The sequence below is a fragment of the Delphinus delphis genome, chromosome 1, assembly GCF_949987515.2.
Source record: "Delphinus delphis chromosome 1, mDelDel1.2, whole genome shotgun sequence".
Lineage (NCBI taxonomy): Eukaryota > Metazoa > Chordata > Mammalia > Artiodactyla > Delphinidae > Delphinus > Delphinus delphis.
Genome location: NC_082683.1, coordinates 182,288,754 through 182,359,121, shown reverse-complemented (window position 1 = coordinate 182,359,121; position 70,368 = coordinate 182,288,754). Strand labels below are relative to the sequence as shown.

Below are 70,368 nucleotides of genomic sequence, written 5' to 3'. Positions count from 1 at the left end.
TTGCCTTTTGATATATATGCTACACTGTTCTTCGGAGAAGTTGTACAAATTTTCATGCATACCAGCAATAGGTAAGAGTACACATTGTTTTTTTTTGTTTGTTTGGTGTTTTTGCGGTACGCGGGCCTCTCACCGTTGTGGCCTCTCCCGTTGCGGAGCACAGGCTACGGACGCGCAGGTTCAGCGGCCATGGCTCACGGGCCCAGCCGCTCCGCGGCATGTGGGATCTTCCCGGACCAGGGCACGAACCCGCGTCCCCTGCATCAGGAAGGCGGACTCTCAACCACTGTGCCACCACGGAAGCCCCACATTGTTTTTTAAATTTATATTTCTTTAATTGCTAACTAATGATGTGAAACATTTCTTCATAATTTTATTTGCCTTTTTTCTCTTATAAGACTAGTTTCCCATTTATCTATTACAGTATTCATCTTCTTGTATTGATTTGTGAGAGACATACTATATATTAAATATATTAGCTTTGTCTCTCAAATAGTCATTTTTCCAAATTTATCACTTCTTTTTTTTTAAAATTATTCCAAATGGATGCACCATTTGTTTTATTTTACTTTTTATTGGAGAATAATTGCTTTACAATGTTGTTAGTTTCTGCTGTACAGTGAAGTGAATCAGCCATATGCATACTTATACCCCCTCCCTCGTGGACCTCCCTCACCCCCCATCCCATCCATCTATGTCATCACAGAGCACTGAGCTGAGCTCCCTGTGCTATACAGCAGGTTCCCACTAGCTGTCTATTTTATACATGGTAGTATCACTTCTCTTTTAATGTTACTTATAGCATTTTTTTTTCGGTCGCACCATGCAGCTTCTGGGATCTTAGTTCCCCGACCAGAGATTGAACCCCGGCCCTTGGCAGTGAAAGCACCAAGTCCTAACCACTGGACCGCCAGGGAATTCCCACTTATAGCATTTTTTTTTAACAAATGTATTTTTTAAAATTTATTAATTAATTTATTTTTGCTGCGTTGGGTCTTCGTTGAGGTGTGAGGGCTTCTCATTGCAGTGGCTTCTCTTGTTGTGGAGCACGGGCTCTAGGCGCGCGGGCTTCAGTAGCTGTGGCACGGGAGCTCACTAGTTGTGTCTCATGGGCTCTAGAGTGCAGGTTCAGTAGTTGTGGTGCACGGGCTTAGGTGCTCCGTGGCATGTGGGATCTTCTTGGACCAGGGATCGAACCCATGTCCCCTGCATTGGCAGGTGGATTCTTAACCACTGCGCCACCAGGGAAGCCCTGCCTCTCCCTTTTTTTAAATAGGTCCCTTGACAAATATTCTTTGGGGGCCATCAGCTACAATATGTTTTGTGTCTTGAGGTAAGTTCTTTCCTTCAATAAACTGTTTTCCACCAGACACTTCCAACTAAACATCCAAAAGGCTAGTATGTCATTTTACAGAATAACTGTATGTAAGAAAGCAATAAAATCTCAAAATAATGATGTGTTGTAGCAGGACCTATAGTATGACTCCACACAGAACTATCTCTTCTGAAACATAATGACCAAATACAGTAAATGTTTGAATTGTGCTAATCTATAAGTTACCTACCACCCTAATATCCAGGCCCAAACAGAATACCAACGTAAGAAAAGAGGGTCATTGCCTTAATTTTAAATCTCTTAACGGAAATCAGAAGCCGCATTCAATTTAGGAAAACCACTCAGCATTGCTTCAGTTGATGAAATGCTGGAATAACAACTGTAATTCCAAGGACTGTGTTGTGTTGCTTTAGACATTCCAAGGGGACTAGAGAACAATGCTGAATAGAACAATGAAGGGGACAGTCTAGCCTGGTGGAAAGACAGACTGAGTGGCCTCAGAGGGCTTGTCCAACCCTTGAGCTCTGTGACACTTCAGTGGCTTCTCACAGTTTCATGAAAGTTAATAAAAATGGTTTTGTCATCCTCTTTTTAAAAAAATCTATTAATTATTGTAGTTTAGAACAACATTACATGGTCTCTACTACAAGGTGTTTTTTTCAACTGATTCAGTAGGACCCCAGGTACTTTTCTGCAGAGGAAATTCTCTAAAAGAAAACAAATTACCACTTTTTCCAGGCAAATATCTTAGTTCTTTCTAAATCCCAAATGGAACTAAAACTACATTATGTAAAAGATGCTTGCCAAGAGCATGATCGGGTTTTGATCAAAGGTCTTATTGAAACACACACTTTCCTAATTGCATCCTTTCCCCAAACTTCTTACAATAAAAAGTGAGAGCATAACTAATGGAGAAAGTCAGGCTCTACACAACATGTTCGGTTTGCTTTACCTGGTGTGTGTGTTTTCAGAATTTGTAAAAAAAACAAAACAAAACAAAAGAAAAAACCTACCACCACAACAATCCCCTGAAGCAAAGTTGTATGACGAATAAAGTGTTCCAGCCAAGTTATACATCTCTGCAAAGGGAGGTTTGAATGGCAAGTGCTGGGCAGGACGGAGCCCTCAGGTCAGCAGAGCTCCGAAACAAAGAAGCATTCAGGAGTCTCCAGGACACTGCACGCTCCAGTCTGTCACTAGCTAAACATGAGGCTGCTGGAGCTGTTAGTGGGGTTTGTCTGGAAAACTCAAAGGCATGGAAAGAAACACATTGAAGGGTGCCTGGATCTGCCCATGCACTGCACTTCTGATAGACCAAATATTATTTTGGCACATGGATTATTTCATTAGCTAATAATGGGCTTTTACCATCCAGCAAAACTAAGACACTTCAAGCTCAGTGTATCATGCCCCATTTGGTTTTTGTTTGCTTTTTTTTCCCCTTAACTTCACATTCTGTCTTAAAGCACATAACCAGTTCCTAACCATCAACGTCAAACAATCATCAAAAACCAGTTTAGGGGCTTCCCAGGTGGCGCAGTGGTTGAGAGTCCGCCTGCCGATGCGGGGGACGCGGGTTCGTGCCCCGGTCCGGGAGGATCCCACATGCCGCGGAGCGGCTGGGCCCGTGAGCCATGGCCGCTGAGCCTGCGCGTCCGGAGCCTGCGCTCCGCGGCGGGAGAGGCCACAACAGTGAGAGGCCCGCGTACCGCAAAAAAAAAAAAAAAAAAAAAAAAGAAGGCTTAAAAATACAAGAGGAAGACTACACAGGTGTAAAAGTTTAACTCACTATGTCCCTCTGCTGCCTTTTTTGGGTTTTTCTCAGCCTGGGTGTGTCCCTTGAACTGCCCTCGCACCCCACCCTCACCCAGCACCCCTTCGTGGCAGATGGAGACCCAGGTGCATGAGGTGGTGCTGTGAGGAGAAAGAATCACTGCATCCAGGTGCCCTCGGGGCCGTGCATTCTTCCAGCTCTGCACTTGACCACAGGGTGACTTACCTCATTGGGACTCAGTTTTCCCATTTCGAAGTAGGGTGTTGAAGAAGGCGTTAGGAATGGCCTAAGTTAAATTAAATCACATTTGGCATCTAAGTCTGCCTTTAAAATCGTTTCTATAATTACGTAACGAATTACCCACTCTATACATATATACAGTGAAATACTACTCAGCCACAAAAAAAGAATGAAATAATGCCATTTGCAGCAACATGGATGGACCTAGAGATGATCATACTAGGTGAAGTAAATCAGAGAGAGAGACAAATATTATATGATATCACTTACATGTGGAATTTAAAATATGACACAAATGAACTTATCTACAAAGCAGAAGCAGACTCACAGACATAGAGAACAGACTTGTGGTTGCCAAGTGGGAGGGGATTGGGGAGGGATGGACTGGGAGTTTGGGGTTGGCAGGTGCAAACTATTATATATAGTATGGATAATAACAAGGTCCTACTGTAGAGCACAGGGAACTATATTTGATATCCTATGATAAACCATAATGGACAAGAATATTTTTTAAAAAAGTATATTGTACATATAACTGAATCACTTTGCTGTACAGCAGAAATTAGCACAACATTGTAAATCAACTCTACTTCAATAAAAAATACTAAAATTGAAAAAATGAAAATAAAAAAAATTAAGGTTCTGAACTTTAAAAAAAAAAATTACCCACTCGTATTGTTTTCAATTTGCTCCCTTTATTTTTGGTCTTGGGCCTGCTTATTTAAAACTTATTTTCCTTTCCTCTGGTTCCCTTCTCTCCTGGTTGCTCAGCTGTATTCCTCTCTATCCCTATGCTCCCCGCCAAGCCTGGTTCACTTTTCGCTTCATTGTTCTCCCAATTTTATTAAATATGACTTCATCTTCACTCTTTCACCCTAGTAAAGTAATTTTGGAAAACACTGCTTGATTTTAAATGATTTCTTCATTTGCTGTGTTATAAGTAGAAAATGCTAGTATTAAATCAATGTATCATAAGACATTCCTACTCAAGTTCAAAATGTTAGAATAATAGGACTTGTATTTCAGCAACTACTGCAACATTCGAAGGTATAAATCAGGCAGGACTGGTTTTACTTTGTTTTAAAATATTTCAGGAAACTTGCTTAGAATATTTCAAGAACACTACAGAAAGTTACAGAAAATAGCATAAAGTACTGACCATTGATCTTTGTCAAATCTGAATATTTTGCTATATTTGCTCCAAGATTTTAAAAATAAAATGTTACAGGTACAGTTAAAACCTTCTGTATGTTTTCCCCATCTCATTCCTCACCCTCTGCTTCCCATGTATACATTATACACTGAACGTTTTTTCCCTTACTTCTTTTTATAATTTTATTACATATGAGTGTGTAACAAATAAAACACATTATTGACATATGCTTTTAAATTTTATATTAATGATATCAGACCACCTTTCAATGTTAACATTTACCCATGTTGACCCACTCAACTCAAGTTCATTCTTTTTTTTTTTTTTTTTTTGCGGTACGTGGGCCTCTCACTGCTGTGGCCTCTCCCGTTGTGGAGCACAGGCTCCAGACGCGCAGGCCCAGCAGCCATGGCTCACGGGCCCAGCCGCTCCGCGGCATGTGGGATCTTCCTGGACCGGGACACGAACCCGTGTCCCCTGCATCGGCAGGTGGACTCCCAACCACTGCGCCACCAGGGAAGCCCAAGTTCATTCATTTTGATTGTTGTATAGCATCCTTTTATATGAATATACTACGGTTTATTGATCCACTTTACTATTAGTGGATATTTAGGTGGTTTCTAATTATTTGCTATTGCAAAGTGTTACAGTAAATATTCTTGTACCTGTTTTCTTGGGCACGTGTGTGAGAGTTGCTGGGGGTTACAAAGATGCACCTTTTCAACCTAAATATGTATTTCTCAAAGGCTCTCAAAAGTGTGTGTTTCAGGGGACTTCTCTGGTGGCAGGTGCAGTGGTTAGGAATCGGCTTGCCAATGCAGGAGACACGGGTTCGAGCCCTGGTCCAGGAAGATTCCACATGCCTCGGACCAACTAAGCCCATGTGTCACAACTACTGAGCCTGCGCTCTAGAGCCCACGAGCCACAGCTACTGAGCCTGTGTGCCACAACTACTGAATCCTGTGTGCCTAGAGCCCATACTCGGCAACAAGAGAAGCCACCGCAACGAGAAGCCCGCGCACCGCAACGAAGAGTAACCCCCGCTCGCCGCAAGTAGAGAAAAGCCTGCGCCCAGCAACAGACCCAATGCAGCCAAAAATAAATAAATGAATAAATGAATTTTAAAAAAAAAAGATGTCTCCTCGGTTGTAAAGAAGTGTGTGCGTTTCTCCTGGTCCACATCCATACCAGCTCTTGACATCATCAGATGTTTACATTTTTTCTGATCCGATGTAAGGAAATGCAAGATCATTTTCGTTAGAATGTGCATTTCTCTGATTGCAAGTGAGTTGGATCATTCTTGTTTCATGTTAATTGAATTTCTTCTGTGACTTGCCTATCTTCACCCTTCACTCATTTTGCTTTTGAGTAGTCTTTATTTTATTTAGGCTTTTCCTTTGTGCATTGTGTGTGATAGGTATGTTATTTTATTTTTTCCCACATGATTGATCAGTTTTGCCACCAAAAGTGTTTGAAGTGTTTGTCCTTTCCCCGCAAATTTGTAATGTCATGTGCAGATTCCATGTAGGAATGGTTTCATTTTGCAAATTGTTTGGTGTTTTTGATCTATTTTCCCATCACTGAACCAACATTAATTATAATAGGCACAGTCATAACTTATAATAAGCTTTCTTACATGGCAGGGAATATTCTTTTACGTTGTTCTTTTTCTCTAAAAGCATCTCTTCATATAAATTTTAGAATTCATTTGCGAAAACCCTGTAGAGATTTTGGTTGGAAATACTGTGAGTTCAGAGATTCACTGGAAGAGAACGGACATTTTTACAATATTGAATCTTCCAACAAACAAGATATAGCTCTACATTTATGTCTCCTTTTATTTATTTTGACTAGTCTCAGAATTTTTTTTTACAGGTTTAGATTTACTCCTAAGAATCTTATGGGTTTGGGTACTATCATATTGATGATATGTAGAAATGCAATTTGGTTTTCTAAAACTCTATTATTTATTTATTTATTTTTTTTGCAGTACGCGGGCCTCTCACTGTCGTGGCCTCTCCCATTGCGGAGCACAGGCTCCGGACGCGCAGGCTCAGCGGCCATGGCTCACGGGCCCAGCCGCTCCGCGGCATGTGGGATCTTCCCCGACCGGGGCACGAACCCGTGTCCCCTGCATCGGCAGGCGGACTCTCAACCACCGCACCACCAGGGAAGCCCTTGAGTCAGTTTTGATCAGTTAAATTTTTTCTAGGAAAATTTTCCCTTTCATTTATGTTTTCAAATTTATTTACATAGACTTGCTCATAGCATTTTCTCATTACTATTTCAATTTCTGCTTAATCTCCTAGTTATTTCCCTTTTCTCATCCCAATATTTCTTCCTTGTGTTTTTCTCTTATTTTCTGATTAGTCTTGCCAGAAACATGTCTATCTCATTAATAGTTTTAAAAAGTAACTTTTGGGGAATTCCTGGTGGTCCAGTAGTTAGGACTCAGCACTTTCACTGCCAGGGCCCGGGTTTGATTCCTGGTCAGGAAACAAAGACCCCACAAGCCATGCAGCGCAGCCAAAAAAATAAGTAAATAAATAAAAATAAAATAAAAACTAACGTTTGTTTTTATTGATCTAGTCTCCCTTTGTTTCCTACCTTGTTAATCTCTGCTCTTACCTTTATTTCCTTCATTCTATTTTCTTTGGGTTTACAGTGCTGTTCTCTTTATTACTTCTAAAGTTGATTCTAGCTCACTAATCTTTACTTTTTTTCCTTTTTTAATGTGACTATTTAAGGCCGTAAACTTCTAAGAACTCCTTAGTCTTTGACCCACAAATGCTGATGTATATTATTTTCCAGTTATAAGAATTGTCTAGTTTATATTATTACTTCTTTCTTGACACGATAATTATTTGTGCTTTTATTAAGAAAAATTTCAAAGCACTGTGTTCCGAGAGCACATCCTATGTAAGATATTGATTATTTGATATGTGTTAGGATTTTTATTGTGCTCCTGTGTGATGTATTTTATATATGTTCCATGCATGCTTGGACAGACTGGATTTTATCTAATTATTTGTTGCAAGGTTCTTTATATGTGCATTTGATTGAGGTTGATACATGTTTTTTCCAAACATCTATATCTTTTCCAATTTTTGTCTGCTTTCTATGTCCATTACTGAGAGAGGCATATTCATACCTCAACAATATGCTTGCTCATGTTTCAGTTTCTCCTTGTACTTTGGACAACTTTGGCTTTGTATACTCTGAAGCTATGTTATTAGGTGCCTGCAAGTTTAGTGTTATTATGTTTTTCTGGAAAATTGTTTCCTCTTATCATTGGATAGTTACTCTCTTTGTCCCTGATAACGCTCTTTGGCTTAATCACGGAGCTTTCTTTTGTTAGAATTTACCTAACATAGCTTTTCCCATCTTACCTTTTCACCCTTTTGGTGTCCTTACATTTTAAGTTTCCTGCTTATTGATGAGAGACACACAGGTCGTCCTTGAGGCTCATTCCCTCCTACATTTGGTAGCTTAAGGAGAAAGTAGCTCAGCAGATTAACTCGATGGAAGGACAGGCTGATATCACATCCTAGTAGTGCCAGCTTCCTCTTTCTAATAAGTCCATTTCTTCCATCAAGAAGGTCCCACTGTTTTGCTGTAAAATAGATGTTCCTTGCCTCTCCTTCCAACATCCCTAGAAATATGTAGAACAATAAAGGGGGAGCCTCTTTTTGGATCCTGTGACACATCACAAAGTCCCCACTTGAGCACATTTCTCTGCGGGATAATGAGAGATGGGAAGATCGTGTGCCCTCTGTTGTTCTCGGCCTCTAAGTTTCCTCAACAAACAGCACTTTAATTTTCCATCACATGTACCTAGTGGTATATATTAGTCTGCTCAGGCTGCCAGGACAAACACCATAGACTGGGTGGCATAAACAACAGAAATGAATTTTCTCCTAGTTCTGGAGGCTGAAAGTCCATGATCAAGGCTCCAGATGACTCAGTTTGTGGTGAGAGCTCTCTTCCTGGCTTGCAGACAGATGTTTTCTCGCTGTGTCTTCACATGGCCTTTCCTTGGTGTGCACATGTGCACACGCACGCATGGACACACACACACCAAGCTCCCCGATAAGAACACTAATTCTATCAGATCAGGGCCCCACCCTTATGACCTCATTTAACCTTAATTCTTCCTTAAAGACCCTACCTCCAAATAGAGCCATACAAAAGGCTTGAGAAAAACTCCAGTATAAGCAGTGAGAGGTAAGGTAAATGATGTAAGGTTATTTTTATATTTATTTAAATTTAGAGAATTTATCAGAAACATTTAGTCAAATATCTCCTAATAAATTTGGTATGAAAATCTGAACATGTGCTAAGTCAACTATCACATGAAGTGTTAATCATTCTGTTATTACTCTAATGTTAGCCAAGAAGGCTTTCATCTTGCATAACATCTAATATACAGCAAAGTAGATGAGGAGATCATCTTAATGCATTCTGTAACTCATTCCTTAAAATTAAATATCAATTATAATCGTTTTGCCTAAATTCTAAAGTGTCTCTTAAAGGAACTTTGAAATTACTACTCTTTTTAAAAAAATAAGTTTATTTATTTATTTGTTTATTTTTGGCTGCATTGGGTCTTCGTTGCTGTGCTTGGGCTTTCTCTAGTTGCAGCGAACGAGGGCTACTCTTCATTGTGGTGCACAGGCTTCTCATTGCGGTGGCTTCTCTTTGTTGCAGAGCGAGGGCTTCAGTAATTGTGGCTTGCGGGCTTAGTTGTTCCGCGTGTGGCATGTGGGATCTTCCTGGACCAGGGCTCAAACCTGTGTCCCCTGCATTGGCAGGAGGATTCTTTTTTTTTTTTTTTTTTTTTTTTGGCAGGAGGATTCTTAACCACTGCACCACCAGGTAAGTCCTGGAATTACTACTCTTATTCAATATTCAGAGAGGGAAATTTTGATGACAAATCAATAACATATTGCTTTAAATATTTTATAGAAAGTGTTTTAAATAAGACACTTGAAATGATAACCACTTTTTCAATAATCAATTTCCAGTACTTGCATTTAGGTGCAACTTTGCCTACCAAAAACCTTGCAAGAGCCGACGTACATCTACACTAGCAATAAAAACTGTCGTAAGTCCTTTAAGTGGTGCTTGGGTGAAATCAACTTCTAAATACTCAGCTACAATGAATGGCAGGGTTTCTTAATCAGAACTGTTTTGGTTTTGGGCAACAGAAATCTACTCAAGCCATCTTGAAAATATACTATATAAAGGGTTTATTATAAGTAATTAGGTTATCACAAGGAACCTCAAGAATGGGGTAATGTGAAGAATTAGACAACTAAACAAGAAAACTAAATTAGAAAACTAAGCCTCTGCATTCTTATTTGGGGACTCTGTGGTTTCCTGTGTTCATCACATTTCTCTCTTTCTCTCTGCAGACCTTTTTCCCTGTGCTCATAGTCAAACATTTGCCCCCATTTGCTCTCAAGTATAATCATAATGTAAACCTGAAAATGTATGAAAGGACTCTCTAATTTCAGGTAGTCATATCTAACAACTAGGCTCAAAGCTCAGGAGTAAAGGTGATTTTTTCAACAATTATCTAAAAAGTTTAGAATTCTTATTTTCATTCACCAAACTCAGGAAGGAAACTATTAATTTTTGAGTTGGTTTATTGCTGGAGTTTCATAAGATTAAAAGCAAGTTTGAGGGATGTGATGGTTTCTTTTTCCAAATCACCATATTTGGAAATATAAGACATGCTCCAATTTTACAAAGAAATCTTTCATTGGGAAAATTAAATACTTGTCATCACACGTGTATTGATCCTGCCTTGCTTTCCATCCCTTCTTCCCGGGACCCCTTCATCAGTCCCCAGCCTCTGGCCCCCGTTGCTTTTTGCCCGCGTCCCAGGCAGGACTGCTCACTCTTAACTGTCCCTCCTGAGATACTAGCTGAGGTCAGAGCCCGGGCTTTCCACCACCAGGGATAAAGATCACGTGTCGGACATGTTGCTTTAAACACTACAAATTAACTTTAAACAAGTGAGGGGAAGATGGAGGTTGGGCTGACTTATCTGTGGAATAGGCAAATTCAGATCCAGGTGATGACAGGTAATCTAGACAATTCCATTTCTGGACTTGTTTTCCTGAATTAGCCAGACAATTAACTCGGCAATTAAAGCTCACCAGATAATCTCATCATCTTTCATTCGGCAGCTTCTCGAGACAAAGCATGGCTACTTGCTGCATCGGGAGCAAATGCTGATTTTGTACTTAACCTGCCCTGTGCCGTCATAGGGCACAGAAGACTCCTGGTGACTAACAGAGAAAGAATTGGAAAACGGGAGTTAGGTACAAGTTTCAGCCTTTAGAGGATGAGGAGCCTTTGGGTTAAGTCTCTCCTTACATCGTTTGAATCTTTGAAATGAATCACGACTGATTCATGGCCCAGCTATTTTATTTTATTTATTTTTTTACTTTATTTATTTATGGCTGTGTTGGGTCTTCGTTGCTGCGCGCGGGCTTTCTCTAGTCGTGGCGAGCGGGGGCTACTCTTCGTTGCGGTGCGCGGGCTTCTCATTGCGGTGGTTTCTCTTGTCGCGGCGCACGGGCTCTAGGCGCGTGGGCTTCAGTAGTTGTGGCTCACAGCCTCAGTAGTTGTGGCTCGCAGGCTCAGTAGTTGTGGCGCATGGGCTTTGTTGCTCTGCGGCATGTGGGATCTTCCCAGACCAGGGCTCGAACCCATGTCCCTTGCACTGGCAGGTGGATTCTTAACCACTGCGCCACCAGGGAAGCCCCCCAGCTATTTTATGTCTAAAGGACTGACATCTTGACTTTTAAATTGACAACAGTAAAAAGTGAAAGTCTTTCTTTGAGAAACTGGTATCCTTTCAGATCATTTCTGTATCTCTCCAGAAATGATGTTGCAAAAGGCTAATGATATATAATCAGATTTACAGAGCAAATCAGTTCACATCATTTCATTTGGTTCTACTAATATGTTTACTGGTTATGCAGAGGAAAATATATTGTTGTTCCCGTCTCAGAAATAGAGAAAGTGGCACAAAGTCCTTTTAGAGTCCTGGCCCACAGATCGCTGGCAAAACAGGGAGTGAGCCGGTGGAGCCCCGCCCGCCATGGTTTGAAGTGCTATCTTTTTCCCTATTTCCTGGCTCTTCTGTGTTGAAACGCTTCATGCCTTCAGTCGGGAAATGCCTTCATTAGAAATACAGTTTAGTCATTCTGGCCTTTTGGAAGTGGCTGTAAAATGACGGATCCTCGTGTTTTGGTTTGTGTTGGGATGTTTCAGAGCTGGGCGGTCCAGGAGATAATTTACGGGCAATAAGGACTTGCAGGAAGCTCCCAGGAGGCGGGAAAGCACTGAATTATTAGCACCGGCAACACCACCAACAAACACTCCCGAGAATCTACTGCAGGCTAAGTCTGGAGACATAAGACCAAAACAGACAAACACATAATCATGATGTAAACACTGCCCTCAAGGAGTTTCTAATGAGGTGTGGGGCATAATCGTAAACATAGATGACAATGTAAAGTAATAAGGCTAGGTGTACAGTGAGCACTTTTTTCAAATGAAATTTGGGTGGTGTGGACTAAGGGTACTTATGGGGGTGGAACCTCTTATTTTATTGCCAGTCAGCAGATGGACCTCAGAAGAAGGGGTGATTCTTAAGCACCTGGGCTGGTTGGTTAGACCTTGTGGAGGAGGCGTGGCTTGAAAGGAAGCCTTCAAAGAACATTGGAGCATAGACAGGCAGAAAGGAGGTAAGGAAGGCATAACAACAAAACAGGAGATGGCATGGGTGTGGGACTTCCGCGTAATGTTAGTTGGAATAGAGGGAATAAGTCATTAAGAAATAAACTTGGGGCCTTCCCTGGTGGCGCAGTGGTTAAGAATCCGCCTGCCAAGGTAGGGGACACGGGTTCGAGCCCTGGTCCAGGAAGATCTCACGTGCCACGGAGCAACTAAGCCTGTGCGCCACAACTACTGAGCCTGAGCTCTAGAGCCTGTGAGCCACAACTACTGAGCCCATGTGCCACAACTACTGAAGCCCGCGCGCCTAGAGCTCGTGCTCTGCAATGAGAAGCCCACGCACCGCAGCGAAAAGTAGCCCCCGCTCACCGCAGCTAGAGAAAGCCCGTGCGCAGCAACGAAGACCCAATGCAGCCAAAAATAAACAAATAAAATAACTAAATTTAAAAGAAAGAAACTTGAAGAGCACGTAAGGGCCAGATGATAGAGGGCTTTGAATGCCAGCTAAGGACATACGAGTTTACAGGTAGCGAATGGGCTGAACTTGGTTGGATGCAATTAGGAAGTGATTTTACTTATCACCACTTGCTGAAAACATACTCCAAATAGGAATTCTCTTCTTCACCCCTTGAGTGACTTTTTGAGCAAGGTCCATAGTTTTCAGGGAAACTTAGGGCTTTGAGTAAATATAAATAAACATGCCAATCCCTCATCCGGTCAGAGCTCCTCTCTTGCCCTCAGCTCAGGCCAGACCTCTGGTTTGGGAGCCAGCAATGGGTGGGCGTCTGGTCTGTTCCTGCTCTATATCCTACCCACCACTGCTCTTGACTTCTTTAGGGTTGGAGACAGTGGCAGGTAAGGGATTAGAGGGAAAGTGGCAAAGTCTATTTCTCACATCTGGTGATGTCTGTAATTCTCATTTGGCCACCTAATGTGTGGCGCGCATCCAAGTGCTGGCTCTTTCACACAGCAGGTAGCGAGGTCTTTGGAAGTCCCACTGGATGTCCTGTTACAGCACTGTTCCTGGCCTGTATCACCTCCATCCCCTGGTGGATCACCCAGAGTATCCCTCTGTAGGGATCTAGGCAGATGGTTCTCTTGGATGGGGCTCCTCCAAGATCATCCTTTCCCAGCTACTCGCCATGGGACTCACTTTGTCCACTGGAAACATTGCACATCCTTGCTCCAGGATTGGACGATGCTCTCCGGAACAGCAGACTGTTCCCACTGCTGCCTTTTCTTCCTGACCTGACACCATGGGCAACTCCAGCTCAGCTCCCCACCCGACGAATTTTCCAGGGGAGAGTTAGACATTAGTCCCTACCTTCGTCCTGTATGACCCAATTTCCTGGGGACATTTTCTCCCCCAAATGTTATGTTCCCACATTAGTAGCAGAACAGCCGGCTGGAAAGTGAGATTCCAATCTCCCCTCTTGTAGATAGCGCCAATCTCTATAAATGGGTCAACTGGGATCCCTTCTTTTGGTTTGGAGGTGGGAGGGGAAGCAAAACTACAAGACTTTCTACTCACATTTGAGTTCCCTTACTACCAAGAATCTCACTGAGGAATCTCTTCTGTTATAAAGGTTGGAAATGGGGGATGGTATTGATTATTGATGGATCCGTGTGGTCACCCCTTAGTTAGTCCTGCAGGGATGTGTCTAGTCTCTTTCTTAAATATGGGTGCATTGTCACCCGTTGTCCAAGCCTTGAGGCTTTCACTGAAATATTGAAACAAAATCTCCTCTCACATCCTGTGACATGGGAAGTGGAGTCCAAGGAGGAAGACACGAGGAAAGGGAACACATTTAAGTTCTCTTCATTGCAATCTGCCTAGGACTCTAGTGGTCTGTCTATGAGCTTCTGCAAACCGTCCTAAATAATTCCATTGGCTTGTTGGCTCGTTGGGCTGTGGCTGCCTGAACTGAACTGGAGTGAGCACTCACAGGCCCTAAAGATTGCAGTTCTGTCTCTTTGCATCATCGGTATCACATGTCCAGCCACACGAGTCCATCTACCTCTCCTGCTTCGCATTAAGAATCATTCTGATGCTTTATTTTCGAGCAGTTGCTATCTAATATTCTTTCAAGCTGAGATTAAACGAATATTTATGCACCTAAATGTGGGTATTATTTTCTCTCCCAAGTTATGTTCCTTAAAGTACGTCCGTTTTCAGCCACGAATGCCTGTATCCCATCTCCAAAATGAGTTTTCAGTACATTCCTCTTTGATGTGTGCTCTCCACAAAGATTATGGCATGCATTTGAGGCGTCATGTGGGAAAACTTGGGGTTTATGTTTTTTTAATTTTTAAAAATGTTTTGAACACTTCTAATAACAAGTGCAATAACATGGAACGAACATATATAAAAGACAAAGCTAATTGTCTCCTCTTTTTTCTTCCTCTGCCCCAACGCCATCCATTCACTGCTGCTACCCTGAGATAACCAACGTCAGTATTTTAACACATATACAAATATATATTCAGATACGTTGGGGGCTTATCTGTTATCATACTTTATACAGTTCCAGATTTTCCAAGGTTCAGTACTGAATCCCAACTTGCTTTTAAGTACCCTCAGCCCATGCAGCCCAACTTACATTTTGTTAATCTGACAGTTTATCATAGATTTCTCTGCAAGTCAGTAGATCTACGTCTGTAACAATGTTTTCTAATTTCTTCATACTTAATCTCCCTCACACATGCCATTTTACATAGAAGAGTTTATTCCGTGTATACTAGAGTACGTTCACTTTGCTTAGTCTTTCCATATTATTTATTTATCTGCATCCTCTCCTTCTCTCCTCTCCTGCTCCCCCATCCCTCTGGCCACCCCTTTCTCCTCCAGGGAATTTGTGCAAACAAGATGATGCATATTTTTCTGTGTTTTTCTCCAGACATATAACTATACATAGATATGTAGATTTTAAACCATTATTTGCTTTGCAAAAATGCGATTATATTATATACTCTGCTCTCAAACCTTAGTTTTGTCTTGCAGTAACGTCTCATCCAAATCCCTTTGTGTCGACTGGCAGAATGCTAATGCATTCTTCTTCATGGCTGCACAATATTTCACAGTGTGAATGAATGTAACATATTCAGCCATTCCTCTCTCAGTGGACACTTTGTTTCAAATCTTTTTCACTATGAATGACCGCATGCGGGATCTTCATTGAGGTATGCAGGATCTTTTGTTGTGGCACACAGGCTTCTCTCTAGTTGTGGCATGCAGGTTTTCTCTTCTCTAGTTGTGGTGCGCCGGTTCCAGAGTGGGTGGGCTCTGTAGTTTGCGGTACACGGGCTCTAGTTGGGGTGCACGAGCTCAGCTGCTGTGGCACGCGGGCTCAGCTTCCCTGCGGCATGTGGGATCTTAGTCCCCTGACGAGGGATCGGACCCATGTCCCCTGCATTGTAAGGCAGATTCTTTACCACTGGACCACCAGGGAAGTCCCCTATTTCTGAGTTCTTTATTCTAAACCATTGAACTACGTGTCTTTCCCTCTTCCAAATCCACACTCTCTTAGTCACTGTAGCTAGATTACAAGCCTTACTATCAGGTAGAGTGATTCCTCCCCTTTTCTTCTTCTTTGTCAAGATAGTTTAGCTATTCTAGGATGTGTTCCATATAAATTTTAGAATAAGCTTGTCTGTGTCTTAAAAAATCTTTGCTGGGATTTTGATAGGAACTCCATTGAAGCTACAGGTTGATTTGGGGAGAATTGATATCTTTACTGTTTGGTCTCCCAGTCCGTGAACACAGAAAGTCACTTTATTTATTTAGGTCTTCTTTTATTTCATCAACATTTTACAATTTTCAGTGTACAGATCATCTACATGTTTTGTTAAATATATACCTAAGTATTTCATTTTCTTTGGGGCGATTGTAAATGGTATTGTGTTGTTGTGGGGTTTTTTTTTGCGGTACGCGGGCCTTTCACTGTTGTGGCCTCTCCCGTTGCGGAGCACAGGCTCCGGACGCGCAGGCTCAGAGGCCACAGCTCACGGGCCCAGCCGCTCCGCGGCATGTGGGATCTTACCGGACCGGGGCACAAACCCGTGTCCCCTGCATCGGCAGGCGGACTCTCAACCACTGCGCCACCAGGGAAGCCTGGTATTGTGTTTTAAATTTCTTTTCCACATGTTCATTGTTAGTATGTGGAGATACCCTGTGTTTTGTGTGTTGATCTCTTATCCTACGATCCTGCTGAACTCAGTTCTAGGGTTTGTTTGTTTTTTGCAGATTCCTTGGGATTTTCGATTTTCTATGTACACAATCGTGTTATCTGCAAATGGGGATAATTTTATTTCTTCTATTCCAGATGATATGCTTTTTATTTTATTCTTGCCCTAGAGCAGCGACTAGACTTTCCAGTACTACGTTGAATAATAAAATAGTAATAAAAGGGGACATCCTTGTCTTGTTCCCAATATTAAGGAGAAAGCATTTGGTCTTTCACCATTAAGTGACATTTTAGCCATAGGATTTTGTAGATTCTTTGTGAAGATGAGTTAATTCCTCTATTCCTATCTTGCTGAGAGTTTTTTTTTTTAATCATAAATGGGTGTTGGATTTTGTCAAATGCCTTTTCTTTGTTAATTGATATGATCATTATGATCCTATGATTTTTCTTCTTTAGTCTGTTGATATAGTGATTACATTGATGGATTTTCAAATGCTGAACCAGTCTTACATATCCAGAGTAAATCCCACTTGGTCATGGTGGATAATTTGTTTTAGATATTATGTTGGAATCAATTTGCTAACATTTTGTCAGAATTTTTGTATCTAAGTTCAAGAGAGATACTTGTCTGCAGTTTTGTTTTGTTTTACTGTCTTTGATTTTATATCAAAGTAATACTGGCCTCCTAACACATGAGTCAGGAAATATTCCTTCTGTTTCTATTTTCTCGAAAAGACTATGTAAAACTGGTATTAATTCTTCTTTAAATGTTTGATGATCTCTCCAGTGAAGACATCTGGGACTGGATTTCTTTTAGGGAATTTTAAATTACAAATTCAGTTTTTTAATGGCTGTAGAATGATTTAGTTTCTCTATTTCACCTTCATTGAATTTTGGTAGTTGGTGGTTTTTAAGAAATTTGTCCATTTCTTTTAAGTTGTCAAACTTATGAACATAAAGCTGTTCATGGGATTCCTTGAAGGATTTAGAGTAGCATCCCTGATATTGTTTTGTGTCAGCTCTCTTTACTTTTGTCAGTCTTGCTAGAGATGATCAATTTTAGTGATTTTTTTTTTAAGAACCAGCTTTTTTTTTCATTGATTTTCTATTTCCAATTTCATTAAATTTTGTTCTTTTTTTTTTTTTAAGTCTCCTTCTACTTGCTGGGGCCTTATTTTGTTTCTCTCCTTTTAGTTTCTTGAGGTAGGCACTTGGATGACTGGTTTAAGACCTTTACTTGCTTCTAATGTGTGTGTTTGATGCTATAAATTTCCCTCTCAGCACTGCTTTAGCTGCATCACACATATTTTGATATGTTGTATTTTTACTTTCCATTATTTATATTTTTAAAAAATTTCCATTGAGACTTTCTCTTTGACCCATGGGTTCTTTAGAATTATGTTGCTTGATTTCTCCATGTGCAGAGGAACTAAAACCTCTGGCCAACAGCCATCCAACTTGCTGGTCGTATGAGTGACCCATCTTGGGTGCAGATTCTGCAGCTCCAGGTAAGTCTTTAAGTGACTGTAGTCCTGGCCCCACTGTGAGTTCATCTTTGTAGCCTCCTAGCTAAGCCACTCTTGATCCACAAAAACTGTGAGAGATGATTAGTATTGCTTCAAGCCCCTAAGTTCTGGGGTAATTGTTATCTGTCATGGATAATTAATACAATATAAGCTCTGTTCAGATTAATTTGTTATTTTTGCTCACTTTCTCAAGTTTTTTCCTCAACTGGTGGTTTGTCTATGATATATTCTCTGAATCCTTGTATATTTACAAGTATCTTTCATTCAAACTGATGGGTAAGTGATAATTCACCTGGGTATAGAATTCTTGGATTTCAATCCTTTTCTCTTAGTACTTTGCAAAGTTTGCTCCACTGTCTTTTAACCTCCAGAATTGAAGATGAATCACATGCCTGTCTGATTCTCTTTCTTTATAGTTTGCTCATTTATTTTTCTGGAAACTCATAAGATTTTATCTTTATGTTGAAGTTCAAAAATTTTACTCATATATGCCTAGATATGGTTCTCATTATTATGCCTGGAACTTAGTCAGCCGTTTGAAGTTGCAGACTCTGGTGTTTCTTCAACGCAAAAATATTTTCTTCTATTTTTATCTCTTCTCCACCTGCTCCTTGCCCTCCTTCTAGAATCCATCCTCCAAGGTCTATCTTCCAAATCTCTTATCTTTATGCTTTTGTCTATGCAATTTCTATCTCTTTGTGCTTTTGCTCTGTCATTTGAGATTTTATTCCATTGAATTTTCCAGGCCTCTAATTTGAGTCTCAGCAATGGCCTTCATTTTACTAAAATTTTAGTCAGAAAATAAAGGTTTGATTTATCTAGAGAGCCTCTTTTATGCTGCACATAGATCTCCTTCATGTTCTTATTAGTTTTTTCTTACTGTTTTTCTTACAAGTTGTTGTCTGTCTCTTCCAGTGGCTCTATTTCCTAAGGGACTTAATCTGATAGTTTGATTTGCTCCTTCTCTTTCTGGTTGTGGAATCCTGGGAGAAGCTTAAGTTATCAGTGGTCCAGGGAGGATGGAAGGACAATGGTCTCTGATTGTCTGATGCCATGGCAGCAGACAGGTCCTCAGGAAGGAAACCCTTTTGCTCCCTGATCTCCTTTAATTCTCCTGGCCTCACTTTGGTTCTTCTCCAGCTCTTTGGGGTCAACAAGAATATACCCATGTACAAGGGGCAGAAATCAACCTGCTGGCAGGCCAACTATCATGGCACAATCAGGGGGTCTGTCTACTAGACATCATCGTTTTTAGTTCTTTACATCAGTTCCATCTTACCCTGACCCCCAACCCCCGTCCTACCCAGAGTGAAGAAGGCATCACACAGGTCTGTGATTCCCACCCCTCTTGCCTACTGAGTGGCCCCAGCAGAAGGAGTTGGAATGCAGTTGGAGTTAGAAGCAGAGGGAACGTGAGAGACAGTAAGCTACAATCTTTCCCTTGCGTAAATTTGAAATTAATTATTTTTTCAGATCATCTTTCATGCTAAGTAGACAGAGTGCAAATAAAGTTTTTGTGAGTCATCTAAATATAAAAACATACTTGGAACTAAAATTCCAAGAACGTTTTATAGACTCCTTACAGAACTCCAGCCAACCAAATGATTTTTGTTCAGACTCTCCAATGCGAATGTTTATATGTAGACATCAAGCATGAGAAATGTCAGACCTGGCATAAAAACGGAACAAACGGCAGAATCTATGGTTTTAGAAAGGAACGGTTATTTGATCTCTGTGCAAACCTCAGCATATTTCTTCTCTCTCCCTTTTTTTATCCTCTGGAAAGCTATAATTTGAATTTAAGAGCAGTAGTTAGGAGCAAAATGCTAATCAAAATCAGAAAACCATACATTAAACCCTCTCATGAGTGAGGCACTATGTAAAGCAGAACCCAGCAACCGTTCTGAAGACTCGAAGCACTTTTTCTGACCCCAGCATCAGCCCCTCACTGTCCCAAATTTCTTCTTGCTGATCCCAGGATTTCCCCAGATGGCTCCCCTCCTTGGCCATGAACAGTCTGGTTTCTCTTCCAGAAATCCCATTCTCCAAGGTTAGCTTCAAGGGGGGCTACTCCTGCCATTTTTTAAGCCAGAAACAAGCCTTTTCATTTGAAGGGTTTTCACTGCTCCACGTTATTGAGAAATAGGGAATTAAAAGTAAACAAATGTTGGAAAAGTTACAGAAGTTTAAGAACTTACCAAAAGTTATCTTAAATACGTGTCCTTAGGCCGCAGTAAAATGTAGCTGAGGCTGGGATGCCTCATCCAACGTCTCTCTTTGGTTGCTCACATAGAGAGTTGTAAGCATCAGCCTTGCGGGGCTTCCCCCTTCTGTTTCTATCACCCTTATTCCTCTGGCTACAGCTCAGGGAGACTTCCTCTCCCAGGCCCCCACCCTGAGCCCCTCTCCTTTTCTATCAGGTTCGGATATTCTGATGATCTTATTGGAGTAGAACTTTGGGTGCCCTAGTAATTCAACCAAATGCCTACAGGCATTTGAAGTGGGTCATTTATATCCCCAGAGCAGTTCTGTGTCTATAACCTTCATACAGGACATGTCATTAAATTATCCTTTAACAAGTATCACAGATGGAGGGAATTATAAAGCAATTATGAAGTCAGTGTCCTTAGTTTTCAGTAACAATCAGGCTCACGTGTAAGTCACAGCTCCAAATCCAAGTGGGGTAATGTAAGTTGGAGAAGAGGTTCAAAGCAAATTCAAATGATTAAGGACTTCCCTGGTGGTGCAGTGGTTAAGAATCCATCTGCCAACGTAGGGGACACAGGTTCAAGCCCTGGTCCAGGAAGATCCCACATGCCGTGGAGCAACTAAGCCCATGAGCCACAACTACTGAGCCTGCGCTCTAGAGCCCGCGAGCCACAACTACTGAGGCCATGCGCCACAACTACTGAATCCCTCGTGCCTAGAGCCCATGCTCTGCAACAAGAGAAGCCACCACAACAAAGAGTAGCCCCTGCTCGCCACAACTAGAGAAAGCCCGGGTGCAGCAACGAAGACCCAATGCAGCCAAAAATAAAATAAATAGTTTTAAAAATCAGAAAGAAAATTCAAATGATTACTAAAGGTCTGGAAAATAAGAATACTAAGAAGATAACTAGTTTATCAACCTTGGTACTATTAACACTGGAGGATAATTCTTTGGAGGGCTGTGTGCATGTGTGTCCATGTGTGTCCGTGTGTGTGTGTGTGTGTGTGTGTGTGTGGAGAACCACCCTGCGCATTGTAGGGTGTTTAGAGCAACCATGCCCTCTACCCACTAGACGCCAGTAGCATTTGCCCTTCAGTTGTGACAACCAAAAAAGGCTGCACACGTTGCCAAATGTCCCCTGGGGATAAAATCACTCCAGTTGAGAATGACTGGGTTAAAGGTTAAAGATATTCAGCACAGGGGGAGAGAGAAATTAGGAGTTTGGGATTAACATGTATATATAGAATAGATAAACAACAAGGACCTACTGTATAGCACAGGGAACCATATTCAATATCGTATAACAACCTATAATGGAAAAGAATCTGAAAAAGACTATTATGTATATATACAATTGAAAATATATACAATTGAAAAAATATATATATACATCTATATATAAAACAGAATCACTTTGCTGGATACCTGAAACCAACATAACATTGTAAATTAACTCTACTTCCATTTAAAAATGGTTTTTAAAAAAGAAATCATAAAGAAGATGTTCAGCACAAAACAGAGCTTTTAATACAGGGTTCAAATACATGAAGGGGCCTCACACTGATGACAGGCAGTAGCTTTCTAATTCCACTGAGGACAGAGGAATTTCAACCCAACGGATTTGGATAAAACATAGTTGATTAACTTCTTGTGAGGCTTGTTACGTAACTACATGGGTTACTGAAAAGGACTGGAATTCCCTCCTTTTTAAAAAAAGTAATTAATTAATTTATTTATTTTGGCTGCGTTGGGTCTTAGTTGCTGCGTGCGGGCTTTCTCTGGTTGCGGTGAGCGGGGGCCGCCCTTCGTTGCAGTACAAGGGCTTCTCTTCGCAGTGGTTTCTCTTGTTGGGGAGCATGGGCTCTAGGCGCGAGGGATTCAGTAGTGGTGGTGCATGGCCTCAGTAGTTGTGGCTCACGGGCTATAGAGCGCAGGCTCAGTAGTTGTGGCGCCCGGGCTTAGTTGCTCCGCGGCATGTGGGATCTTCCTGGACCAGGGATTGAACCCAAGTCCCCTGCACTGGCAGGTGGATTCTTAACTGCTATACCACCAGGGAAGTCCCTGCCCATCTGTAAGATGAGATAAACCCTTTGTTTCTAAGGTAACTCTGATGCGGTCGTTCGTTAGAGAAGATGTGATAGAACACCTTTGCATTCCCCTCTGCCCGCGCGTCCCTTAACCTCGCACAAGGCAGGAGCCTTGCAGGGTTCACGTGCCTGTTACCAGCACCATCCTATCGGTCAAACGGGCCTTTGCCAAACAGACAATGTGAAGTATGAGTGTTGTTATTATTTTGACCTTATTAGGAAGAATAGAGGAATCCATAAAAGTGGTCTTCAGTGTTTTCTTTTGAAGATACATCTTAAAGGGCTTGGAAGAAGTCTATCAGTTCTAAGTTCCACTGGGTATTATATTACCCTGAATTATTTATTCAGTGTAAGTGGTAAGGAGAAGTATTGTTGGCGTCTTTTAAGAACCACAGGGTGAGAACAAGAGGTCTGTGTAAAAGAAGAGTTTGACTTCCTAGAAAAGAAGCTGTTAGAAAGAGGAAGGAATGGCTTGATGCCTTTTAAACTTATTTATATTCCCACGTCGTTCCAGAAAGATTTCAGGCTGAATTGTTGATAATGACGGAATTTTCAAGCTCTTAAATCTACAGTAATATTCGTTACCGAGCAACGTGTGGCAAAGAATTCTTGCAGCCTGTGATCAGGCTAGGGCTTCAGATTCTGGCTGCACAGTGCAGAACAATGACGCTTTGTATATCTCTGCTATATAACAGTTCATTCATGCGAATAGATGAACTAGTCAGATATCTTACTTGGTTTTTAATTATCTTATTTAATTATTTTAATTGTTTATTGTGTTATTTTCCATGTAGGAGAGTTAGGAATAATCTCAAATGTATCAGTTAGGATTTTTTTTCTATTGCAAGTTACAGAAAACCCACTACAAACTGGTGTAAGGAGAAAAACAAAACAGGGATGGAGAAGAGGATTTCCTGGATCTCGTGCCTAAGAAGCCCCAGTGGAGAGCAGACGCGAAACGTGGCTGGATCCTGGGCTAAAAAAAAAGTTCTTTCATTGTCATATGCTCCACATGGCAAGATGGCAGCAGAATTAAAGGAACCTGCTTTTCTAGTAGCTGGAATGAGTCACGTGCCAATCCCGACCCAGTCACGCTCGTCTAGGGACTGTGGGGTTCTGAGAGGTTTGGCTAGGTCACAAGTCACCCCCAGACTCCCCCTCAACCAGATGGACAGAGAGGAAGACTAGATTCCCAAACAAAACCCGGAATTGTGACTGGAGGTGGACTGAACGGGTGTTAGCTGAGAACAAACGCCTTTCGCACACGTTCCTTGTATTTGAATATTTCAGTGAAGCTCTCAGTTTAGGACGGTTACGCTGCAGTCTGTGCTCCCTGCTTGTCTGGTGTGAAACTCCTCGGATTCAAGCTTTGTTCAGCAGTCAAAGCGGAGTCCCAACGGCCAGCGTCAACTGCCAGGCTAGTTGTTCCAAAGCGTCGGGTGCCGGGCTGTGAGTGCGTCCGTATGGTGAGCTAAGAGCATTCCTCTAGATGAGGACTTTGTTTTTTGTTTGTTTGTTTAATTTTTATTGTATATTGAAGCATAGGTGATTAACAATGTTGTGTTAGTAAGACCAATATACGATATCGATATGCGGAATCTAAAAAGAAAGATGCTACAAATGAACTTGTTTACAAAACAGGAAGAGACTCACAGACTTAGAGAATGAATTTAAGGACTTGCCTTGTAACATCACGGAAACCTTCGCTGGCACAGAGTAGCTGCTGGAGACGAGAGGCCCTGGGGCAGCACCTGCCCACCTCCAGGCAGACCCCCCAGAGTCGGACACTGAAGGCTCTTGGCTGGAGGACCCGACCAGACACTGTGGAATGCCCAGGCGCTGCCCGAGGCCCTGTCCCAGCCGAGGGCGAGTCCCACTCACAGACATCCTGAAACCATCACCAACCAGGGACCCTGCTGGCGCTGAGCTGCCTCCTCCCGGACTTCTCCTTGGCGAGGTCGGTACCCCTTCTCTGTTCTCCCTACTCTTACTAAGCTGTGCTGTGTGCTCATCACGTGCACTAAATCCTATGATTCCTGAACTGAATACTGGCTCCGTTCTGTGTGTCTCCACTCCCGTGACCCTTACGCAGCCTCACCGCTGGGCCTGGTGACAAAACCAGGACACACTGTCATTATGCTATGTGGTCGCATAGATTCTATTTAGAGTTATCGTGGCAGAGATGCCAAGAGCCCCCCACGCTGCCTCTTCCCTCCTTCCAGAGCAGGGAAAGTTTTACCCTGGCCAGACACACACTACCTCTCCCAGCTCCCTGACAGCAGGTGCAGCCACGTGGCAACGCTCCAGCCAATGAGATGTGACGACAAGTGATGTGTACAGTCGCTAGGTCTTGTCCTAAAAGTGAGTGTGGGTGAGGCTACCCTTTTCTAATAACATACATATATATTTTAATATAATATACATGTAATTTCTTATATATAATTTATACTTCATTATTTATTATATTTTAAAAAATATATAAACCTGTATTACCAATATTTCAAAGAGCAAGCAATGTTTACCCTGGGGAACAGAAAACTTAAGAGAGTGGTTTTAAAACCACTTTTAGGGACTTCCCTGGTGGTCCAGTGGTTAAGACTTCGCCTTCCAACGCAGGGGCTGTGGGTTCGATCCCACACCCCCTGCACTGGGGGAGCTAAGCTCCCACATGCCTTGTGGCCAAAAAACCAAAACATAAAACAGAAGCAATACTGTAACAAATTCAATAAAGACTTTAAAAATGGTCCATGTCAAAACCGAAAAATCTTTAAAAAAAATAAAATAAAACCATTTTTAAAGATTTTAGCGTATGTTCTTGTTTTCTAACCACTGAAATAAATTTCTAACCTCAACAGAGCATCACGGCATCTAAGGAAAAGTCCCCAACTGCTAACCTTGGCTGTTCCAAGGAGCTGCTATTGTCCAATAGGATGGCTGTCCCCTCACATTCCCTAGACTCCAGGTAGGAATCACTGACTCGGGGTGGGGATGAGAACACTGTCTCTAAGACTTGAAGTGCTGTCCTGGGAAATGGGGAAGACTGGTTCCTGGTGAGGCAACAGTGAAGCTTCATAAAATGTGGCTGAGATTTCCTATTGGAGGTGTTTATAGAGAGTGGATGGTTACCTACCAGGGATGCTGTCGAAGGACCTCACACCTTGCCTTTCCACCTTCACTTGGATTGCACCTTAATTTGAAAAGTGACCCCGTGGCGTATGGCCCTGGGAGACCAGGAGACAGTCTTGCTGCTTTGGAGTCAAAAACGCACCAAAGGGCTTCACTGGTTGGTTTGAAATATTTGGTCTTCTAAACTCTCGTTCATTCCTATGAAGACATACAGAAAAAAAAAAAATTCCAAAGACAAAACACACAAGAAATCAGAACATCACCATCTTCGCCAGGCCTGCTCCAACCCCCTTGACCAGCGTATCACTTGCAATCGACTCTGAAGAATCAAACGTGTAAAGACCAGGGAGCTCAGTACCCTCATGAAGTCGGTGGCTTTTAGAAAAATCATCACCTTCGAGCTGTAGATGTTTCACTGACGCCCGCCCTTGGGAAACAAGCTCATGAACTCAGCAAAGTCTGAGAATCTGTGACTGATGAGGTTTAATGTGCTGACTTGTAAAGGGTGTGAGCTCTGGACAAGAAGGTTGAACTAAAAGGCACACCTCTTTAATTACAGGATTTAAGCCAAGAAAAGTCAAAGACAGTGGGTGGGGTTTGTGACCCTGTCTCTGCCTTTAGTAGAGAAAGCCTTCTGGGTAGCTCTTGAATTTTTTTCTTTCTTAACGACCAGTTTGTTTAAGAGCCAAATAAGGGTCACGTGTTACATTCAGTTTCTATGTCTCTTCTAAGCCATGGGTTCCTCCTCCGTTTCAGTCAGGCTCACTTCCTTTCTTTTCCTGGAAATGTATTTGTCATTTGTTCCTGTAAGTTTTTCCACAGTCTGAATCTTGCTAATTGCATGCCACTGACGTTGTTTAAAAGCCTCCTCTGTCTCTTCTGTTTTCTGTAAATTCATACATCTAGAGGCTCAATCAGATTTAGGTTCAATTTCTTTGGCGTGAATACTGTGTAAGTGGTTTTGCGTGCTTCCATCGGGAAGCAAGGAATATCTGTCTGTTTCTGTGACGCTGGGATTGTTCAGAGGGCCCAGGCCCTGCCAGGCTGACTCATAACACTGTCAAGTTCTGTCCTTTTTTCACCTAATGCTTTTAGCAGCCGTTGGTGATCTTTGCTTACACCCGCTCTTTCACTGGAGGCTGCAGCCCTGTGATATTTCTGGATCTATGAGGCCTGCTTCGCTTCTTAGCTGGAATCTCTCTACAAAGGGAAACCATTTCATCAACCAGTGGTTACCCTCAGGTACAGTTTGTACAGGAAGGCCAGACAAGTGTTTGATTCTTTCTTTTTATTTATAAGTTGTTAGAATGATAGGTTGGTTCCTAAAAGAAAACTATGACTATTTCTTCTACTCACAAAACTTCTGAGGCCAGATGTGTGGGATTCTCTGTCCCATGAAGCAATTCTGACACTAACTACCCAAAGTTAGTGCAGACGGGCTAGAGGCACAGTCCCTCAAGACCATCCCCAACTTGAGATGCTAGTTGCAAATCCCGGGTACCTGTACTTCTGACCAACCAGCTATAAATCGGAGATCCCCACAACCCTCACCTCAGCTTGATCATTTGCTCACAGAAGTTAGGAAAGCACTTACTATCACCCATTTATTACAAAGGACACAACTCAGGAACAGCCAAAGGGACAAGATGCACAGGTACTGGGGGAGGGGTGGGGCATCCATGCCCACCACTCCCAGGACTTTGACGTGTTCACCAGCCCAGATGCTCTCCAAAACCCGTTGTTTAGGGTTTTTACGGAGGCTTCATTTCTTAGGCGTCATCGATTAAATCATTGGCCATTGGTGATTAAGTCCATCTCCAGCCCCTCGCCCCTCCCCCGAGGTCAGTGGGTGGGGCTGAAAGGTCTGACCCTCTAATCAACCCAGCCTCCCCTCAGTCCCATCCTTAGGGTCTTTTCTAAGTCATCTCATTAACACAAACTCAGGTGTGGTTGAAAGAGGCCAGTTACAAATAAGCAAAGAGGCCTCATTTTACCCGATCGCTCAAGAAATTCCAAGCGTTTCAGGAGCTCTGTGCCAGGAAGCCCGTGTAGACACCAAACACATATTTCTTATTATGTCACAGTTCCCTGGCGTCCTCTGTGGGTGACTCACGGTTCCTTCTTTTCTTTTCTTCTTTTTTTTTTTGTCATTATGAAATCTATCTACATAAAAGATAAACATAAGAAAGGCTAAGCAAAATGATTTATTACATTCATTTTCCAATGTTTTATGTTGTAAAAGGAAATCGATTCCACATCCTACCGTATAACATATTTAAGCTACTACGGTGTCTTAAGCTGTTCCAGATGCTCTACCGAAGTACCACAGACTGTCATTCTGTAAACAAAATTTATTTCTCATAATTCTGGAGGCTGGGAAGTCCAAGGTCAACACCGTGCCAGCAATTCGGTGACTGGCGAGGGTCCAGTTCCTCATTCATAGACGGTGCCTTCTCACCGTGTCCTCAGGCGATGGAAGGGGCGAGGAAGCTCTGTGGGGTCTCTTTTATGAGAACACTAATCCCACTCATGAGGGCTCCACCTTTATGACCTAAGCATCTCCTCAAAGTCTCACCTCCTAAGACTATCATGTTGGGAGTTAAGATTTCAACAGATCAATTTTGGGACGACACAGACATTCAGATTATAGCATATGTTTTTTTTTAAAAGTAATTGCAAGGTAAACTAAATACTGATATTTTTACTCACAAGATGAAAATTATAATTATAGACATACAAATTGATATTTGGCTATTTACAGAAAGCAAGTGAGGTAAAGTTGCAGCAGCCATATTCATAGGGAAATCTTATTTGATTTAGGAAATGTAGCATCTTCACGTTTCTCAAAGTTGAATCCTAATCCAGAAATATTTGTAATGCTTTTTAGGAATAATCCAAGTGGCACACTTGGATTAGGTAATCCTATTACCTATTAGGTAAATCTATTACCTTTCAGAGAAACAAGCTAACCAAGCTTGTGGTACAAGCTTTTGTAATGACCCACTCTTATAAAAAGGAGATACTGGGACTTCCCTAGTGGTGCAGTGGATAAGAATCTGCCTGCCAATGCAAGGGACACGGGTTCAATCTCTGCTCCGGAAAGACCCCACAGGCCGCGGAGCAACTAAGCCCGTGTGCCACACTACTGAGCCTGCGCCCTAGAGCCCGCGAGCCACAACTACTGAGCCCTCGTGCCACAACTACTGAAGCCCACATGCCTAGAGCCCGTGCTCCGCAACAAGAGAAGCCACCACAGTGAGAAGCCCCAATGAGGCAATGAAGAGTAGCCCCCGCTCGCCACAACTAGAGAAAGCCCGTGCACAGCAACGAAGACCCAACGCAGCCAAAAATAAATAAATAAATAAAATTTTAAAAATAAATAAAAAGGAGATACTCTAGGTGTAGGAACGAGAATGTTTAAGGTGGAGAATATTAGGGGCCAGGAACTCCCTTTGGTTGTTATCTTACCCAATGAGAATCTGCAAACAGCTCCTGTTAGCAGCTCTCTCTACTCTGAGAGCCACCAATTACCTTAAACTGGAAAATAAATTCTTATCGTTTAGTTGGTAACTTGGTAGATTATTACATCCTTGTAAATCATTCAAATATTTTTGATGTGCCAAGGCCTACAAAGGTGTTGGTGACAAAAAGGGGAAAATTCAGGGTCTCTACCCTCAAGGAATTACAGCAGGTGAGGCAGACAGGAGACAGGCAATCTTAGCAAAGGGCTCTGATAAAGCCTCAGTGTGATTCCTTTTCCTCCAAAATAAGTATTACATAATAATCCTGAGTGGAAGCGTGTATCTTGTACTTGACAGCATTTCTCCGACGCGCCACCCTCTGGTCTTTTGCTTAATAAGCGAAGTCTCCAAGGGGTACACACACAACTGCATCCTCCGCTCTTTGACACAAATCTGGGCTGTTACGTAGCAAACACTTCTGACAGCGGGTTCTAGCCCAGCTGCGGGTCTGCCTGCATCGCCATATAAGGGCTTTCCCTTTTCCACCTTAGAATTCAGGGGCAGGTCACGACTGCAAAGATGTAAACGTTTACGTAAGTGGTCACTGAAAAACCAGCGTTGGTTTCTAAGCTTTTTTCCCTTTTTTTTTAAGCTCCAGACCAAGTATTTAAATGAAATCACCCCTTGGTAGAAAACTGAAGGCTGCTACCCACACTCCCAATTTCCAGGCGCCTCTGCAGAACTCCGGCTGTTTCTCAGAACACTGACTTCAAGGATAAAAATTCAAAAACATAAGCAAAAACCTTCACCTTGAAATTTCTTGCAAAGGCTTATGTTCATGCTCTTTAAGAACATATATCTTCTTGCTTCACATAATAATAATAATTTCTATTTTATACTGCTTTTAACTTTCGGAAGTGTTTTTCTATGAATTATAGCAGATTTTGTGGTCTGGTCCTCCTGCCCCTTTTTAATGTAGTTATTTCTAATTTCATGGCCTATGTCTAAGAAGAAAATTTGATATTATTACCTATTCATGGATTTTTCTCACTGTTTAAGCAATGTAGCCTTTTGACTAAGTAGATCTCTTTTAAGCAAGTATGACTTGAAAGTTATTTTCCTTAAGCCCAGTTATCATCTGATACTGATTGATCCACCCACCTGCAAAAAAGAATTAATCAACATATTAACATATGCTATAATAAAGAGAAAATCTCCAATTCTTTAAAATACTTTTATATAATCTTTCAGACTATTTATAATCTATTTTAACACAGTCATTTTAATTCCCACAGTATATTATTATACTGTCAAATTGAAATTTAAGATTTTTTTTTTTTTTTGCAAAACACTGTTGCTTGTATTTATCACTGTGAAAGGATTACCACCAAATGCTAACCCGTCATGGGGTAAGGGAAGGATGTGCTAAAGTGGATTAAAGTATTAAACCCAATTTGTGAAACCACACTGAATATATTACCATTGCAAATTAAGATTTTTAAAGTGCAGAGGTTCTTGGGATGCAGCAAACAATGAAAAGTCAAAAATGGAAAGGCATGCAGCCTGGAATGAATCACCACACAAGACGAGAAAAGTAGAAACACCCACCAGATATCATTATTTGATGGAAAAAAAAAACAGAAACGTTCCTCTATTCTGCAGTAGAGGACAGTTAGAAGATGTAGGAATGGCTTGGGAGAATGGAGCAGTTTGCTTCTGAAGACAGTGATTTAACTTAAGAATGGTCTTGGGGCTTCCCTGGTGGCGCAGTGGCTGAGAGTCTGCCTGCCGATGCAGGGGGCACGGGTTCGTGTCCCGGTCCGGGAAGATCCCACATGCCGCGGAGCGGCTGGGCCCCGTGAGCCATGGCCGCTGAGCCTGCGAGTCCAGAGCCTGTGCTCCGCAGCGGGAGAGGCCACAACAGTGAGAGGCCCGCGTACCGCAAAAAAAAAAAAAAAAAAAAGAGAATGGTCTTAAACCCAAGAACTTCTATACTTAATTCTAAGAAGTTACCTTGCTGAGACAACAAACCATTGAAACGAATAACTTTCTTTTTTCTTACGACTAGAAACGCTTGTTCACTGCAGGGGATACAGATGAACAAAAAGATAAAAACCAGCATAAGCTCACCTTCCAGGAAGAGCTATTAACACTTTAGAAAGCTTTCTTGAGATTCACGTACCGTACAATTCACCCATCTTAAGTGTATAGTTAAATATTTTAAAATATGTGTACTGGGTTGTACAACCATCACCACAGTATAATTTTAGAACATTCCATCACTCCAAAAAGAAACCCATTAGCCATCACTTCCCATTTTTCCCTACCACACAGCGGCCCTACTCAGCCCTAGACAACCACTGATCTGCTTCCTGTCTCTGTAAATTTGCTTATTCTGGACCTTTAATATAAGTGGAATCACAATATGTGGTCTTTTGTGACTGACCTCTTTCACTTCGCTTAATGTTTCCAAGATTCATGCAAATTGTAGCATGTATCGGTACTTAATTTTTTATTACTGAATAATATTCCAATGTATGGATATGCCGCTTTTTAAAAATCCATTTATGACGCACATTGGATTGTTTCCAGGTTCTGATGGTCGGGAATAATGCTGCTATGAATATTCCTGTACAAGTTTTTGTTTGAACACCTCTTTTTGAGTCTCTTGGAGTGTAGGAGTAGAATTTCTGGGTTACACATGGTGACTCTATGCTTAACATTTTGAGCAACTGCTAGACTGCTTTCCAGAATGGTTGTGTACCACTTTACACTCCCATCACCAATGTAAGAAGGTTCCAGTTTCTCCATATAACACTTCTTATTGTCTGTCATTTTTCTCTTTTAAATAGCAATCCTAGTTGGTGTGAAGTGGTATCTCCTTGTGGTTTTGATTTGTATTTCCCTAATAAATAATGGTGTTGAGAGTTTTTTTCTTATGTTTATTGGCTATTTGTATATCTTCTATGGAGAAATGTCTATTCAAACTGTTTGCCCTTTTAAAAATTGGGTTACTTTTCTTTTTATTGTTGGGCTGTCAGACCTCTTTATATACTCTGGATATAAGCCTCTTATCAGATATATGAATTACAAATCATTTCTCCCAATCTGTGAGCTGTCTTTTCACTTTCTTGATATCATTTCTAGCACAAAAGTTTTAAACTGATCTATTTTTTTCTTTTGTCCCTTGTGCTTTTGGTGTCATATCTAAGGTTTTGCCTAACCCAAGGTCATGAAGATCACTCCTATGTTTTCTCCTAGGAGTTTTAACATCTTAGCTCTTACATTTGAGTCTGTCCATTTTGAGTGAATTTTTGTGTATAGTGTGAGGCAGGGACCCACCTTCATTTTTTGCATGTGGATATCTGGTCCCACCACCATTTACTGAAAAGACTATTCTTTCCCCTACTGAATTTTCTTGGCACCCTTATTGAAAAACAGTTGACCATAAATGTAAGGATTTATTTCTGGACTTTCAATTTTATTCCACTGATCTAAATGTCTACTATTAATATTTGCCACAACTCCTCCCTCTTTTTTTCTGGGTATTTATTAATATTTTTCAAAATAACTGGATCATACTAAATACAGTTTTTAACCTTTTTTTTTTAAAAGAAATCACTAACATCCTCTCATGTCATTAAATATTCAACATAAGTTTTAATGGCTGCCTTTTATTCCATTGTACAGATATACAATATTAATTTAATTCCCTTTTGGTGAATATTTAGGCTGTTACCACAACAACATTATCATCAAATGACGTAAAAAAAAAATACACCCAAAATATACCTTATGTGTATCAGTAATTAGTTTATAAGGAAAAAACCTAGAGTGGGAATTGCTATGTAAGAATATTTTTAAGTCCTTGATACATATAAGAGCTTAAGCGTCCCTCATTGAAATCTTGACTAATTCTAAATTCACATTTTATCATAGACTTACACAAAGAGGGACATCTCAAAACTAATAGTTTTTGATAGCTTGACTTAAAGTCAAATAACCAACTCTTCCCCCTGTCTTAAATATCTCAGTTTAATGTTATTTTCTTCTCCTATATGAAGTACTGATTTGTTTTGCTGCACTAGGTAAACTGTCACTGAAAGTGAACATTTCAAATGAAGCAACTGAACGAAACCACCAAGGTTTGTGGCAGGTGTGCTGAAGTTAACCCCACAGTACAGAATCTAAGTTGGATACGATGGGAAAGGAAGACATAAGATGGCATACATGTTGGGAGAAAATAGAGAAATTAATAGACTAGTGGTCCCAGTGTGGTTGAAAAATGATCACGGCAGGAAAAGTAGGGCAGGGAAAACTGGGAGGAAGGAAGATTATTGCCAGATAAGAGAATATCTGAATTGCCGCTCTCAATATGTCCACTGCTGAGAAATTTAGAGTTGCCTTGGAAAAACTTAAGATCTCTTGAGGGGACTTAGCTGGTGGTCCAGTGGTTAAGAACCTGCCTGCCAATGCAGGGGACGCGGGTTTGATCTCTGGTCCGGGAAGATCTGACATGCCGCGGAGCCACCAAGCCTGTGCGCCACAACTACTGAGCCCACATGCCGCAAGTACTTAAGTCCGTGCGCCCTAGAGCCCATGTGCCACAACTACTGAGCCTGCGTGCTGAAACTACTGAAGCTCGCGCGCCTAGAGTCCATGCTCCGCAACAAGAGAAGCCACAATGAGAAGCCCGCGCACCGCGACGAAGAGTAGGCCCTGCTCGCTGCAACTAGAGAAAGCCCGCGCGCAGCAATGAAGACTCAACACAGCCAAAAAAATAAATAAATATTTAAAAAAGAAAAAAAAAGATCTCTTGAGAATATAATGTCCCAGAAACAGGCCTAATCTTCAAAGGGACAGTCCACGCAGCATCTTTCCCTCTGGAAAATGGACGCACACTGGCAGATTTCTAAGTGTTCCAACGGGCACGGCTCTTGTATGACGTCTTCAGAGTATACCAGCTTTGCAGTGTTTAATCTAATGAAAACTGTATGTACCTCCCTTCGCTAAGGTCTACATATGCAGACTTTATAGTGTAGGGGACCAAAATTTCCACCCCAAAATGTCTCTTTGGGACATGGATTATTTTGAGTTGAAAACAATCAAGGCCAGAAGACGCAGGGAGAAACTCTGACCTTCCCCCAGCTGCCTAAAAGAATTTCGATAGAGGGCCTGTTCCCGAAATAGAGCTATCGCCAGAGATCTCTGCAAAGAATACGGGCCGGGCCGGTGTGGTGGGGAAGTCGGCAGGGCCTGGAGACCAGAGTCCACTCTGTCCCATTGTGTCTGCTGGCTCAGCAAACTCGCTCACCAAGCATTTGCTTTTCCATCTCCATGTAAATGGCCTTCCTCCCCTTTGAGGTCCCAAACCACTACCCGTAACTTCCTCTTTTGTCTTTAGTTGAAGATGGTATTTAAGGTGAGGGTTTTGGCTGTTTGGGGGAGTTACTCAGTTTTTGTGGATCTCTCCCATGAAGACATGTTATGAAACTTTGCGTGATTTTCTCCTGTTAACGTTTCATGTCAATTTAATTCTTAGACCATCCAGAAGAACCTAGAAGGGTAGAGGGAAATCTCTTCCTCCCTGACAATCGCTCAGTACCAGTGTACTTTTTCTAACCATCCAATGACTTTGTAAGTTCGAGGGGTATTTTTAAGATTTTTTTTTTTGATGTGGACCATTTTTAAAGTCTTTATTGAATTTGTTACACTATTGCTTCTGTTCTATGTTTCGGTTTTTTGGCCGCTGGGCATGTGGGATCTTAGCTCCCTGACCAGGGATAGAACCCGCACCCCCTGCATTGGAAGGCGAAGTCTTAACCACTGGACCGCCAGGGAAGTCCCATAACTTCAAGTTTTAGGATGAAGTTTTAGATTTGTAACACACACCTAGTTTTAACTAGACACCTCCTAATTTGGCATCCCAGAAGCCTCACTGCCAAGAACTATGTAGTTCTGTGAATACATCTGTGCCAGGAGTTTGGGCAGAAGGAATAATATGATTACCAAGATCATTAACTCTATGATGTGTTCAAGATTAGTAGGAAGACGTTTCTAAAATTATTAACAATAAAATATTTATCACACTATTGTATTAAATTCATCTCTATAAAAGCTTTAATCTTCCTGCTCTGCTCTGTGGTTAGAATAAAGCAACTCGAGTGTCAACCATGGTTCCTTTCTTTCACCCGCCACATCCAGTCAACCAGGGAGAGCTAGTAACCCTACTTCTTATGCATCTCTTGATTCCGTCCACTCCTCTGTATCCCCATGGCCTCTACCTGCGTTCAGGCCACCGTCTGCTCCAGCCTGAATTATTACCTCAGCTTCCTCCCTCAGTTTTACGCCCAACAATCTTTTCTCCACATCGCAGCATGAATGAGAAATAAACCACTGTTGTTGTTGTGTGCCACTGAGACTTGGGGTCACTTGTTACTGCAGCATAACCTGGCCTAAGCAGATGACCCCTAACTTCTTTCAGTTCCTTGCATGTGCCGTACTCTCACTTTGGGCCTTTCCCTCCTCCTCTTTTTCTTGTGTCAATTGTCCCAATTTATCTTTGGCCTTTCAGATCTCAGCTTAGGTGTCATTTCCTCTGGAAGGCCTTCTCTTTTCCCCCACGTCTGGTTTGTGTTCCCATCCTACACACTCCTCCGACATTCTGTACGTCCCCTGTCACAGCACTTACTGTGTAATTATCGCCCCACCTCTACTGTAAGACAGAGACTACGTCTTTCTTGTTCATCATTGTATTCCTACGCTCGCCATGTGGTAGATGCCAGAAATCCCTTGAATGAGTAAATCAATTTTTAGAACTTGAAGATTCTGTCATAGTGTTTATCGGGAAAAGTCACCGACGGCAGAAAGTAGTTGAGTCCAAGTTGTGGTCTGATTCATTGTGATGACACAAGTGAAAGAAGTATCCATGGCAGCCAAATGCTATCAACCTGTGCTTTCCTGTCTTCCCCTCGACGTAAGTTATACGGGTTTCCAAGCCTCCCATACTAAAGGAATAAGGAGTAATATATATATTTATAACTGAATCACTTTGCTGTACACCTGAAACTAACACAACATTGTAAATCAACTATACCCCAATTAAAAAAAAAAAAAGGAGTAGCTATAAACGAATAGGTGTGAGACTGAAGGTCCCCGGAATCAAAGAACGATAGGCATTATTAGTTCTGTACATGTCTGAACAGCGCATGAGGATAACGTACAGGTCAGCTCACATTCTTGCAGCATTTCCGGTTCTAAGACACAGCCTAAGGCAAACTCTTAGCATGGTTATGCAGGATGTACGCATTCCACAACTCTTGTCTAACTGAGTCACCCTGGATAGTTTCCTGTCCCTCCCTGCCATAAAGCATAATGCACAAGAACAATGCATTCATCGTGCCATCTGTGATCCCCACGTGAACTACCATGGGTAAGGCTTCCCGTGGTCCCACAATTAAAAGACCATCTGAAAACCATGTCGGTGAAGACGTTTTGTGCAGAAAGCAGGAGTCGCAGCTTAGGTTAACTAGACTGTGCTCTGGTGAGACCTAGGAGGAAATCTGACTCTGAGCTCATTACAAAAGAGCATACGGTGGGGTAGAGCCACATGTGAGGCCTGAGTGGTTCTGAGGTTGACTTATTAACGCCAAAAGATGAAGGGCTTGATGTTTAATAGTAGGCTTCATGCAGCATGCCTAACTCACGTGCAGAAATGAGTTTAACTCACTAGGCTATATATTAAGAATGAAACACCCCACATGTAAAAATTGCCTAGTTTTTGAAAAAGAAAGAACAGAAGAAAAAGACTGACTAGTTTTCTTAAAGTCATAGTAAGAAGAGGCATGCATACAACAAGGGTCCAAATCTTCTATGAGAAAACTGATGAGCGTCAGGCAGGGCAGGGTTATGCAACACGTATTAGCTTGAACTAGTTCTGAGGTTTCCAAAGGATTAGAAAGTGCTGGGAATGCTAGAAACGACGGTTAGAACCAGGTCCCTTGATTGAAAGTTAAGGGGACATGGTTTTAGGCCCAACGTAAAGAAGCACTTGTGGGGGCTTCCCTGGTGGCGCAGTGGTTGACAGTCCGCCTGCCGATGCAGGGGACGCGGGTTCGTGCCCCGGTCTGGGAGGATCCCACATGCCGCGGAGCGGCTGGGCCCGTGAGCCATGGCCGCTGAGCCTGCGTGTCCGGAGCCTGTGCTCCGCAACGGGAGAGGCCGCAGCAGTGAGAGGCCCGTGCACCGCGATGAAGAGTGGCCCCCGCTTGCCACAACTAGAGAAGGCCCTTGCACAGAAACGAAGACATAACACAGCCAAAAATAAAAATAAATAAACTAAAAGTCCTTAAATAACTCATGGTTTAAAGAAGAAATAACAATGGACATTTTAATATACGAGAACTGAATAAAAATACTATGTATCAAAACTTGTGGGATGCAGAAAAAGCAGTATTTGAGGAAAACTTATAGCCTTAGATGCTTATATTAGAAAAATAGAAAGATTAAAGGTGAATATGCTAAACTCATTAACTGAAAAATAGAATAATCTGAAGACAGTAGTAGAGAGAGAAAAAACATAAAGCAGTGAAACGGAAAACAAACTTGCAATAAAGAGGATCAACAAGGTCAAAAGTTGATTCTTGGGAAACATACAATGAGACAAACTTTTTGGTGAGATGGATTAAGAAAAAAAATGAGAGAAAGATCAAGTCAGTATTAATGAAAAAGAGACATAATATTATATATAAAATACATTTTAAAAAGATAAAATGAAGAACTTTCTGAAAGTAAATATGAAACAGTTGAAAAGAACATTAAAACACATATAACTTAGCAACACTGACCCAAGAATTCCTTAAGAAAGGCTGAATAGTTCTATGACTGTGAAAAACAATAAATCTAAAGGTAAGAATCTTTCTACCCACACAAAAAAAAACTCGACACCCAGATAATTTATAGGGAGCTCTGCCAAACTTTCAGCAGATAGGTCATTTCAATATTATATAATTTATTCCACAGAATAATGGAGGAACAAAAAGAAATATTCCCCAATTCATTCTTTGATGCCTGTAAAACCATGGATAGAGTGAGAAAGGAAAATTACAGATCAATTTTACTTAGAAACATAAACTTAAAAATCCTAAACAAAATGTTAACATAAAATATCAGATATATAAAATATATTATGGACAAATTAGGCTTATTTCAGGAATGCAAAGGTGTTTAACATTCGAAAAACCTTTAAATTATAAATATAATTCTTCATATTGCTAGATAAGGGGGAAATGCTTTTGCTGATCTCAACAGATTAAAAAAGAGAGGAAAAAAGCATTTGATATAATCCAGTACTCTTTCATGGTGAAACTTTTAGCAAATTCACAATGAAACAGAACTTCCTTAACTCAATAAAGGGTATTTGAAAAACCTGCAACACACGTCATTCCTAATGAGGAAATGTGTGAATTAAAGTATTTTAAAACCAGGAACTACACAAGAATGTCTGCTATCATCACATGTGTTCAACCCCGTGCTGGAGATGGTAGCCAGCATGATAAGGTAAGAGAAAGAAAAGGAAAGGAAAAACAAAACTGTCATTACTTAAGATGTGACCCTCTAAATAGAAAACTAAAAATAATCTACATATTATTGGAAATATGAAGAGCATTTAGCAAGGTGGCTAAAATATCAATATGTGAAAATCAATTTCATTTTTATAAACCAGCAAATAATTCAAAAACATAAGTTTAAGGACTTCCCTCGTGGCGCAGTGATTGAGAATCCGCCTGCCAATGCAGGGGACAGGGGTTTGATCCCTGGTCCGGGAAGATCTCACATGCTGCAGAGCAACTAAGCCCATGCGCCACAACTACTGAGCCTGCACTCTAGGGACTTCATGCCACAACTACTGAGTCCATGTGCCACTACTACTGAACCCCGCATGCCTAGAGCCCATGCTCTGCAACGAGAAGCCACTGCAATGAGAACTAAGAGTAGCCTCCACTCGTCACAACTAGAGAAAGCCCACACGCAGCAACAAAGACCCAACGCAGCCAAAAAAATAAATAAATAAAAAGTCACCAAAAAATCTTATTAAAAACAAAAACATAAGTTTAAGACACATTTATGATAACAACATAAACTGTAATGAATCTAGAATAAATCTGACCAAAGATGAGCAAGTATCTCTAGAGAAAATTAGAAATTCTATAGAAATCGTTAAAGAAAACCTAAATAACTAGAGATATATAGCAAAATCTTACTATAGGAATTTCAATTCTCCCCCCAAATTGACCTACAGAATTAATGCATTTCCAATCATAATCACATCAGGACTTTTTTGTGGAAATTGGCAAGTGGATCCTAAAATGTATGTGCCCGAAAAAAGGGCCAAGAATAGCCAAGCCAATCCTGAAGCAAACCTGCTCAACCAGACAGCAAAATGTATAAAGCTATAGTAATTCAGGCAGAAGGGTACTGGCACAGGGACAGAAAACTAGGAAGAGAATAGTGAGTCCAGAAACAGACGTTCACACTTTGGAGCCTTGATATATGACCAGAGATGGTAACCGCAGGTCACTGGAGAAAGGATTCTAGTCAATATAGGGTGTTTGGACAGTTGGCTGGCTATCTGGAAAACAGGAAAGGAGAGGAAATGGATCCCTACTTCACACCAGACAAAACCCAATTCCCTATGGATTAATGATTTAAATGTAGAAGGCAAAACTTTAAAAATTTCCCCCCAATTCGAAGAAATACCTTTCAGATAGCAGGGTAGACAAGGATATTTTTTTCTATTTGATAGACTTTATTTTCTAGAGCACCTTTAGGTTCACAGCAAAACTGAGAAGGTACAGAGATGCCCCGTCTACCTGCTGCCCCTACACAGGCCCAGCCCCGCCATTATCAACGCACCCCCCCCACCAGATGGCACGTTTGCTTCAACGAACCTACAGACATGCATCACCATCACCCAGAGTCCATGGTTCACATTAGGGTTCACTCCACTTGTTGTACATTCCACAGGTTTGGACAAAGGTATAATGACATGTGTACCCCATGACAGTGTCACACAGAATAGTTTCACTGCCCTAAATATTCCCTACGCTTTGCCCATTCATCCCTCCCTCCCCTCAACCCCTGGCAAGACCAGGATTTTTTTAAGACATCAAAGTTTGCTAATTACAGAGGAAAGGCTAGACATATTTAACTACGCTAAACTTAATATTTATCTAAAGATAGTATAGAAATAAAGAAAGTGAAAAGATCTTGGACTGGACCCTGGCCTGGGGGTGCGGGGGATTGCTCTAAATCATTGGTCCCCAACCTTTTTGGCACCAGGGACCGGTTTCATGCAAGACAATTTTTCCACGTACAGGGGTTGGAGGAGGGTAGTGGAGAGATATGGTTCAGGCGGTAATGTCAGCCATGGAGAGCGCAGATGCTGCTTCGCTCGCTCACCCACCGCTCACCTCCTTCTGTGTGGCCCGGGGTTGGGGACCCCTGGTCTAAATGACATTATTGGAACAACTGATGAAATTTCAATGTGGACTGTATATTAGACGTATCATATCAGTGCTAAATTACCTACATTTGAAAATTGTTCTGTGCCAACATAAGGAAACATCATTGTTTTCAGAGGTGCATGCTGCAACTTACTCTCAAATGGTTCAGCAAAAATAATTTATATCTTGTCTCTCTTACACACAAATACAGCAAACTGTGAATCTATGTGAAGGGTATACAGGAGTTCATTGTATTAGTCCTGAAACTTTTCTGTAAGTTTGATATTTTTTTTTCAAAATCAGAAGTCAAAATTTTAAAAAAATATTTGAAAACACACGCTATAAACAGGGAGAAAATATTTGCAACACATACAATTGACAGAAGATTGGTATCCGCTTAGAAGAGGAAAAGAAATATGAATGAACAATCAGCACGTGAAAAAATGTTCGACATTATCAGTAATTAGAGAATGCAAATTAAGACCATAATCTTGTACCAATTTACTCTCAGTAGACTAGCAAAAATTAAGAAGTTTGACCAAAACAATGATTGGAAAGAATGTGGAATAACAGGAAAGGGCTGATCCGTGCTGGTGGCAGTATAGATTGGTACCAGCACTTTGAAAACATTTTGGCAACATCGTGTAAAGCTGTATACCCCATCCCTCTGATCCAGTCCTGTTACTCCTGGGTTCAACTGAGACGAGTGCAAGAGGTGTGCACAGGAAGGCCCTTGCCAGCCTTGTGAGTATCACCCAGGCAGGCTCAGGTTTTGTCAGGCATGAGCTTATGTAATTGGAGAAAAATCACAACAAATTGCAAATGTGACAAAACCCAGGAAAGCACCATACTAATTTTAAAATTAACTGTCTCACACACCTCTCTACCCTTTTCTTTCATTCTTTTGGCTGCATAGGCTTAATCCCCTCTTTATATGACAATGATTTCCACAACATCACTTTCCATAGAGAAAATGAGAAGACTGCCCTTCTTCTAACATAGTTCACTGAACATTTTTTATTATTAATATTTGGGATGTAGAAAACATGTGTCTTCACATCCAGACAGACTCACTGTAGTTCTGTTATAGGGTTATGGCCTACAAACTCAGAGAATCTGACAAATTTTACTTTGTGTGATTCTCATCATTAAAGGAAACATGTAAAGTGCATTTATAAACATAGAAGCATGACTACGTTCCTGACAGGAGAGAACTTCCAGGTCAGAACTGGATCCTCCACTTACAATTTTACACATCTGAGTTTTTTCAGATTAGCTTCCAGCTCCCTACATTTCAAACTAGGTTTCTGCCCCAACACACACATAGGTCAGGTGCTGGATGTTGTGGGACATTCCTATTCTGATATGACCATCTGTTCATGCACCTTCCTACCCTGGGGCGAAAAGCAAGAGCCTGACATTGAAGACTGCAAACCTCACACATACTCTCCACTGAACTCAAACGCATCCCTGATGCAACCCACCTTGGCTCAACCCCAAATGCCTGCAGCCGTGTATCACCCAAGCTGAAAAGGGCTGAAGGAGGGGGCGCAGGAACGTAAAGAGAAAGTGGCCCTCTTCCATCGTGGTTTAAATGTCTTCCTTCTGTAGATTTTACAAACATATGACCATGGGAACACACTGGCAAGGCTCCTCTTTCGGGTCGATGGGAGAGACCCATGGGAGGGGCCCTGAAACTCCAATTTCATTAGCTTCACGGTCGGTTTGCCTCCAACAATAACAAAATACTGGAGACAAGTGTCCACAGAAAAATGGATAAACAACTGGACATAAACGACTTCACAGAAACGCAATGTTACAGCAGTGAAAATAAATGTTCTACAGCTTGCTTACACTTAACAGCTTGGGTGAATCAAAGAAACGTTCAACGATAAAAGCAAATCCCACAAGACTGTGTATCATTTGTATAAAGCTCAAACAGAGAAAAGTCAAACAATATATCCTTTGGGAATGCCTCCACCTATAATCAAACGACTAAGAATGTCAAGGAGAGACAAAGTTCAGGACACGGGTGGTCGAAGAAAGACGCAAGGGGTAGAACCCGGGAAGCGCCCGTATATATGCTCCACGTGGATAATGTGGAGTCACAGGCTTCCGTTTTCTCAGTGTGCTTTAAAACTTACATATTTGCTCAACATGTGATTTCGTGTGCATCCAGTATTAGCCTGAAAGCGCTGGAAGTCCTGGAGCCCCGCGTCCCTCCTTCCGGTCCCGCGCTTTCCCCGTCACTTCACTGCCAGCGGCTCGGGGACCAGCTCCAGCGAAGTGCGACCCCCGGGACCCACCCGGCACGTGACTGTGTGACTATCCCCGCAGTCGGGTGGGGCGGGTGGAAAGGTCCAGAGTATCTCACGTGCACACTAAACCTGCTCCGTTAATTCCAGTTATTCGCCGGCTAGAAGCAGATCAGGGTTCGAGGCCCACGGGGCCCCACCCACTGCCCGTAACACCCCCCCCGCCCCCGCCTCCAAGCTTGCCGACCCCCCCACTCCCACCCCCCTCCCCGCCCCCACCCCTTTCCCGGCGCCTTGACTCTTTTCCTCCAGCCCCGCCCACTAGATTACGCGAATTTTTCCAGGAGGATCCCCACATCCGCCCCTCCCCACGGAACCCGCCCGCTTCAACCAGTCTCCGGGATTTACAACCAGCCGGAAGCCGGGAAAGGGGCGTGGAAAACGCGCGGAACTGCCCGCCCCCGCCCCCTCCCTTCCGGCCTCTCCGTCGGGCCCCGCCTTCCCCGCGCGCAGCGGCGCATCCCAAAAGCCGGAAAAGTGGAATCTGCGCTCCGCACGGTTCCCCAGCGGCAGGGTGGCCGCGTGGCCGGGCTCATCGGCCGGAAGCCCGGCCCAGCGCCTCAAGGGGGAGCTGCACCCGAGAGAGAGCGGACGCGGCCGCAGTCCGCACGGGTGAGCGTGCCCCCGGCCCCACGGCTCGGGCCTGCCTCCCGTCCTACTCCTCTCGTGCGGGACCCGGGCGCCGAGCCCCGGCGGCGGGACGGGCCCTTACGCAGTCCCCTCCCCCACTCCCTGTCACCGCCCCCACCTCCGGCCTCGTGCCCAGCGCGCTCCGCCCGGGCCTTGGCAGCGCCGTGACGTCACGCGCCTCTGCGTGCGGAGCCGCGGTGGAGCGGGCGACGCACGAGGGTGTTGACGTCGGGGGGAGGGACGACGCCCAGGGGGAGGGGAGGGGCGTTGGCGCGAACAGGAGCAACGCGTCTGCAGCCCCGCCAGCTCCGCCTCTGTTCCGTCGCGGGGACCTGCGTTTCGAGCTCCTCCCTCTCGAGTGCAGCCGCCCCCCACCCCCACCCCCTTGACCTTTTCGGGGACTTGAGGTGGTAACCCTAGACCTTCACTTGTAATTTCGTTGGAATTTTTCTGGAAAAATGGAATCTGGCAATGTATCCTAAGAATTTTTGTTTTGAGAAAAATGTTTCTTAGCATATTTGGCAGCCCCCAAATTAGGTTAAAGCCTGTTTACCAAACGCTGTCATTTTGCAAAAACCTGTTTGGTTGTAAATGGGAAGCGCTGTGGTTGGAGGCTTGCACACGCTGAGAAGGTGTGAGCTTCAAGTCCCTCAGCCTCCAGGTGCTGAGTCCCCCGTGAGAACTGACCCCACGTAAGAGAACACGCGTGTGTACTTCGCGCTCAGCTCTGACCTTGGAACCTAGTAACTGCTGCACACGTATTAATAGTGATCTTGTGGCTTCGTTTTAAAGACTCCAGTTGTGAAGTAGACCTTTTTCTTTTTGTGTTTTCGTTTGTGAACGTGTAACAGAAGGGTTTACCCCAGAATTTCTGTGATGTCTGGTATGTCAAAGTGCAAGTCAGTCCACAGACGGAGGTCAGTGGTGTGAAGCCGTGTGCAGTGTATGCAGACAGAACTGTCCTCACCCAGCGGACTCGGGCGGGGGCGGAAGGGAAGCTTGATGGGAGCATCGCCTTCTTTGTTCTTTTGAAGCAAAACCTGGGGACGTGATGAACTTAGGGTTCTTTATCTGTGACTTTATTGAGGGTAAAATAAATCTCAGTGTATAATTTCTTCCACAGAATATTGAAGGATGTTCGTTCCAAGATCCCTGAAAGTCAGGCGGAATGCTAACGATGATGATAGAAGTTGTGCAGCCAAGAAAGTCAAACCAGAAGCAGAAGACCCCCAGCTGGGTGCGGGCGGGGATGGTCCAGCCGATGATGCCTCGGGTACCAAAGAAGCTGCACTAGCGGTGCATCACGGTGCCCAGCCGTGCCCTCTCCCCGGGCCTGCCAGCCAGGTGCCTGAGGGGGGTCTGGCTGGACCCGGGCAACAGGCACAGGACAGCGATCTCCTTGAAGAGCCAGTGAAGTCCTTCTCCAAAACGCAGCGCCAGGCCGAGCCCGGGGAGCCGGTGTGCGTGGTATGCGGGCGCTACGGAGAGTACATCTGCAATGAGACGGATGAAGACGTGTGTAGCCTGGAGTGTAAAGCAAAACACCTTCTGCAGGTGCGCGGAGCGGAGGCGCTGTTAGCTCCGGGCGGTCCACAGAAAGCGGGTTCTGAGCCAGCGGCTCCACATCCTGCTTCGTATGTCTACACTGAGCACGCCTTCATCTCGAACCTTCGGGAGGACCAGATTGAAAACCTCAGACGGCAGCTGGGAATCGTGGTTCAAGGGCCAGGCGTCCCCAGGCCCATCATTGACTTTGAGCATTGCGGCTTCCCTGAGGCCTTAAACCTCAACCTGAAGACCTCGGGCTACGAGATCCCCACCCCCATCCAGATGCAGATGGTCCCCCTGGGGCTTCTGGGCCGAGACGTGCTGGCCAGCGCGGACACTGGCTCTGGGAAGACAGCCGCCTTCCTGCTTCCCGTCATCATGCGAGCTCTGTTTCAGGTAAGGTAGAGCTCACCTGTATGAGCCTCAAGAACAGTCAAGGTGTTTACCAAGTGTCATCCTCAGCTACGTTAAAATTGCAAACTGAAATCAAGTACTTAGATCTTTAGTCACTGGAACTAAATTTTATTATATTGAACCAGTCTCTTCATTGAAGGTCTAAAAAATTGCTTTCCTTACAAAGTGTTGTCTTTTTAACACATTTTCTATTCAAGGAACAGGCTTTGGGTTTGGGGCGAAAATCCTGCTGACCAGGTGAGCTGTGATTTTTGTGTCAATCTAGCCTGCTTCGATTTTGTGTTTTGAAAAACTTGATACCGAAGTCAGAACACTATTGTAGAGTTTCAAAATATACCGCTAAGTGTGACCTGCGTTTCATCTTAAAATGATACCACCTTGCCTTACTCGTTGGTTTATAAGCACTCCTGCACATAATTAGTTTAACAGACGTTTTGAGTAATTATTTGCCAAGTACTAGGGAGTTTGTGAGGTTTGGAGGATGGCAAGGGGGGAAAGGAGTGAGAAATGTAGGCGAAGGGAGAAGAGATAGAGGAAATTTTGGAACGCTAAAGCGTAGTAGAAGATAATGTGAGAAAAAAATAAAAGACTAGATTTTCAAAATATAGACGAAACTCACCGGAAGACCAAAATAGAATGTTTGTATAAGTAAGGTCTCCTGACAAAGAAAGAAGTGAATCTACAAGAGCGCCGAGGGGAAGTGGAGGGTGGGATGCCAGGCTTCACCCAGATCTTCAGGGCAACCAGCAGGTTTCTCTTCTGAGGAGGCTGACTGGAGGTCGCACAGGCCAGTCGGTGGGAAGCCAAGCTTCAGTTTTCCCGCCGTGATTGAGGCAGATGCCTCTCCCTGGTCCTGATGGTGGGGTCTTTCATTGTCTGTCTGTATTATGTGAGAAATGGGTGCAATTTATGCTGGTTTTGGAGGAGAATTCTGCAGTTGAGCAGAAGGCCGGTGGGCTGATGGGACCACTTTCAAAGAAAAGGGCTCCTGGGGCTGCCTTGAGGCTTGTGTCCACAGCAGAAGAGCTCACTGCTGGTGTGTTTCACATCTTTGCAGAGCAAGATGCCATCCGCGCTCATCCTCACGCCCACGCGGGAGCTGGCCATCCAGATAGAGCACCAGGCCAAGGAGCTGATGAGCGGCCTGCCCCGCATGAGGACCGCGCTCCTGGTGGGGGGCCTGCCCGCCCCCCCGCAGCTCCATCGCTTGCGCCAGCGCGTTCAGGTGGGCTCCCTGGACCGAACGCCTTTGCAGAGGACCTAAGAAATGCAGGAACTAAGGGTTTTCGCCCCCTGAGGAACTAAAGAGTGTGATTTTAGGTGGCCTTTAAAGTCTTGCCACGTGAGCCTTTCTGTGGGGAAGGCCAGGAGCACAGGTTAGGGAGGTGCCTTTTGTTTTCCCAACGCTGTTGGATGTTCTCACAGCCATTACCACCTTTAATCATTGCGTTTGCTCTGGGAGGTGGGGTGGCGTACCCCCTCTTTTCACGGCTGAGAAGATGAATCTCCGAAAGGTGGGCCTTACCTCAGGATCGTGGCTGATACACTTTAGAGCGGGATTCCTACAAACAAGGACATTGTCCTTCATCATCACAGTCCAGTCATAGACCCAGGAAGTTCACGCTGGTCTGTTGGGATGCGTTAACATTGGTGTCACGCTTCCGACCCCACTCAGGTTTTGCTCGTTGTCCCATCAGCTTTTTTCCGTCAAGCTCAGAGTCTTCCGTTGCTTGTAGCCGTCATGTCTCTCTCAGTGTCTTCAGTTTGGAACCGATCTTTCCTTTTTTCTCAGGGTCTTGGCACTTCTTAAGGATTACAAGCCGCTTACCTGGAAGAACAGCCCTGAACTGATTAGATTCAAGTTGTGGCTCTTGAATTAATTCTTTAACAGGACATCACAGAAGAGACGCTTTCCTTTCCATTATGTCCTTCTAGGTGGCGCACAGTTTCAGTTTGTCCTTTGACTGGTGCTTTTATCTGCCAAGTTAAACTGTAGAGTTTGTTTGTACCCTTTGTGTTGAATAAGTATTTTAAGGGGAGTACTTCCAGGTTGTAAATTTATTGAGCTTCCCCAAACTTTCCACTTATTTACTTTTTTATATCAGTACGGACTCATGGTTCCCTGTTTTTTTTACAGGGGTATTATCTGTTTGACCAGTGGAAGCACCTTGCAGTCGGTTTCTGTGTCCTTTTATCATATCCTTGTCATTCTTTGACTACTTTCTTACTTTCCATCTAAAGAAGATGTTCCGTCCTTACCTTGTTCTTTCCTGGCCTCGGCCCTGGAACTCTCTCCACGGAGCCCTGGCTCCTTTGGTGTGGAGAATAGTCTTCAGAAACCGAGACCTGGGCTCTACCTGGGCTCCTTGCTGTTGGACTGTCATTGCTTCTGGGACCTCAGCCTATCCGAGACCATGAGTTCATGTTGATATTTCCAGTTCTCATTCATCACAAGGTTCTTTTTACGTTTTCTGTTTCCACGTTGGTAACTCTGACGATGAGAAACCTGCCATCCCTTATCCTTTATGTAGTTATTTATCTGCCCCATCCCCCGGCATGTCACCAGTGTCCCTCCATCACAGCGATGCCTTCCTCCCTGGACTCTGCCCTACACGGCCTCACCTCTCCTCGCCCGGCTGCCGCACCCCCTGCCGCCCGGGCCAGGACTCACAGACACCTACCCTCTGGGAGGAAAAGCAGCTGAAGCGTCTGTGTGCTCGGCAGAGCTATATTTCAAGAGTAAGGACAAGACGAAGACCTACTCAGATAAACAAAACCGAGAGAGTGTATTGCCAGTGGACCATCTAAAGGAACTTCTGGAGGAAGCCCTTCTGCAGATAAAGAAGATTCCAGAGAGGAAGGTGGGGGGTGGAAGGAAGCTGGTGCAAAGTCGGCAGTAAGCGTGTGGGCGAAGCTAAACAGACACAGGCCAAGCGAACAGTGACCAGGAGCAAGCCGTGGTTTCAAAATAATGGGGTGAATACCATCCCACAGCGTGTAAGGGCAGGCGAGATGCGATCGCCGTAAAGCAGCGCCCTGGATCTTTCAAGCACAAGCTAAAAGTGCCGGTTAACTTTATATTAAGTCATAGATTTGTCGACATTCAAGGCGAAGCACTCAAAGAATGAAAAAAGTTGATAACTTCCAAACCATCAGAGGGGAAAACGGAAGAGAAGGAGTGAACTCAAGTCAAAGTAATTAAAATTGACTTGATATCTGTGGATGTCTGAAGTACCCACGCCAAACCCTGTGTTCTGGGGATACAGACCTTTTATCATCCGCGGCGATGTTACCACTGTGCGGGTGTGGACTGGAAAAGTGGGTACAGCTGAACATAGGAGGTCATTTGTAACTCCACCAGGGTTATCCCGACACTGTCTCATATAATCCCCACGATAGTTTTCAGCATTTCCATCTTACGACGGGAGAACAGAGACTCACACCATTATTAAATGCTGAAGCCACGATTCCTGCTGAAGTTTCACTAAGCCCCTACTTTTAACCACAACTTCAGCTAATATATGATAAAACTGTTAAGACCCTTGAGTGACCTTAGAGTTCATTGTACCCAGCCTCGTAATTTGAAAGTGAAATAGCAGGCCCAGAGAGGGCAAGGGGTTTGCACTTGTTCACGGAGCCAGATAGCGGTGAGCGTGCTCGTAAGGCCCTCCCAGCGTGGGCCCTGCCAGGTTCTCAGGCCTCAGCCGCCTTCTCCCCCCTCCACCCACGCCAGCCTCCCGCCTCCGAGCTCACCGGTCACGATGCCCTTCCCTCTCCCTGGACCTGCCGGTCGTGCTCACTCCCACTACTCCCGTGGGTGTTGGCTTGTGTTTTAGCAGCACTGAGTACATCCCTCCGTTGATAACACCCTGTCGTGATTCTCGTGAGCACGTGTTGGCTCTGTTTCTTCCTTAGTGTCATGACTTTCACGAGAGCAGAGACCAAGTCTGACTTACTCATCATCGAGTTCCGAGTACTTACACCAGAGTCTGGCATGCATTGGCCACTCAGTAAGTGTAGAATGAAGGAATACGTGAGTGAATGAACGCGATCGAACTTTCTAATTTGCCTTTTCTCTTTCGTTCAGGTTATCATAGCAACTCCTGGGCGACTTCTGGATATAATAAAGCAGAGCGCTGTAGAACTTGGCGGTATAAAAATTGTAGTAGTGGATGAAGTAAGTAGTGGTGTTTAAAAACAGAGTTTTATATAATCTGTGAAAAGCGCGTTATAGTTATATAATTGCATTGTATATTTTCAGGCATTTTCTCTCCCAAAGGAAAACAACTCAGGGATTTTTTTTTAATTGGCAATAGTGGTTCTTAAGCTGGTTCTCGTGTAGCACTGCAGCTAAACTAAAATTAAACCGCCACTGTCTTGTCCTAATTGATTGAAAATGTAAACTTAACAGGCATACTGTACTCTCAAGTGTTAAGTTTTTTAAACATGCTGGGTGTCATTTGTCTACAGAAAAAAGAAGGAAATCAGTGGCCAGTCACTCAGTGGGAATTTTGGAAGTAGCTAATGATGCTTAGTTGGAGGAGGTTCTTTACTTTTTTCTATGTGGACGCAGGTGTCTGTGGTTGTGGTTTCTGTGTTGCATATAGCAAATAGGCATTTTTGTACTTTGGGCTTGCTTAATAAGAAGTGAATGTGTTATTATTTGATGGTAATCCAGCACCTACCAACGGGACAGGGTGGGAGGCACGGCTGTCCTGCCTGCATGCTCGTCCTGCTGGCTGTGACGGGGCAGAGCCTTGGGCTTACCCAGCAGTGATCAGTGCCGACCAGTGACAGCAACCTGGCCTGCGTCTGTGGCACCAGGGAGTAGCCTCGGGACAGCCTTGGCCACAACACAGCCAAGACCCAGAAGACGGGGGTTTGAGCCTGTACTGCGCCTGCTGTGAGACCTTGGGCAAGTCATTTCATTTTCCAGAGTCGTAGCAAGGAAGAGTAGTGGCTGTGAAAACGTCTCGCACTGAAAAGTCCCGTATAAATGTAAGATAAGATCCAGTCCTTTAGAAAGTGCTGCTAAGTCAGCGTTTTCCTGGCCCGGCCTTTGGGGGACCTGATGTGTTGCATTGGGTTCTCGTCCTTGCTGCCACCCTGAACGTGTGGCCGGGTTTCCCCTGTGGATAAGCCCACGTCCTTAGGTTTCCCCTCCCCGTCTCATGAGCCAGAGGATGATCCTTGTAGAGAATTCATTCATGCCCCCCTCTCTTCAGAGCATTTTCGTTTTCTTACATTAACAAGGTGTCCGGGGCACCCCAGGGCTGCGCTCAAGGTGATGGTGCCCGAGGAGTGCTGTCCGGCAGAAGTGCACCGATGCCCAGCTCCTCGGTGACTGGGGACGTGGCTCCTGTGTGGTCAGGGGAGAGGAGCCGGTCAACAGCATAATCGGTCACATACTGAAACTGAAGTCAGCACAGAGGTGCTCTTTGGGTGCAGGGGACGAGCCCTGGGTGAGATGGGTGGCGTCACAAAGAAGCTGTAAACACCCTCCAAGCCTACAAGGTGCCCTGTTTACAAGAGCAGGCGAAGGTCTGAATTCGTCCGGAGAGCCGAGGTTTGCCCTCCCCCGATGCAAGCTGTCAGTAGGACCATGTATGTGCTCAGGGTTCAGGAGGAGAAATGAGAGGGTCGGCGCGTTGGCTTCTCAGAGGTCATGGGACTTGACCTGAGCCTCGGAAGAGAGAAAAGGATTTAGAAGAGTAGAGGATGCATCCAGTGTCCCAGGTGAAGAGACCAAGGCGAGCAGACTCTGTCGGGTGCAGTGCACGTGTGCGGGGCTGGCGGGAGAGACGGGCGGGTGTGCCACGTGGGAATTGGTGGTTGACGAGGTCTGCTGCCCATGCTGGGGAATTAGAGGAGGAAGAAGAAAGCCAGCCATCGGCCCAGAAGAGGGGGGAGGGTCGGGGACGGAATGGAGGCAGGCGTCGGAGTTCGCCTGAGGGTCACAGGGAATCACTTACGGGTCGTGTGATGACCGGACACGCGGGAGGACGAAGGTGGGTGGGGTGTGCCTTGATTTAGGGCCCACGGGAACGGACTGGGACCTGGTAGACACACTCGAGTTGGTGCTGGATGAAGGGGCAGGTACCAGACCCATGCGTGAGAGTCCGCGGGACGTGCTGGCTTCTCTAAGGAGGAAGTTGAGAGAGACGAGCAGTGGGCTGAGGCTCTGCCTTCTGCAGCTGAAGACAAGTCAGTGAACAGAGAGGTGGTCTGAGAGCCCAGAGGAAACCGGAAACAAATGATGTCCCTGGGGAGAGGGGCCACTGTTCGGGGGCGGGGGGGAGGGGGCCGGACACAGGAATGGTCAGGCCGGAAGTCTGACAGTCCTTTAAGATTAGGAAAATCTGCTGCCACCCTCTGCGTCCCCCGTGTCCCGAGGATTCTCTCCCACCCCCTCCGCCTGCTCTTCCTTCGTTCCGTGTCCATGACTCAGAACCTTCCCTCTGGAGCCGCCCTGCAGACCTCAGGCCCCCTCGTCTCTGCTCCGGGGACCCGTGCGCAGACCGTCCTTCTGCAGTGTGTTCCCTGCTCCACCCTGGGACCAGGCGCACTGTTTGCCGTTTCCCCGGTGGCTGAGATGGAGAACCAGAGCTCGTGCTTGGATGCTCTGGTTCCGTGGGTCGGGTGGAGTCCAGGAATGTTTGTACTGCTTCCCTTTAGGGAGGCTTGGGGCACACGGACCGTCCTACCTGCTGACGTACAGTGCTGAGAATAATGAATGCTTATCTGTCAAATCCATTAGGGCTTTTCCCGTGCTAGCCTTTGTTCTTGGTTGTGAGGATGTGATGGAAAGCGAGGTGAGCTGTGACACAGGCGTGTACACAAGGTGACGGGACAGAGGCGCCCGAGGAGAGGGGGCCCCTCAGGTGGGAGGGGCCTCTGGGGGGCTGAAGAGCAGCAGCTGCCACGCAGAGATCCGTCTGGAGGAAGGACTCCGAGTGGGAGAAGGGCCGCCGGCCACAGGGGGACAGGTGAGGACAAGTGGCGAGTGGGGCAGGTCCGGGGAGGGAGACGGGCTTGCAGGAGGGGCGAGGGGGAGGCCGGGCCGGGCGGGCGCCCTCCTGGAGTGATGGGAGGTCTCGGGAGGCTTGGGCCAAGGAGGAGCACCTGTGACACGTCCTCTGGCATCTGTCGCATTGCCTGAGGTGAGCGGGTTCTGGTTGGCCGAGGCGGGAGTCAGGGGTCCGCACGGACGTCAGCGGAGTCTGCGGGGCTGCTGATGGATCGGAGGTGGGGTGATGATGAGAGACGAAACAGAGGTGCCGGACGGTGCCGTCTCCCGAGATGCTGCTGGAGCAGGACTGGGTCTGGCAGTGGGAGAGACGGTCTGTTTTGAACATGTTAAATTCCAGGGGCCTTGAGGTCCAGCAGGGGCCACGGAGTGGGCAGTGAGTCTCCACTGCTTGAGTCCAGGGAGGTGGTTATGGCCCCGAGTGAGGTTTGGGGCGTCTTTGACGTGTCTGTGGTGCTCAGAGCCCTGGAACTTGTTGAGCTTCCTGGAGAGAGAGTGTGGGTTGAGACGGAGGGAGCCTGGGACGTAGCCCACCGGCTCATTGACATACAGAAATTGTCTGAAAAAGGAGAGCCAGGGAGGGAAGGAAGACCAGGGCTTGAGGGAGTGCTGGTCAGGATGTGCCCTGCTGTTATTTAACTGTATCATGTTTCAAGGAAACGAACATAGTAAGTTTCCCTTCTGGACCATCAGTTCTGGAAAGGTAGGGTCTCCTTCCGTGTCCTTACCGTCGAGCACACAGCATTGAGCTTGGTGTTCATGACGTAGGTTTGGAGCCAGTGGTCCCCAGTCCACACCCCAGCGCCACCACATCATAGGGCACTGTGTCATGTGCCTCAGTTTCCACATCTGTAAAGCGGGGTCACGATGGTGACCACTTCCCACCATGCTCCCTTGAAAGGTGCCCAGCGTCCAGTAAGTGCCCATCAAATGGGGACTGTCAGCCACCGTTGGCTACGAGTTAAGGTTTGCTGAGCGGAGTGAATGTTTAGCCTGGGGACCCTCAGGAGTGAAGTTTTGGTGGCAGAGATGGAAGTCAGATTGTCTGGGATTAAGGACATCACGAGTAGTGAAGAAATGCAGGTGACACCAAGAACAGTCCCCAGAAAATTAGGCCAGGTTTGCTGTTTAATTAGGGGACACCTATGTTCACCTCTTACCTTATTAATGCTTACTCTGTATCCAAGTGCCGTCTCCCCCCGGGGACTCTGAGATTTTCAGAGTAGCCTTGTGTTCATTGTGAGTGGCTCTACTGTTTGAATCACCTTAAATTTAAGTAGTGCTTTTAATTCTAAGAGGTTTTTTAAAGTACATGTTCCCCCACATTTTAATCTGTTAACATCCCTCTAAGGTAGGTAGGAAATAGGTTTATAAATGGAAACTAAGGTGTAGAAAGAGTAAGATTTTCCCAAGGTCTGATTGATAATGGCTTTCAAAAAGTACAGTTTAGATGGGAACCATCATGAATATTGTTTAGGTAGGGGCGTGTGTGTGTGTGTGTGTGTGTGTGTGTGTTTAAATGAAACAGAACTTTCATGAAACAATACTTACCCTTGTGACATGTGATTTCTCTATTCTCATATGTTTTATTCTGTCCTATTTTGTGGTTTTAAAAAATGCTCTTCATGGCCCATTCTGCAGTTTGAATAACAACTGTATTCTATGAGTAATCCACGTACATTAAAGAGAAGTTAGAAACAGGAGGAAAAACACCCATATTCCCATTGAAATAACCATAAATAAGCATAGTCATTGTATTTCATTTTCTCCTGGCCTTGAGAATTCAGGCATTATTCTGTAGACACTGGGAACCTTTAAAGGATTTTAAGCCTGAGTGTATTACACTCAGACTCATATTCTCCACGTGGAGAATAGCCTTTGAGCAAGAAAGCTGGTTCCCAGGAGGGAGAGGGGAGGACTTGAGCCAGGGTGGTGGCTGTAGGGAGCGGGGGGAGGGTTTCCAGACACAGTTAGGACATGGATAGTAAGTGAGGCAGTGCTGGTGTCTGGATAGTGGGATGATGGGCGAGTTTGGTTTTCTCTACTTTGTTTTGTTTACCAAGTTTTCTACAGTGAGCACGTTATTACTTCTAGTATTTAAAACTAATAATAGGGCTTCCCTGGTGGCGCAGTGGTTGAGAATCTGCCAGCCAATGCAGGGGACATGGGTTCGAGCCCTGGTCCGGAAAGATCCCACATGCCGCGGAGCAGCTAGCCTGTGAGCCACAACTACTGAGGCTGCGCGTCTGGAGCCTGTGCTTTGCAACAAGAGAGGCCGCCATAGTGAGAGGCCCGCACATCGCGATGAAGAGTGGCCCCTGCTTGCCACAACTAGAGAAAGCCCTCGCACAGAAACGAAGACCCAACACAGCCAAAAATAAATAATAAATAAACAATTTTTAAAAAAAAGAAAGAAGTATACTCTTTAAATAAAATAGTAATAATAATAATTGCATCTTAAAAAGAGTTAGACAAAGACTTAAAAATGGTTGTTGAATGTGGCACCTGGGGAGTGATTGAAGACCTGAAGGAGCCGGTGAGGGGCGGGAGGTGAGCCCTGGACCGGACAGTGGGGGGAGGGCGGGGAGGCGGGGGAGGGAGACTGCAGGGCTGGAGGACTCTTCCAGGAAGTTCGGGTGAGAAGAGAAACTGAAGGAATTTATTTCTCATGGTCTTATTTTTTCTGAACCAGGAGAAGCAAGGTCATCTACTGAGATGGATGGGGCTTAGTGGGATTACTGAGGCATGTGGGGATGTTTGCAGACACACTGTGGGTGTGTGTTCTCTCTGTCTGCTAGTTAGTTGAAACACTGAGAAGGACCTTGCTGGTACTTTTATATACTTTATCTCTTTAATCCTCATCACAGCCCCAGGAGGTAGTTACTATTATCATTTCCATTTATAAAGGGAAAAACTAAGGCTTAAAGCTCTTCATTAACTTGCTTGAGGTCATAGATAGAGCCATGATCGAACCCAGACCATCATGATAATTTCATATTTTTTAAATGTCATAGAGTGAATAATATTAAAACAAGTGATCAAGCTTCAGTCTAACTGACAGCACATTAGTGGACACTAAAACAATTCAATGTCTTATTTTCCAAAATTATAGATACCCAGATTATATTTGAAAATCAAGATAGCCTTAACTTTTGTTATTTTTTTTCTTTATTTTTTTTTTCGTTGTACGCGGGCCTCTCACTGCCGTGGCCTCTCCCGTTGTGGAGCACAGGCTCCGGACGCGCAGACTCAGTGGCCACAGCTCACAGGCCCAGCCGCTCCGTGGCATGTGAGATCTTCCCGGACCGGGGCACGAACCCGTGTCCCCTGCATTGGCAGGCGGACTCTCAACCACTGCACAACCAGGGAAGCCCCTGTTTTTATTTTTTTTAATGTTTATTTATTTTTGGCTGCGTTGGGTCTTAGTTGCGGCCCACGCGATCTTTCGTTGTAGCGCACAGGTTTCTCTCTAGTTGTGGCACACAGGCTCCAGAGCGTGTGGGCTCTGTAGTTGTGGTGTGCGGGCTCCAGAACACGTGGGCTCTGTAGTTGCGGCTCACGGGCTCAGTAGTTGTGGCACGCAGGCCCCCGCAGCATTTGGGATCTTAGTTCCCAGACCAGGGATTGAAACCTCGTTCCCTGTGTTGGAAGGCGGATTCTTAACCACTGGACCACCAGGGAAGTCCCTCATTGTTTTTAGAAACCAGCAATGCAGAGGTATATACAGAAGTGAAAACCCCCAAATTAAATTTTTTTTGTTTATTTAAAATCATATTTTATTATAAATATATGTTCATGGTAAAAAAAAAAAAAAATTCAAGAACTTCCCTGGCGGTCCAGTGGTTAAAACTCTGTGCTTCTGATGCAGGGAGTGCAGGTTCAGTCCCTGGTTGGGGAACTGGGATCCCACATGCTGCACGGTGTGGCCAAAAAAAAAGATCAAACTTTGCGAAAAGCTATAAAATGAAGAATAAAACTGTTCCCCCCCTCCAGCTCACAGGTCTTCTCTCCAGAGTTAGCAATTAACTTTCCTGAGTATATACACAAATGGTCTCATGTTATACATAGTGTTCTCTATTTTGCTTCTTTTCTCCCAGCAGGGATAAAGAGCTCTCTGGTCATTTTTCATGCTAGCACCGTGTTGTATGGTATGGGTCTACCATAATTTACTTACCAAGTCTCCTCCTGTTGGATATTTAGGCTGTATATGGTGGGGGGGTTTTGGCCACTATTACTAATGCCATAGTAAAAATCTTTGTATATCATTATAAACGTAGTTACACAATATGTAGTTTTATATAAATATATTTTTTTCCCAGTTAATCCTTTGGCTTTTGACATTGTGGTGTATTTTTCCGTGTAAAGAGTTTTAAGTTTTTTACGTTCTTAATTGTATCCGGTTTTTTTCTGGGGTGGCCCTGGGTTTTCGTGTAGGACTAACTTTACAATGATTTTGTTTAGGCTGATACCATGTTAAAGATGGGCTTTCAACAGCAAGTGCTTGACGTTTTGGAAAATGTGCCTCGTGACTGTCAGACCCTTTTGGCTTCGGCCACGATTCCAGCCAGCATAGAGCAGCTCGCAAGCCAGCTTCTGCGCGACCCCGTGAGAATCATCACTGGGGAGAAGAACCTGCCCTGCTCCAACGTGCGCCAGATTGTGTTATGGGTGGAAGAACCAGCCAAAAAGAAGAAACTGTTTGAAATCTTGAATGTGAGTGGTAAAGCGGTCAGCCCTGCTTTGTAGGTTGCACTTGCATTTTTCACAGTTTTTTGTTTTTTGCTTTTTTTGGCCACATGGCCTGTGGGATCTTAGTTCCCCGAACAGGGATTGAACCCGGGCCTTCCGCAGTGAAAGCATGGAATCCTAACCACTGGACCGCCAGGGAAGTCTCCACAGTTCTTTTTTTTTTTTTTTAATAAATTTATTTATTATTTTATTTATTTATTTTTGGCTGTGTTGGGTCTTCATTGCTGTGCGCAAGCTTTCTCTAGTTGTGGCGAGCGGGGGCTACTCTTTGTCGCGGTGCGCAGGTGTCTCATTGCAGTGGCTTCTCTTGTTGGAGCACGGACTCTAGGTGAGCGGGCTTCAGTAGTTGTGGCACAGAGGCTCAGTAGTTGTGGCTCGCAGGCTTTAGAGTGCAGGCTCAGTAGTTGTGGCGCATGGGTTTAGTTGCTCCGCGGCATGTGGGATCTTCCCGGACCAGGGCTCGAACACGTGTCCCCTGCCTTGGCAGGAGGATTCTTAACCACTGGGCCACCAGAGAAGCCGTCTGCACAGTTCTTGAGAGAGTGCTTTTTAGATGCAGCTTCAGGGGAACCTGCTGTAGATGTTTAATAATAAATTGCTTTGCTTACTTCAGAATTCTTTAGGGTTCAAATAAATTTTTATTTGTGAAAACATGCAGTATAGACGCGAGGTTGGTTTTTTTCGCATTATTACAGAAAGATATTTAAATATCAAGGTTATTCCCAAAGAATATTTTTTTTGTTTCAAAAATTTTTAGTAGTTTTATATATAAGGTAAAGACAAGTTCTTTCTTAGCTGTTCTGTCCTTGAGAAATAGAATTTTTTTAACAGTTTAAGCAGAAATTTGTTAAGTGGGTGGTATGTACAAGCGTAGTTGTTAAAAATACAGTATTAAGTTAAATATGGTTTATTTCGACTTACGAACAATTTTGGCAATTTTAAATTGCACTTAAAATCATTTCTGCAGTTTTCATGAGGTGATGCAGAAGCATGAAGGACGTACACTGTTTGCCTTCTGTTTGTGCATATTTTAAAGAAAGCACTCATTTTAACAGAATGTGCCTTTTTTCCTTCTTAGCAGTGTTGGTAAACCTGTTGATAACTAGCTTATACTAAAGCTCTCAGAAAAACGTCCCATTGTAAATTATGTTATAGCAATAATTTTAAATATGTGTTTTTAATGTTTCAGGATAAGAAACTCTTTAAGCCTCCAGTGTTAGTATTTGTGGACTGCAAACTAGGAGCAGATCTGTTGAGCGAGGCCGTTCAGAAAATCACAGGTCTGAAAAGCACCTCTGTGCACTCGGAAAAGTCACAGCCGGAAAGGAAAAACATACTGAAGGTGACATCCAGCGTTCTGTTGTCTTCTCTTTCCTGTAAATCTGTTTTGCCTCATTTTCAAGAGATACCATATTATCTGCTGCTTTTTAAAGCAGACCTTTTTTTTAATGACCCTGAGAACTTCAGGCACGCAGCGGTGTGAAGTTAATTGTTTCTCTCGCTCAGGCTTCTGTGTTTTGGGAGCAATAAGCTTGTCCCCTAGGGACTGTCTACTAAATAGATTAATCATTCAGAATCCGCCATTTCTGAAATCAGGTCACTTTGGACTGAGGCATAGAGTAGTTCACCTTTGGAAAAGGTTTGCCTGAATAAATTATTGGAAAAAATTGGGGGTTGGGGTCGGAAGGCCTTTAAGCTACATATGTCTCTCAGATGTACTAAGACCTATACTTACTGCGAAGGTATTGCAACACCAGTGTTGAAGAAAGTGTTGAGAAAAGAAAGGATAATCTGAACGACAGAAAACCACTCAAGAAAAATCCTCAATAATGAATTTTGTTGCTGTTTTGGAAAGGGTTTACTTGAAGGAGACTATGAAGTTGTGGTGAGCACGGGGGTCCTAGGAAGAGGACTGGACTTGGTCAGCGTCAAGCTGGTTGTCAATTTCGACATGCCTCCCAGCATGGATGAGTACGTGCATCAGGTAGATTTTATATGTTACCACCGTTCTGCTCATGAATTTTCTTATGCAAGGCATTGTCATTATAATGGTAAGTTAAAAGAAAGCAGGGCGTAAAACTGCATGTATTTTTGCTTTTAAAATATATAAACTAAATTACGTTTTTCACAACTATATGGATGCGTAGAATGCATTAAAAATCAGTTGGAAATAAAAAACTAAAACATTTATGTAAAAAATTTAAGTGATTAGCTTTTGGTGTAGTTTAATTTTCTTTCTATTTTTTGTTTTCTTCAGTGAGTATATTAAATGGCTTTTATAAGCAGAAAAAGAGGGCTTTGTGTAAAAAGGTTGTTTAAAGTTGCTGCATCTGGCCAGAATAAAGTTGATCTGCTGAAGTGTTTGTTTTTTTAGGAATCATGTCTTCATCTCCTCTTCATACCCTTATTCGCTCTAGACTTTCACCTTTCAGAGTTTGGTTCCTTTCCTTTGCTGCCAGAGATAACAGCAGCTCTTCTTTCTCTCAGAAATAAAGCCTCTCTGAGCGCCACGTTATCTCACTGACCGCTACCTGTCTTCCTTCTCCGGCATCACTTACAGACTCTTCAAGTAAAGCCTTTCTCTGATGTTCTTAGAATCACCTCTGAATGTCACATTTACTGAAGTTGCCCACTGAAATGCCTGTAGTGCCCTTACTGAGTTGTTGCTTTATTTTTCATAAGACTTAATAATCTAGCAGTCTGCTCTCTCTCTCCCTCCTTCTCGCTCGCTCTCTCTTTTTTCCTTTCTTTCTTTCTTTCTTTCTTTTTTTTTTTTTGGTACCACCTCATTTACCCATGCCTCAGGGATTTGACTATTCCACAGGAGCTGACTGTTCACGTAACTAAACTTTATTTTCTTCCAAATTTTCAATTTTTTTTTTTTTTTTTTTTTTTTTTTTTGCGGTATGCGGGCCTCTCACTGCTGTGGCCTCTCCTGTTGCGGAGCACAGGCTCCGGACGCGCAGGCTCAGCGGCCATGGCTCACGGGCCCAGCCGCTCCGCGGCATGTGGGATCTTCCTGGACCGGAGCACGAACCCGTGTCCCCTGCATCGGCAGGCAGACTCTCAACCACTGCGCCACCAGGGAAGCCCCAAACTTTCAATTTAATGATTTTGGCTGGATGGGACTTCCCTGGTGGTGCAGTGGTTAAGAATCCGCCTGCCGGTGTAGGGGACTCGGGTTAGAGCCCTGGTCTGGGAAGATCCCACGTGCTGCGAAGCAACTAAGCCCGCGAGCCACAACTACTGAGCCCGTGCTCTGCAACAAGAGAGGACACCGCAATGAGAAGCCTGCACACCTCAACAAAGAGTAGCCCCCCTCGCTGCAACTAGAGAAAGCCTGCATGCAGCAACGAAGACCCGACGCAGCCAAAAATAAATTAATTAATCAAGTAAAAAGAAAAAAATAATAATTTCAGCCAGAAATCTGTCTAGAGTATTAAAATACTTAAGAAGCTTCTTTGCTTGTTACATGGAACATGCTGGTTATACCTATGTACCCGTCTCTTGCTCTCCCCAGGCCAGCCCTGTGGCTGGCAGTTATCACGCTGCACCCACTGTAATACAGGCAGCGTGCCTCAGGGATGCTGACAGGTGCAGAGCTGCGTGCCTCTCCTCAGAGGGGCCACAGGTCCTTCTGCTTTTTTAGTTCTGTATTTGGGTGTTTTTTGTTTGTTTCAATCATCAAAGTACACATACACACGATAACAAAGCACGCAAATAACGAAAGATATAAAGTGAAAGGTAAGTCTTTTCAAGGAAGCCCTCCTACCTTTGAGTGGTTCCCCCAGTTAACACTGCAGAAATGGTAAATGCATGCGTGTGTGCATATATACAGATGTGATGTGCATACCCTGTCACACCTTCCACATAAATGGGACCATATTATACCCTCTATTCTGTGCCTTCTTTCTTTTTTTTTTTTAACGAGGAAATATATTTATTTTATTGAAGTATAGTTGATTAACAATATCATGTTAGTTTAGGTCTGCAGCACAGCGATTCAGCTCTATGTGTGTGTGTGTGTGTGTGTGTGTGTGTGTGTATAAATAATATATTCTTCAGATTGTTTTCCCTTACAGGTTATTACCTAATACTGATTAGAGTTCTGTGTGCTATATAGTAGGTCCTTGTTTTTTATTTATTTTATATATAGTAGTGAGTATCTGTTAATCCCAAACTCCTAATTTATCCCTCTTCCCACTCCCCCTTTCCCCTTTAGTAACCATAAGTTTGTTTTCTGTGTCTGTGAGTCTCTCTGTTTTGGAAATAAATTCATTTGTATTTTTTTGTTTTTTGTTTTTTTTAGATTCCACATACGAGTGACATCATATGACATTTGTCTTTCTCTGTCTGACTTACTTAGTATGATAATCTCTCTAGGTCCATCCATGTTGCTGCAAATGGCATTACTTCATTCTTTTTTATGGCTGAGTAGTATTCCGTTGTGTATTTATACCACATCTTCTTTATGCATTTGTCTGTCTGTGCCTTCTTTCTTTATTAAAGAGACCTTAGACAGTTTTCCTTATCAGCACACACACTGGGTGCCGTTTAATAAGTGTTAATATGTATTGAGTGCTTAGCCTAATGCCAGGCACTGTTCTAAACTCTTTAAATGTTTTTACTTGTTGAATCTGCCTCGTTCTATTTTCGTGGCTGCATGGGAATGTATTATATGGATGTCCTGTAATTTATTTAACAAATCCTTCATTGCTGGACAATCAGATGTTTCCAGTGTTTTGTTATTAATGCTGCAGTGAACACTTGTATACACAGCTCCCTGGGCCTCTCCTGCAAGTGCATCTGTAAGAGAAATTCCTAGTGGGAGAACTGCTGGGTTAAATGATATGGGTATTTAAAATTATAGTCAGTATTCCCACGTGTCTGATTTTTAATTTCAGGGGTGGTAAGCTTCTGGAGAAATAATTTGTATTGTTAACATTAGCTGTCTTTGGCCGGGCTGCGTGGCTTTGTGGGATCTTAGTTCCCCGACCAGGGATTGAACCCAGGCCCACAGCAGTGAAAGCGCCGGGTCCTAACCACTGGACCGCCAGGGAGCTTCCTAGCTATCTTTTAGAATTTGGAGACCGTTGTAGTTAATTTTTAACTGCTTTTTATCTCAGTATAACATATCTAGTATAAATTACATCTCAGATGTAATCCACGTGCTATACAATTTGCCAATTTAAAGTGTACAGTTCATTGGTTTTTAATATATTCATAGAGTGATGCAGCCATCCGTATAATTGATTTTAGAAAATTTTCATCGCCCCCAAAAGAAACCCCTTGCCCCTCCGCAGTCACCCCAGTTCCTCATCACATGCACACACCCTCATTCTCAGGCAACCGCAACTGTACTCGGTAGATTTATGTCTTCTGGACGTTTCATGTAAATGGAATCATACAGTATGTGGTCTTTTGTGACTTGCTTCTTTCACTTAGCATAATGTTTTCAAGGTCCACACGTTGTTGTAGTATTTTATTGACAGATAATATCCCATTGTAAGGATACACCATATTTGTCCATGCATTCATTGGTTGCTAGACATTTAGGTTGTTTCCACTTTCTGGCTACTGTGAATAATGCTGTGAACGCCCAAGGCCATGTTTTTGTGTGGACATGTGTTTTCATTTCTTTTGGACATAAACGTAGGAATGGAATTGCTGGGTCCATGTTGAACATCTTGGGGAACCACCAGACTGTTTTCCCATGTAGCTTCATGTTTTACATTCCCACCAGCAAAGTATAAGTGTTCCATTTTCTCCATATTCTCATCGACATTTGCATGCTTTTTTTTATTATAGCCAGGTTCATGGATATGAAGTGTTTTGGATTTGCCTTTCCCTAATGACTAATGACGTTGCACATCATTTCATGTACTCATTGGCCACTTGTATACCTTTGGAGGAATGTCTGCTTAAATCCTTTGCTTTTAAATTGGGTTGTCCTTTTGAGTTGTAAAAGTTCTTTATATGTTCTAGAGACCCTTATCAGAAACATGATTTGCAGATATTTTCTCCCATTCTGTGAGTTGCAGGTATTAATTTTTAGTTTTATTGAAACAACTCAGTAAGGTAAATAAATCAGGTAAAAGCAAAAGCTGATACTGAAAAACAGCATCTCCCCCTTATTTCTCCCCAGTCTCATTCTCTGCAGGCCTCCCCTTCCAGCTTTTTTAGAAGTTTCTTCTTTTACAGCGTTAAGAACGTTCTGTCTATTGGCGGGAACTATCTATTCATTTAGATAATCTGAGTATACTTTAAGTTCTACGTTTCAATTAAGGAGCAGAAGTTGACCATGATTGTATATTTCCCTCCCTTCTGAAGAGTTTCTCAGTATATTAGGAGACACGTTTTGTTCCTTCTCACGGGTCTCCACAAATTTGTGTCTGTTTAACTCTGTCAAAATGAGAAATAACTTTATGCAAAAATGGACTTGCTTCAGTCTCACATTTCAAGGCACTTAAGTACTATAAAGGAGATACAGTCCTTTTGCTCTTAATGCAATAGCTTTCAAAAAGTTTCTACCTTAACCCACTCAGAGTAAGAAATATCTTTGCCTCCTTACCCCCTACACGTACATACAAACATGCACACACGCGCATAACTGAAACACAAGTTTCACAAACAATACTCACTTTTCTTATTTTTATTTTCTATTTGGGTTGTTTCCTTAACACTGTGCTAGTGGCAGCCCGCTAAATTGATCTCACAAGTATATTGAGGTGAACAACTCAAAAAATGCTCTCTGAACAAATGTTCATCTCAGTGAAGCTTCTGTAAATACTAGTCTTCGTTTTCTTTCAAGAGACGTTAAGATTCTATGTGAACATTTTGAAAACGTCCTTTGCATTTCATTTCAGGTTGGAAGAGTCGGGAGGTTAGGTCAGAATGGAACAGCGATTACTTTCATCAATAACAACTCGAAAAGACTCTTCTGGGATATTGCAAAACGAGTGAAACCCACAGGGTCCCTTCTCCCCCCGCAGTTGTTAAATTCCCCTTACCTTCACGACCAGAGGAGAAAGGAGCAGCAGAAGGATAAACAGACGCAGAATGATCTGGTTACGGGGGCTAATCTTATGGACATTATTAGAAAACATGATAAAAGTAATTCTCAAAAATGATTTGTGATACCACGTTGAATAATTTTTATTGCATATTGTCAGTGAAATTTCTGTACATTACTCCTGTATGGTTTGATGAATGTGACATGCACACGAAACAAAAAGTTAACATGATGTAAAAAGTTTTAATAGACTATCAAATTTATACAGCAATATTGTATTTATTTTCCTTTTTAATTTTCATAAATTAAAAACAACAACAGAAAGTGAATTACTAAATGAAGTAAAAATTTCTTCTCTCTGGAAAAAGTCCTTTTTTTTTTTTTTTCAATAAAGATTCCTTGTAGCTATCATCAGAGCCAGAAACCCACACATCCTGACTCAGATGGTGATTCTTCTGTTTTATATCCACTGTGCTGCATGCACATTGGCACCTGGATTATTGTTGAATCAATGAATATTAGCAGGAAAGTAAATGATAAAAAATGGAAGAAATGGTCAGGGCCCCTTTTGGAAGAAATGTTAAATATCTATTTTCTCTCTCCGTTTTCCTTTCGGCTAGATAAACGTAAGTTTATTTTACATCTGATGTGGGCTGCTCATCAAATAATGTCGAGTTATGTGAATGTTGCATTGCAATATATAGTTTTATGTTAACGCCACTTTGCTAATTCAGTTGACTTATTTAAAAAATAAATGTAAAAAATGTATTAGTGGGCTTCCCTGGTGGCATAGTGGTTGAGAGTCCGCCTGCTGATGCAGGGGACACGGGTTCGTGCCCCGGTCCGGGAAGATCCCACATGCCGCGGAGCGCCTGGGCCCGTGAGCCATGGCCGCTGAGCCTGCGCGTCCCGAGCCTGTGCTCCGCAACGGGAGAGGCCACAACAGTGAGAGGCCCGCATACCGCAAAAAAAAAAAAAAAAAAAAAAAATGTATTAGTGTACTCCACACATCTTTCCTGAGCTCACACTATGTTCTGGACGTTTGTTCAGTGCTCAGGACACAAGTGTACATTGTGCCTGCCCTCAGAGCTTACAGACTGCATAATAAACCAACTGTAAAGTCTGGGGAATTTGACAAAACCAAGATGTATTTCTCACTTATGGCAGGACTGGCAGCTCTCCTCTGGGTCTGAGTTCTTCCATCTCTTGGTGTCACCGGCTTAAACACGTGGCCTCCAGGGTCGGCCTGAGAAACACGTGCAGGTGCTGGCCCGTCTGGGCTCAGGCTTCCAAACCTCTCAGCTGATGATTTTAAACACTGGGAGGAAGGATGGGCATTTTGCTTTGATGCAGCAATACTTTCATTTCTTTAAAAACCATTAGTATTGGTTTAGCTGGGTTAGTTAGAAGGTATGTTACTTAAATGTTGACACTTAAACAAGCATTGTACCCTCAGCATCCTCCCCGGGGGTGAGGGACCAATGCAGGTAAGTAAACCCTAGCGTTTGTGGTCGCCACCCAATGGGAACAGTGGGGTCAGAGTCTCCCCAGAGTGCGCAAAACCTCAGGACTCCCTCTTGCCCCATTTCTGTCTGCCGACTGTTGAGTGGTATTTCAAGGGACCAGGCTGCGGCAACCCTTAAGGCCCAGGGCGCTGTCAGAGGTGCAGTGAGCACAAGTCTGCACACACACCAGGCGCTGTCGACGTGTTGGTAATACTCACCAAAGAAAGGGCAGCTTTTCAGGAGACTCAGACGTGTTTATAGATAAAAGCAGTATGACCAGAAACGCAAGAAAGCTTTGCAAATCAGCATTTGCAGGGGAACGTATTTGAGCAAAAACAAGTACTGTTGGGCTGTAACATCACCTCCCTGGTAAGCTTAACGCGCGGGCACCCTGGCTTCTGCTCCCACCGCTGGGCACACGATCCTGTGTCTCTGTTCACCTTCTTCCAGCCACGCGTGCCGCGTGCTCTCCGTTCCGGGTTTTGTATTGCGTGGGGCATGTGGACCACGCTCTTGGAGACTCACTTCTCAAGGCAGCAGGTGGAGGAGATAGCGGTGGGGAGGGAGCCTGACTCACAGGCTTGTTATGCGGACCAGACCTCAGTGCTGTGCAGAGCGCAGCGGCGGCAGCGGGTAGAGGGAAGAGGGAAGGCACCAGTGCCCTGCCCTCCCTCCTCGTCCCTCACCATCCCCCCACTCCTATTTCTGGTCTTTCCTGCTTCTCCATATCTCAGCCTCTCACTCCTTGAGATCTTGGCAACACCTTCCACCTCTCCCATCTCCCCTCCTGTTGGGGACAGGTGGCTGCAAGGCAGTGGTTTCCTCCCTTAATATATCAATAATTCACAGACCAGAAATTAAAACTTGTTTTCATTGGTCCCAGTGTTGCTAATATTTTTTTCCCAATTAAAGATGTTATTTTTTTAAAAAGCTACCTTCTCTCATTTCATGAAAGGAAGAACGTGAGATCTATAACAAGAAGGAAGGACATACTCTCTGAATGAGAGCCACTTCTTCCCAAGAAGGGAGAGATGGCAACCTTACACCGATGAGCCATATGATAAAATTTTAAGTAATAGATGTTTGTGACGAATTACTATACAGTCTGAAATTTTAATTAGCTGAAATAACTAGTCATGTATGCTCTCAGACATTTGTTTTGCTCTTCTGCTAATTGTGTTACGTGACAGATGTACAGAATTCACTCTTTAATTGCTTTATTGCCAGATGGAAGCAGACATCTTTTGTATGTCAAACACCTTAATGAAATTAAGCAGCTTTTAGACTCTGCAGTATGCAGTGCCACTTTATAAGATACTTTCAATGGCATTCTATTCATATTTCTAATACCAAGCACATTGTTAAATCAGAATTTTTTTTCCAAAAGCCCAAGTTTGTGTGTGTGTGTGGTTTCATAACATCTTTATGAAGAACATTGCCACATACTTAAAGTGTGACTCACGCTGATGAATTTAATAAATCTAAGTTGGCTCCATGAACTGTCATATTTTCTGATAAAGCAATACTATTGGGGCTTCCCTGGTGGCGCAGTGGTTGAGAGTCCGCCTGCCGATGCAGGGGACGCGGGTTCGTGTCCCGGTCCGGGAAGATCCCACATGCCGCGGAACGGCTGGGCCCGTGAGCCATGGCCGCTGAGCCTGCGCGTCCGGAGCCTGTGCTCCGCAACGGGAGAGGCCACAGCAGTGAGAGACCCGCGTACCGCTAAAAAAAAAACAACAAAAAAACACAACAACAAAAAACAATACTATTTTCTGTTGGCAGGCTGAGTATTATTCGGGGTGTGCCCTTCTTTGGAATTAATATCAGCACAGGCCTTATTGCCTTGTTATATTTTCTGCTTAACACAGTCAACACAAATTTCGCTCCATAAACTAGGTAGGTATCCAGAGGTGACAGGTCATTCAAGGTGACTTTCCTGGAAGCCACTTGTAAAACGACTCCGGGCAGATAGGACTCTTTCGGTGTCTCCCAGGCGCACTCAGAGTGACCCCAGAGGCACTAGGGCCACAGTGTGAAAACCAACTAATGATAATTAAGGAAACACACTTCTCTTGTTCTGCTGTGGGTGGGAGGACCAATTTTATAACGGCACATGTGGTGTTATTGGACAGAATTACAAATAAAGTCAGTATAAGACAAATGTTTACTTTTTGGATGTGTTGACAGTCATTTGTAAAATGTTTACAAACAGTGATTTTAAATTTTGAATTTTAGCTTTCCAAAAAGTTTGCATATCCTTCTTTTTCTCACTTCATCTCAGAAAGATGAAAACTTGGCAAAGCCTTTTGCAAATTTTTTTCATTAGAGGAAATTAATTCTATCTCTAATCTTTAGCTTTTCTCATCTGTAAGATGAGAAAAGGATTGCTTTAAACTTCTCTGAGGTCTTCCCAAACCTACATGTTCTGTGCTTCCTGCTTTTAAATCTCTCCCTGTCTGGAATATGCTTCAGAATCACACAGGGTGGAGGAGTCTGGAGGAAACTCATTTGGCCAGGAATTGATCATTATTGAAGCCAGTGCTGGGGGCGTGGAAATTCATTATTATTTGGTCTACATCTGATGTGTCTGAAACACTATATTCCATAAGAAAAGCATACAGGGCTTCCCTGGTGGCGCAGTGGTTGGGAGTCTGCCTGCCGATGCAGGGGACACGGGTTCGTGCCCCGGTCCGGGAAGATCCCACATGCCGCGGAGCGTCTGGGCCCGTGAGCCATGGCCACTGAGCCTGCGCGTCCGGAGTCTGTGCTCCGCAACAGGAGAGGCCACAACAGTGAGAGGCCTGCGTACCGCAAAATAAATAAATAAATAAATAAAAAATAGCATACATATATGTATATATATAATCTGCAATCCTATCCTTTTATTTGTGCCCTAGTTACAGATCTTCAATTCTCCACTGAGCCTTTGGCTCAAATTGGACCCGTCTAGAGCCAAACTGACCAGCTTCCTTGCAAAAAGCCAATTTCCCCCTTTCCAATTTTCCTGTTGCCTGTGGTGCATCTGCTTCCTATGCTCAAGATCAGGGAGCCATCCATAGAGAACAAACTTGTGGTTGCCAAGGGGGCAGGGGTGGGGGAGGGACAGACCGGGAATTTGGGGTTAGCAGATGCAAACTACTACATATAGAATGGATGGACAACAGGTCCTACTGTATAGCATATGGAACTATATTCAATATCCTGGGATAAACCGTAGGAAAAGAATATAAAAAAGAATGTATATATGTAACTGAGTCACTTTGCTGTACAACAGAAATTAACACAACATTGTAAATCAATGATACTTCAATTAAAAAGAAAGATCCGGGAGTCATCATCAGCCCATTTCTCTCCCTAGCCTATGTTATCAGCTTAGTCACCGAGTCGTTCTGGTTTTCGTTCAAAATGTCCAGATTCTTACGCTGCTACGGAAGCCCGGGACTCCATCACCTCAACTCAAATTCTACTAGCTGCTTCCAAACTGGCTTGTTAATTCTAGGACCCCTGTCACTCAGGATCTCTCCAATCCAGAGCAGGAGAATATTTTTAGAGGATAATTTCACTACTTCTCTGATGTTTCCTTGCTCAGAAAACTTCGGCACGCTTTTGACAGTGATAGCGAACCTGAGTCCTTCTGGCCGGAGTCCGGATCGCTCCTCCGCCTGAGTGCACGGTACAGCATTCTCCCCACTGCTCCCAGCCCGAACCAGCTGTTCTGCACTGGGGCAGCACTGAACATCACAGCCTGGAGATGAAACGGGGACACATCCCGGCAGCTACAATTAGCAGCTGGCCGCCAGGAACTGATGTGTCACTGGTGTTGCTCTGTCTCCCAGCACAAATAAAGGAAGGCCAAGAATCTGCTAACGGAAGGGCAACTTAATGAGGGAGGGAATGTTTTCGCATTTTTTCCCTTGAATCCTGGTGATATTTTCATTGGGATTACAGACAACTGTAAACGCTTGGAATCAGGAAATAATAAGAAAGTGAATTCTGAAACCAGGGCAGCATTTTAGAACTGACAAAGTTGCTATGATTTGAGCTAGGCAACTGAGTGCATTTGATTGAATGTGGTGCTTTGTGGGGAGGAAATTAAGACGTTTGTAAACCATTGTTACGATTTCTGAGATGTTTCGCACAATTAGAGTAGTTTATGACTTTTATGAATGCAAAAATATAAAAGATGCAGAAAATTTGTAATTGAAAGTAGCATCTTACATATGTGTGTGTGTGCATGCACGCGCGCGCACGCACACACGGAAAGTACCTTTGGAAGAATAGTAAGAAGGGAAATGTGTAGCCTATGAGGAGAGGGCTGGGAGATTTTCACTATATGTCCTTTTAATATAATGCACATGGCTTCTCTGGTGGTTAAGACTCCACAATTCCACTGCAGGGGGCGCCGGTTCAATCCCTGGTGGGGGAACTAAGATCCCACATGCCATGCTGTGCAGGCAAAAAAAAAAAAATTAAAAAAAAAAAAGCACAGTATGGGAAAAGAATCTGAAAAATAGCGGATATATGTATATGTATAACTGCTTCACTTTGCTGTACAGCAGAAAGTAACACAACATTGTAAATCAACTCTACTCCAATAAAAAATTTTAAAAAAAGAATACAAACTACTAGATATAAAATAAGTAAGTTACAAGGAAGTAGTGTACAGTAAATGGAATATAGCCAATATTTTATAGTAACTTTTTAAAAAAATTTTATTTATTTTATTTATTTATTTATTTTTGGCCGCGTTGGGTCTTCGTTTCTGTGCAAGGGCTTTCTCTAGTTGCGGCGAGCGGGGGCCACTCTTCATCGCGGT

General features: G+C 43.6%; 1 protein-coding gene and 1 long non-coding RNA gene across 5 annotated transcripts; one reads left to right on the top strand and one right to left on the bottom strand.

Annotated features, from left to right (window-relative positions):
- Nucleotides 1-23,045: 23,045 nt before the first annotated feature.
- Nucleotides 23,046-42,758, bottom strand: LOC132425017 (uncharacterized). Its single transcript, XR_009519323.1, has 5 exons — nucleotides 42,497-42,758; nucleotides 29,879-30,009; nucleotides 27,382-27,550; nucleotides 25,392-25,585; nucleotides 23,046-23,860 (listed from the first exon to the last, which is right to left on the bottom strand). It is a non-coding gene; the product is annotated as an uncharacterized lncRNA (long non-coding RNA).
- Nucleotides 42,759-43,107: 349 nt separating this feature from the next.
- On the top strand, nucleotides 43,108-64,376 carry DDX59 (DEAD-box helicase 59). 4 transcript variants are annotated; one of them, XM_059998805.1, is made up of 8 exons: nucleotides 43,108-43,279; nucleotides 44,421-45,241; nucleotides 46,317-46,484; nucleotides 49,347-49,436; nucleotides 56,748-56,999; nucleotides 58,225-58,377; nucleotides 58,891-59,006; nucleotides 63,902-64,058. In XM_059998805.1, exons 2-8 carry the CDS (start codon nucleotides 44,432-44,434, stop codon nucleotides 63,921-63,923), a joined length of 1,611 nt encoding a protein of 536 aa, XP_059854788.1. In that variant the 5' UTR covers nucleotides 43,108-43,279; nucleotides 44,421-44,431; the 3' UTR covers nucleotides 63,924-64,058. The 4 variants fall into 4 exon arrangements, with proteins under 4 accessions (XP_059854788.1, XP_059854785.1, XP_059854786.1 ...); XM_059998802.1 differs by having other exon boundaries at nucleotides 43,110-43,279; nucleotides 58,891-59,019; nucleotides 63,902-64,376; XM_059998803.1 differs by lacking the exon at nucleotides 43,108-43,279 and adding an exon at nucleotides 43,705-43,989 and having other exon boundaries at nucleotides 58,891-59,019; nucleotides 63,902-64,376.
- The last annotated feature ends 5,992 nt before the right edge of the window (nucleotides 64,377-70,368 follow it).

Excerpts from the sequence above, each read along its gene's own strand:
- DDX59 (XM_059998802.1), top strand. The coding sequence starts at position 44,432 with ATGTTCGTTCCAAGATCCCTGAAAGTCAGGCGGAATGCTAACGATGAT. Across the intron at positions 46,485-49,346 it reads GCTTGCGCCAGCGCGTTCAG|GTTATCATAGCAACTCCTGG; the intron begins GTGGGCTCCCTG and ends TCTTTCGTTCAG. Across the intron at positions 57,000-58,224 it reads AACTGTTTGAAATCTTGAAT|GATAAGAAACTCTTTAAGCC; the intron begins GTGAGTGGTAAA and ends TTAATGTTTCAG.